We start from the raw sequence: 71,208 nt of genomic DNA on the forward strand, positions 1-71,208 counted from the left end.
TAGCAACTCTGAAAAAACGGGACAGGGGATGGAGGGTAATAGGCGCCTATATCCAAAAATGGGACTGTCCCTTTTAAAACAGGACATCTGGCCATCCTATGCATACAGGCTCATACCAGAACAACAGTACTTATGTAAGCAAGCAAGCAATGCCAACCCTAATATGATAATAGAGCAAGAATTATGTTCAGTTTGACATTTTTCCCTCTAGGTGGCGATAGCACCTTCTAGACACTGTTAATACTTTGCCGTGTTGCTGTAGCCGTGTTATTAATAGTGGGATTACAGCCTATTTGAAATCATGCCATACACTGCCCAGCGTGGAGACCAAGGATGTAAAGAGTGACTAGTGCCTTAAATTTTTGGGGTGCTCAGCTTGAGACCCCATAAAAGGGCTGATTTTCAGAACACGCTTGAGCACACTCCCAGGCCCTTAGAGGGCATCTCATGTTCCATACCCCAAAAGGGAGACATCCAAACACTCTAATTTGAAAATCGTTGCCAGCGTGTTTAATTACACAGAATGCAGTGGAAAGCCTTGGACATCTCAGACTTGATTGGCGGCAGTGGTCCAGTCTGCATTAGAGCGTGCGTTGTGACTGGCAGGTAGTAAATTTCCTAGAGCAGATAAGATCCCTGAGTCAAGCTTTCTCAGGCAGACCCCACTGTACAGCTGGATTCTGATATCCCTTATCCTGCTCTAGGTCAGGAGCAAGTCTGCTGAAGTCAAGGGAGTGACAAGGGATGAAATAAGAGGTTAGACCAACACCTGTCAAGATGGACCTCTCCCTCCACTCCCATGTTCTTCTTCCTATGTCACCATTGTGAGTGAGGTCACAATCAGCTAGACCTGGATGCGCTCTTTACCAGTGTGCTCTGTGGCAGGCTTCCACATACCAAGACCCCTAGTCCAGCCTAGGGTTGCAATTCTTTGGTAGCATTGATTCATCACTTACATCCACTGCTCGTAGACGGTTTTATGACTGGCTGGTGATTTTCTACTTACTCCCCATTTACTGTTGTAGCTCACTGAGGTCCTGATGCTGCAAGTGCTTCATTTGAAGCTCATGCCTCATCCTCTTGATTTCCGTGAAGCTACTCATGTTAGCCCAGCTAAGCATGTGTGAAAGTGGTTTGCTGGCATGAGCCCTAAGAGCTTGTCTGGGAGGGGAGGTGGATGTGACACGGACAGGGCCGTTGTTTAATGCTATTTTTTTCTTACATCTGCCAAATTAATAGGGCTCAGGCTTCGGCTGGGCACCTTGGTGGCCCCCAAGCCTGGGGCCAGTCTTTGGCTCAGTTCAGCCCCCCCCATTACAACCTAGGGCAGCCTCGAAGCAGCACTTAGTCACAGTGGATCAACAGCCCCCCAACAGCTGGGGAGCTCTAGTGGTGCTATTGCCACCTAGTGGGGAAAAATGTAAAACTCAATAGAATTCTTGCTCTTTGCAACAATAATTAATATCATCCCATTAGGGTTGGTTGGTTTGTGTATTTAAATACTGTTGGGATGAGGCTGTAGTGTGCTGGGCAAGGCTCCACAGAGCACAAGGGCTCTCTGGCCACACCCCCTTTTCTCTGGCCACACCCCTAAACTGGCGACCGGTTAGAGCTGATGGTGCAGATATGGCTACCCCTACTCTACGTTACCTAGCAACTCACCCATGGCAGGGGACTCCTCAACTTGGTGACTGGGTTGGCTTTGCACCCCCTTTGTGCTACCAGCCTGGTGCATGGGGCCGGAAAGGGGGGAAAGATTTGGCTCATCCTGGAAAATCATATGAAGTGCAATGTAACACCTCCCAGTGGAAAGGAGGGTGTCTGTCTCTATAAGAGTACAAGAGACAGAGCTTTCCTCAATTCCACCCTCACCCCCTACCCCACATTCATAAATGGTTGAGGGACTTATTTCTCTTTTCACCATGAGACATTCATTCACTGTAACAGGACTTCTCTAAAGACGTGCCACACCATTGACAAATTCAGACCGAAAATATGGGGCACATTTTTAACAGTGAAGATAATTAACTACTGGAACAATTTACCAAGGGCCGTGGTGGATTCTCCATCAATGACAATTTTTAAATCAAGATTGGAGGTTTTTCTTAAAAAAATCTGCTCTAGGAATGATTTGGGGGCAGTTCTCTGTCCTGCGTTGTACAGGTAGTCAGACTAGATGATCACAAAGGTCCCATCTGGCCTGGATATCCATGAATCTAGGTTTTGACAGAGCCTTGCCCTCCTGTGTGACATCACTAGAAGGGAGGGGATAATCATAGAATCATAGAATATTAAGGTTGGAAGAGACCTCAGGAGGTCATCTAGTCCAATCCCCTGCTCAAAGAAGGACCAACACCATCTAAATCAATAATTTACATTCTGTCTTCATTAGCTTGACCAGGGACAAGGGGCTGCTGCTAGGACATTCTCCATGAGAGTGATTGTGCAGTAAAGGCCCATCTGTATTACAGAAATAACCGAATGGTGGGATCTGTAGGAAGAGAATTCAAATTTGCAGTGCACTTGAGCTGCTGGTGTTATGACTGAGTCATGTCACAAGACTAAAGCTCTGGACACTAAAGCTCTTGACTTACAAGGAGAGGCTGAGGGAACTGGGGTTATTTAGTCTGCAGAAGAGAAGAGTGAGCGGGGTTTGACAGCAGCCTTCAACTACCTGAAGGGGGGTTCCAAACAGGATGGAGCTCGGCTGTTCTCAGTGGTGGCAGATGACAGAACAAGGAGCAATGGTCTCAAGTTGCAGTGGGGGAGGTCTAGGTTGGATATTAGGAAACACTATTTCACTAGGAGGGTGGTGAAGCACTGGAATGGGTTCCCTAGGGAGGTGGTGGAATCTCCTTCCTTAGAGGTTTTTAAGGCCCGGCTTGACAAAGCCCTGGCTGGGATGATTTAGTTGGTGTTGGTCCTGCTTTGAGCAGGGGTGGGACTAGATGACTTCCTGAGGTCTCTTCCAACCCTAATCTTCTATGATTCTATGACACTAGGGTGATCAGACAGCAAATGTGAAAAATCAGGACAGGGGATGGGGGGTAATAGGAGCCTATATAAGAAGAAGACCCAAAAATCGGGACTGTCACTATAAAATCGGGACATCTGGTCACCCTATATGACACTTATGTTATTGGACAAGAGAGATTCCCTATCCCAAAGGGCACCAGCTCTGATGAGGCCTGAGAACCAGGGGTAGAGGAGGAGTGGGAGGCAGGGTGAAGGAGCTGAGAGGAGAAGACTGAGGATGGACAAGTTAGAGAAAGAGAGAGGGGTAGGAACATGGGAAAGGGGATGAATGGAAGGAGATGAAATGCTAGATTGTAACCTTACAATTTGCCCTGAGTATGGGTCAGTGGGTAGCTGCACCACCCAAGGAGATCAGAAACAGTCACAGTTTCTGTTATGCTTCATGGGGGGAGGAATAACTAATCATCCTGGAGCAGCCTACACCCTTACCCACCAGGCAGAGTGCAGGCAGTCAACTACTCTAGATGGTGAGTAAGGGGGTGGAGCTGGGGTTCCTCCCACTCCTTGTCATCCTCCCCGACCGCTTGCTCCCAGAGGGGTGTATTGGGTGAGCAGCCCCTGCCATCTCCATCATGGCCAGAATCCACGATTTGAGCAGCATTGAGCAAGGGGCAAGGGGAGAGGCCTTATTCTCCCTAGCTGAGGAAGGACTGTGACAATCTAGCTCTGAGAAAGGGGGAAGGGTGAATGGAAATCACGCCATGGAAAGACTTAGGGAAAAGAGACGGGGAGATGTGAAAGGGAGAGGAGCGAAAGGAGAATAAAATTAATAAATAAAGGAGATGTTGCTGGTTAATATTATTATTCAGCAGAGCGCGTGGAAAGTGATGCACAAATTGCTAACCTTCTCTTGAGCCTGTTTACTCCCTACTGAGTTACAGATTGGGAGGTGGAAGGAGGAGAACTCAGTTCCCACTCCACTGCAATCTCATTTCTCATCATGCTTGTTATCACTGTGAATTATTTGTATTGTTTTTTTCTTTCTTTTATTGTGTTCCAACAATGTCTGGCAGCCTCAGAAAGGTTCAAGAAGGTTGTGACGCTTCCTTGGGGAATTCAAGCCTGTGAGTCACCCAGTCTCTCCCGTGCATCAGTGAGCAAGGGACTTGCAGGGGCTAAATTATGTGTCAGCTCTCTGACCCGCCAGTTTGTTAACCCTCCTGCATCCCCCCAACCAATCTCCTCCAAAGGTCAGCCAGCCTCTACTTTGCCTCGCAGGTCACCTCAGTTGCACTCCAATCCTGAAAGTTCCTTGAAACGTGTTCCCCAGCAGTATCCAGCCCCTAGCCCTCGACTCTCTCAGGGGAGTTGACGGGAGAGTTTCTCCCATTGATCCAGCCTGGTGTGGACCCCGCGGTAAGTAGATCTAAACTACGTCAACTTGAGTTACGCTACTAACATAACTCAAATTGCGTAGCTTAGCTCGACTTTTCCCCGTAGCGTAGACCTGCCCGGAAACTGTTTCTCACTTAAAGGCACCTCTCTGTGGCACCAACCCACCTGGCTGGGGATCGACTGTTCATGGACCTCTTTGCCCCCTCAGTGATGAAGCACAAAATGTCTTTTCCCCTTCTTCTTATAGTCCAGTATGCCTTTGAAATGTATTCTTGTGCCTCCAGAGTTCCTCTGCCCTGCTGGTGTGTGAATGCCTTGCTGTCTATGCTGGTTTTCTCTCCCTTTTGTTAATGGGCTTTTCCAGTTGATTTCAAATGCAAATATAATTCTCATTGTCTTTGGCTTACCCTGTTCCATTTACATCGGAGACCTAGGCAGACAGATGTGACCGGATGTCCGGGAGTGGCTCAAAAGTGTAAATACCAACCCAAGGGCAGACTATTAACAACCAGGGCGCAAATCCCAAATTGGTTGTGAGTTCTAGACTTAGATTTCACCTACTGATTTGCAAGTGTAAACTCCTCGGGCACTATAACAGCCTTAACATGGAGTCAAAGACAGTCTCCTTGGGTACTTTATCTATCTTGCCACCCATGTAAGGTTACTTTTGTGATAGATGGTTTCTTATACCAAAGATCTCAGCAATCTTAATATTTCTCCCAGTCCTAAAGGACCAGTCACTTACCCTAGGTCAATTGCACCTTAGATCTCACACTGAAGACACTTGTAGTCAATCCTATAAGAAACCATCTAAAGATTTATTAACTAGGAAAAAAGAAATGAGAGTTATTTACAAGGTTAAAGCTGGTCAACATACACACACAGATGAGTTAATCAGGTTTCGAAAGGTAATAGAAGCTTCTATAATAAGCAACTGCATGTATCTTTCAGGGCTAAACCAGGCCAAGTACTGGGGATCTTACGCCTAGTAATCTTTGCCCCTCGGAGTCCAAGCAGAAGAAAAGACAGTTCCTCCTTTTTCGTTGTTTTTTTTTTAAATTATTTTTAAAATTATTATTCTGCTTCAATTGCAAGTGGAGCTGTTGGGAGCAATTCACTTGCACATCTCCTCTTCAGGGAGTGGGAGGGATCCGTCAATGAAGTCTGTTGTTCTCTGACGTTCCACAACGGTTTGCGGGTGTTGATGGATCTCCTTTGTTGGACAGAAGATACCATCTCCTGTTAGAAACAAGGAGTCCGGTGGCACCTTAAAGACTTAACAGATTTATTAGGGCATAAGCTTACCCTAATAAATCCGTTCGTCTTTAAGGTGCCACCGGACCCCTCGTTGTTTTTGTGGATACAGACTAACACGGCTACCCCACGATACATGTTAGAAACTGTTAATGCTTTTCTCCTGTCTGGTGATTTCCTGTTACAAGCACTTAAATATAACCTAATAACATGAGATAGAGGTATTATAAGTGAGAATAATGCTGGCAGAAACTTACAAGCATTTCATAGCATCTAAACTCTAAACACATTCCTATAATCCTAATGCCTATTTTAACAATACAAACACGCAGGAGAGCCAGACTGGTCCCAGCTTTCGCACGAGCTGGCATGTGGTCTGCCAGTGTCACAAGGTAAACCAACTTATTTATCTTGGATCAACTTGTTTACCAGCGCTGCCTGGTTTCCTCGTTTGAGCATATTGTTAGTACATATCCATAGCTTTTTAATTGTTACATCACGCAATGAGTATGAAGACCAGTATGATATAAGTTTTCATTTGATGCCTTACACAATGTTCTTTATAGATAAATACCATCACAGCAACACATTAGGTGTAGTGAGTTTGTCAGGGCTGACAGGAATTGCTTAACATGACCTTGAGCTCTTTGCCAGTGGGCACTGAGGGGTTGATAGGGTTACAAAGATACCAGTTTCAGATGTATAAATATACAAATATATGTGATGTGCTTTGCAAGTACGCAATTGTCTGTGGTGAGAGAGAAATAGGGTGCCTAATCCATCTTCCTCTCCTTTGCCATGGAGTTGGTTTCATTATACAGTTGTAAGTGTGGAGTGCAGGATTTCTGTGGCTGAACCAAAGGGAAGTTCACACACCGTGCTGGTTCTCTGCTGTCCTTTATGTGTTCTGTGTGGTCAAAATCAGTTGTCGAGATTGTCACCTGGCTTGTTGTCCATGCACCAAGCATGGAAAGAGGCTTTCACTCAGAATGGCCTTTATTTTAGGTTAAGAGAGCAACAACACAAGTTAGAGCAAATGTAAAGTTTCTATGAGAGCGCAATGTTTGTGGACACTGCCAGCAATGCCCCTCTGCCATGTACATTGGCCAAACCAGACAGTCTCTACGCAAAAGAATAAATGGACACAAATCAGACATCAAGAATTGTAACATTCAAAAACCAGAAGACGAGCACTTCAAGCTCCCTTGAAACTCAATAACATTTAAAAGTCGTCATTCTTCAACAAAAAAACTTCAAAACCAGACTTCAACAAGAAACTTGCAGAACTGGAAATAATTTGCAAACTTGACACCATCAAATTAAGCCTGAATAATAAAGACTGGGAGTGGCTGGGTCACTACAAACTTATTTTCCCTCTGTTGATACTCACACCTTCTTGTCAACTGCTGGGAATGGGCTACATCAACCCTAATTGAATTGGCCTCGTTAGCACTGACCTCCCCTCTCCGTAAGGCAACTCCCACCTTTTCATGTGCTGTATATTTATACCTGCTTACTGTATTTTCCACGCCATGCATCGGATGAAGTGGGTTATAGCCCACGAAAGCTTATGCACAAATAAATTTGTTAGTCTCTAAGGTGCCACAAGGACTCCTTGTTTTTACTGATACAGACTAACACGGCTACTCCTCTGAGACCTCTGGGACAGTGACCTGATTACCAAAATGACATCTCGGGGTGGGGAGGCGGGGTGGCATTTTTTGTAAAAGAGAAATGAACAGGAAAAAAAAGTCATATCCCACATAACATATTTACACCACATCGCCATGTTTATTATGAGTTCTTGCTTTTAGGTCTACTGGAAAATATTCTAGACTCTGAAGAGCAGGGATTCAGGGAACATTACAGCTCAGGGGACTGTGAATGGGACATGGATAGAGCTGGACCTGCCTTCAGTTTGCTGGGAAAAAAAATTCCGCTTCACCCCAAACCGAAAACTGCCGTAAATATTGGTGAATTGAAAAAGGCGACAAAACAAAAATATTCATTTTGGGTTGAATGAATCATTTCAATACCCCTACTTTCAGCGGCGACGCGTGAGAGGGGTGAACTGGGTCATGTGCCTTTTTTCACAGCGTCCCACGCAGGCCCACCCACTTTTCCGTCAGTGCCCCACCCCCGATTTTCAAGAGTCGCTCCTGACCATTTTACCATCTCCTCCTCCGATGTGGCGCCCAATTCTTGCCCCCCCCCAAAATGGATAAAACTATTTGTGGAAAGTTTCACCCTCTTCTAGCTACATTTTGTGTCTTGGTCACTGCGTCAAGTGATGATGATGAGCAGGGGAGTGCACAAAGGGGGACGAGCAGGGGCATGGGCCCCCCAGAATCTCTGCCACTGCCTGCAGCTTCTGAACCAGCCCCTACCCCAAGATTGCCTCCCCCAAGCCTGTCCTCCCCCCTTTCTGCCAGGGGGGAAGCCGGGGTGACCATGGCTGGAGGTGTGCCTGGGAATGGCACTCCAGCTAACACTCCTGCTGAGCCCCACTAGATGGCGCCCAGAACAGGGACGCCGGGCTGGTAGCAGAGTTCTGCTAGAGGGGGCCCGGGAAGCCCTGTCCCTTTCTTGCCGCAGCCTCCAGTTAGTGTTTGGAGCCTGGGACAATGAGGGGTGGAAGCAGTGGGGTGATGGGGGGATGGGTGGGGATCCCAGGGAGGCAGCAGGAGCTAAGGGGGGGGGGAGCCAGCAGGGCCTGGGGGCATTGGGTGGGGGGTCAGTCTTTAAAGTGTCCCCCCCACAATAGTCACATTTAAATCCCACGTATACCCCTGATTATGAGTAGAATGGGTTATGGAGCCTTTCAACTTCAAGGCCCTTTGTGAATCTTGGGGTTAAAGGGCTAAGGGAGTGGACCGTCCGAACACTAAGCATTGTTGTTCTTAGCCTCAGCAGGCAATGCTAAAGAACTCATAAAGTGCTCTGGTAACTGCTGACACATGCAGTAAAAGTAGGTAGATAGATAGATAGAGGGGGTGTATGGGAATGAATAGATAGATAGATAGATAGATAGATGAATTATATGTGAACCCTTGAGTGAAATCTCTCTCTATGTATAAAGGGACAATATTAGCAGTGTTATTTTCACTTTGCTGATTTGCTGCTGACATCTATTTATAAATCTATCACATCTATTTAAGAATGGGTGGATTTGTTTGTAATAAAATAATCTCTCATCCCATATAAACCATATTTGCCTCTTCGCATTCTGACTAACCGGAGGCAGCATTTTCAAAGGCACCTGCTAATTATGAGTCTCTCTTGGACAGATATGAAAGAGGGGGCCCTAAACGCTTTCTGCCTCACTTGACCCACCTCTGAATGGGAGTAATCATTTTTGCCTGCCTTATAAGGATGCTGTGAAGGTTCATGAATGTGTTCAGGTCCTTGTATGGCCTCATCACCACAGTACCTCCCATCACCTCACAATCTTTAATGTATGTATCCTGACAACATCCCTGATAGGCAGGGCTGCATTATCCCCATTTTACAGATGACAAGCTGAGGCACAGAGAGATATGTCTCTCCTTAGGTGAGCCTGGGATGTATGCAGTTGAGCCAGGAACCGAGCCCCAAAATCCAAAGTGCTCAGCAAGTGCCCAATCCACTAGACAATCTTGTCCACACATGGCAAGTGAGTAACAGTGGTGTAAAACCTGTATGTAAGAGAATGACAACTCAGCCCCTCAATCTATTCAGCAATGCTGTCTTCTCCTTTAAAGTCAGCATGTATGTGTGTCTCCCAACTGCACAGTCTCTCATTGTCTCCAATACTGACTTTTTAGCTATTGGAGGGATTCCTTCGTGAAGGTACATTACAAATCATACGTGCTGTCCAGGCAGCTTTGTAAACAGCTGGTCGCTGGGGTGTATGCTGTAGGGTGGGTGGATTCAATGATACACTCGTGTTCTACATTTCGGATGTCATTCTGCAGCTCCAACATCATCAATCATTTCTTCTGTGACATCCCCCCGCTGCTGGCGCTCTCCTGCTCTGACACCCGCACCAATGAGATGGTGATGTTTGCTTTCATGTGCTGCATTGTAGTGAGCAGCCTTGTGACTGTCCTCCTCTCCTATGTCTATATCACCTCCACCATCCTGCAGATCCGCTCCACTGATGGCCGGCGCAAAGCCTTCTCCGCCTGCACTTCCACTTGACCGCTGTGGTCCTGTTTCATGGCACCCTCCTCTTCATGTATTTACATGCCACCTCCAGCTATTCCATGGACACAGACAAAATGGCGTTAGTGTTTTACACGCTGGTGATCCCCATGGTGAAGCCCCTCATCTACAGCCTGAAAAACATGGAGGTGAAGGACGCCTTAAGGAAACTTTCCCCTACACTTCAGTTTAAACACACTGGATTAGATAAAACAATAAAACAAGTTCATTGACTACAAAGATAGATTTTAAATGAGTACAAATAAGGAGGCAAAGAAGTCAGACATGGTTACAAGAAAAAGAAAGCTAAAATGCAACTTGTGTCTAACTTAACAAAGAATGTGAAATTCAAAGCAAAAGTTTTATCCCCACATGTTTTCAGCAGTCTTACTGATCAAACTTCTTAGGTCAGGATCCCTCCCCCAGTCCAAGCACTGCTTCCTTTATCCCTTCACATGCAGTGAATCAACGGGGAGAGAGAGAGATAGAGGGCAGGGGGATAATGCATATTCTCTCTTCCTTAGCTTGACCGGGTTTCTGGGTATGGACAAGGGGTTGCTGTTAGGACAATCTCTAAGGGACCCCTTTAATGACTTTAGGGGTCGGTAACAGTGTGGCACCCACCTCTCACAATCACCCCTTCTGGTTTTGAATGTCCATAGTCTTTAAACAGTCCCAGCCCTGGTATCTGGCCATACCCCCAAAGCTTCCTCCCTGGAGGCAACAGTTTTGTCTTTTCTGGGTCCTTCTGGCCCTAGCTCTCCAGCTAGGCCACTAAGTAGTTTGGATCATTTTAATCCCTTCCTCAGTGGCCTAAGCACTACTCAAGGTCCCAGATCACAGACCCTAAGAATAGCAGCCACACATCACTGTGTCCCCTTAACTAAACTGCTTTCAGCTCCCTTGGGCTACTGCCACATAGCCCAGCCTTGACTAATGCTTCACCTTTACATGAGGGCAAATGTACGTTCAGGCCCAGCAGCCAGCCAGGAGCGCTTTCTCATTCCCCCAGTCCCTGCCAGTTCTGAGCTGTCCATGGTGCTTCAGTTTCCTTTAGCCAGCCAGGAGTTCAGCAGAGCTACAGTGATTGACACCGGTGAGGGATCTGGGCCATTGACTTCTAAGAAGCTATGCCAATTTACACCATTTGGGGATTGGTTCATTGACTTCATTTAAGTGACACAGATTTTCCATAGATTCATGACTTCTAGTCTGACCATTGGCTAACACAGGACATGGAACCTCAACCACTAACTAAAACTATTACATCTCTTTTAGAGAGCTACCTAGTCTTGATTTCAAGATGTCAAGTGATTGTGTCTTGGTACGTTGTCCCATTCACGATTCCATACGTGCTCAGATTCAGACCAGTTGAAGATCTGGCCCTTTGGCTTCAATGGAGCTAGGCTGATTTATACCATCTGTGAATCTGTCCCAATGACTCCCAGGGAGAGACATCCATTTACACCGGCAGGGGATGTGGTCTAATGGGTCATGTCCATGTTATGGTTACCTCTTTAAGCAAGTCTAGCAATATCCACCCGACCTAGGCACAGTGCAGAGAAGCCCTGAGCATCCTCATGGGCACAAGTTGAGGAATGTAGGACTTATGATGCCCAGTCCGCCTGTGTGATGTCACTAGAAGGCAGGGGCGTATGCACATTCTCTCTTCCCAAGCTTCACCAGGTTGCTGGGCAGGGACAAGAGGCTGCCACTAGGAACATATCCATGCAGGAGATTGTGCAGGAAGGGCTCATCCATATTTCAGAAGGAACCAAGTCCTGAGACCTGTAGGAAGAGAATGGATATTTTCAGTGCATAGGAACTGTTAGTGTTCCAACTTGGTCATTTCACAAGATGAAATCCCTGGCCATTCATTTTTATTCTTGAATTGCTCTTTTCCCATGAAGTAAAAGGCATTTGCATAGAGAGTTGAAGGCTACTCTTTGCGTTTGAAACCATAAAAATCAAGATTTTCATCTCATCTGTCAAAACCTGCAAAACCATCATCCAACACACCATTTTTATAATAGTGATTCCATTCAGAAGGGTCATTTCCATAGATCCTTCTAAGGTGTGTGCCTGGGTGTTCGCGCACAAGGTTGTGAAGGGCCATTCCCCTAATTAGGTGCCTCGTCCCTGGGGAGAATGCACGCGTCAGATGAGGCGGTGGCCTTGGAAGGAATAGGGAGTAGTGGGGTGAGATAGGGAGTGAGGGGAAATTGGGACGTGCAGGGCTGCGCCGGCTGGAAAGAGACGTGACTCTGTTCAACTCCAGGGCTGTGACTGCCGGGGACAGATGTCCCTCCTTCCCAGCCTCAGCTCAGTGGCTGCGGTGCAGGACAGAGACAGCTCTCCCCAAACAAATGCTAGAAAATAATGGAAATCACCTCTCCTGACAAGTGATTTCCATTAAGTTTTAGCATTTGTTTGGGGAGAGATATTGGAAACCATTAAGGCCAGAGCTTTGCTATCTGGTATAGTTTTGGTTCTTCAAAGTACTCCCATTGACTCATAGGTAGCAAGCAGCACTAGGTTTGGTGGGGGTACTAGGTGTTTTGTAGAATAAAGACCTTATTTGCAAGCTCTGTGAAATAGGGATCACTCTGCAAACACAAAAACTATGTGTTAATGTCCCGCACAGCATGTAAAAAAGTAATGAGTCAGTCTACTCCAAGTTTTTAACTTGGTGACACTTACAATGTGAAACCAGGAGAACTTTGCCTGTTTCTACAGGGCTCTTTTGTGTTAGCACTGCATGGGTCCTAAACACTCATTTAAAATACCCATCACCAACCACTTGATGTTTTACTTCCCTTCATATTTTCAGTGTTGTCACTTGTTTGTGTGTAGCTTTGTTTTGCTATCTGTGTCGCTTTATTACTTATTTTTACCGTTCTCTGTGTGTGAAGTATTAATCAAATTAAGAGTTGAGATTCCAGAGAAATTGTATAATCCCGAGTGAATGCCTTTTACTCTCCTTTCCAGTATCAGAAACTATTGTATTAATATTTGCAGTGAGAGCATTTCTAGTTGACTCATAAATTTATTTAGCATCTTAAAGCTGAGCTCTGTTTGCAGATAATATGCATGCAAGGGGGATGGTTTTGTGAACGGCAGAAGTCCGTAGCATGCTAGTGTTTTGGCAGATGCTTCATTTTTCGAGAGCAGCTTTACCTGAAGATTTAGTGGACTATGGTAGGAGTAGGTTATATAATTGGCCTCTGGTGAATATTTTTTATGTTTTCATATAATGATCACAATGACTTTGTTTTATTTATAATGCTGTTTTCAGTACGCCACATTTTGCTGCGTTTACTAGCTTGAGTTGTTAGAAAGGATGATAAAAGACATGTACTCCAAGGGCAGTGTTAATTTTCTTTTTATTTGATTTCATATTAAATACGCATCTTAAGCAGTGCACCTTGTTAATTATTTAATATTCTTTCTTCTTCTTCCTACATAGCTATGAACTTTTAAAAATATATATTATATCTAGGTTTTGTATGGACAACAAATGACTTAGATATTGGTGCTGCACATAAAAACATTCCATCTGCACATGGATAGAAAAAATTAGGGGGAAAATTGGTCATTTCCAGCTTTACAGAGAAACACCAAATTAACAATGGAGGGCAGATGGCTGTGGTCTCCTCCTGAGCTGCTCTGGTCATATTGTGGTCTCTATCAAGAACAATGCATGAATCTATCCTTCCTACTTTGGAGAGTAACCCAGCAAGGGAAGGACATAGGATACCATGGTGATTAGGATCCGATAGATAGATAGATAGATAGATAGATAGATAGATAGATAGATAGATAGATAATCTATCTTACATGTCTAACAGGTTTTACATTTCACCTATTGGGGTCAGGACAATAATGTGATTCTGAAACAATTAGTACGTTTCAGCTGTATCTAATGTTATGTTCCTTTGATTCCAAACTTGTTGTAAGGCTGGTAGAAAATTTTTCTTGAGAAGTTTTTTTGATAGGAAATTGGATTTTCAATTCAACTATTTTTTCCATGAAATTATCTTTTCCCTGGAAATTATAAGATTTCCATCAAAAAGGCCAAACATCCCTCCTCCCCAAACCATGGCTGTGGGACTCTGGTGAAGTCCCAGGGCAGTTCAGCAGGAGGAGAGACCATCATACATCATGGGGGATATAGTCCAGCCTGGGAGCCTTGAACATGGAAGAGATTGGTGCTGTGTGGTATTGGATGCAAACCCCGTGGTATTTCCAAGCCGAAATGTTAAGTTTTCAGCCAAAAGCTTTCAGTCTCCACAAACAAACCCCCTTTGTGGATCAGCTCTACACAGTACCCAACTTGCACTGAAAACAGCAGGATGAAATCTACCCCTAACCTCATACTCCGTAACTCTGGTAGAAATTGCATCATTTCATAACACAGAAGGAAAGAGTGGGCGAAATTAATCCCCAGGGCATGAGTTACACCAAGGGTGGCTTTGGTTCATTGAGCACATTAATTAGGTGCTGTTTCTCTCTGAGCTCAGGAATTCCCAGTTGCTTCAGGAATCATGTCCCATAGATCACAAATCTCAGTATAAAATTTCCAAATGCTCCAAACTGGCAGTTTCTATCGATGAGGAAACACCAGCACATCCCTCTCTCTCTTCTCAGCAGGTACGTGCGATTGTCCTGAATTACAGTCACACACAAACATCCAGACATCATGGTGATCAGCAGGTATTGAATTCAGGACCTCCACACTAGAAGCCTCAACCCCAACTCCTACCCCTTCAGCTAAAGGAGCGACCTCCTTGCTTGGAAAAAATAGCCAATTACATAGTCACTGAAGCCAGTACTTTCCATTATGTCTCTGAGTTTTCATACAGGCTAAAGTAAATGCCAGAAAGCTTAATTAGCACAGTAAGCAAGACTTACCCCAACCCGGCATGCCAAGCCACAGAGTTCCCCTTGCCCAAAGAGGGTAGAAAGATTGACACTTCTTTACTCTCACCCCTTCTTTAGCTAAGGAATAATCTCTTCAGACTGATTCTCTCACAGCAGAGTCACAAGTCACTGTTTGCTGTTCGGATTAGTGAACAGGAGTGTTTGTGTGTGCGGCATGATTAACCTGTGTGTCATTGTATTTGCACAGCATGTGCATTTTATCGAACACCTGGAATGACCAGCTGTGAACATCTGGCTCTGTGGACTAAGCCCTTCCCTGATCAGATATTGATGTCCATTCAGAAACTGATCTCCATTTATCGTCACTTACTTCACTTCAGAGAAGGAACAGGTTTTCCGCACCATCCACCTGCCCACATCTCTGTAGCTGCCTGTTTTCTGTTCAGAGGAGATGGAAAAGGGAAATCACTCGGAGGTGACTGAGTTCATTCTCTCAGGACTGACAGATCATCCGGAGCTGCAGGTTCCACTGTTTGGGGTGTTCCTACTGATTTATGGTATCACCCTGGTGGGGAATGGGGGGATGATCTTGTTAATCACCATTGATCCCCGACTCCACACCCCCATGTACTTTTTCCTCAGTAATTTGTCTTTCTGTGACCTCTGCTTTTCCTCGATAATTTCCCCTAAGATGCTGCTGAATTTCTTAGTCGAGAGGAAAAGCATTTCTTACACTGCCTGCGCTGTGCAAATGAATCTCTCTGTTGTTTTTACAGATGTTGAGTGCCTGTTGCTGGCTGTGATGGCGTATGACCGTTATGTGGCCATCTGTAACCCGCTGCTCTATACGGTCACCATGTCCAGGCAGCTTTGTAACCAGCTGGTGGCTTTGGTTTATGCTGGGGGGTTGGTGGATTCAATGATAAATACGTTTTTTATATTTCGGCTGTCGTTCTGCAACTCCAACATCATCAATCATTTCTTCTGTGACATCCCCCCACTGCTGGCACTCTCCTGTTCTGACACCCGCAACAACGAGATTGTGGTCTTTGCTTTTACAAGCTGCATTACAGTGAGCAGCTTTGTGACTGTCCTCCTCTCCTATGTCTATATCACCTCCACCATCCTGCAGATCCGCTCCGCCGAGGGCCGGCGCAAAGCCTTCTCCACCTGCTCTTTCCACTTGACTGCTGTGGCCCTGTATTTTGGCACCCTCCTCTTCATGTATTTACGTCCCACCTCCAGCTATTCCATGGACACAGACAAAGTGGCCTCAGTGTTTTACACGCTGGTGATCCCCATGTTGAACCCCCTCATCTACAGCCTGAGGAACACGGAGGTGAAGGATGCCCTGAGGAAAGCAATGAATAAACTCCTAACCAATTCTTGAATCTGTCTATCTATTTTCTCGTTTAGTGGTGGGGTGTGGCAACAGGTGAATTCAATTCCCAGCCCATTGCAATGTAATTTCTCAGAGCCCGTGGTCGTATTGTTCATTATTGTATTGTAATTATTATTAATTTGTTTGGATTCCAGCAAGGTCTGCAGGTCCCAACTGAGATCAGTGGACAAAACACTGGAAGCATCAGAGGGCCAGAGAGAGAGAATGATTCTATAGGCTGGGGGCTTTGGGCTCAACTTCACATCACTGTTCCAATTGTTATTGAATTAGTTATCGACAGTAGAACAACTTTGAAAGGAGAGATTGAGACCAACCCAGACTGGAATAACACATCACTCAGGGGCTGGGATGCTGTCTGGAAATGCAGGAAATACAAGTGCATAGTGTGACAGGTTCGGTCACAAAGACCCCCGTTGGGACTGTCACCTGATGTGCTGAAATTACTTCTGATCCTGTTTTCCCTGCCACCCTGGACCTCCAGAACCCTGCCTTGTTGAGACAGACACACTAGCCTGCTGCAACACAGACCCAGGGTCTGGGCCATGGCCGGAAAGCTGCAGATCTAGACTGAAACCAGCTCAGCAGGATACGTGTCTCCAGCACGGTGACACCCAGCTCCCAATGGGATCCAAACCCCAAATAAATCCATTTTGCTCTGTATAAAGCTTATATAGAGTAAAATGATAAATGTATAATGCCCTCTATATCACTGCAAGAGAGCTATGCACAACTGTTTGCCCACCAAGGTAACAATTACTTACACTGAGTTTATAAATAAATAAAAGTGATTTTATTAAAGTATAAAAAGTAGGATTTAAGTGGTTTTAAGTAGTAACGGACACAACAAAGTCACAAAGCAAAAAAAAAAAAAAAAGAAGGCTAAGCTTAATACACTCAGAAATCAGTTACAAATGTTAACTTCTCACCCCAATTGCTACTTCAGGTAAAATCTTTCTCAGGTCAGATGCCTTTTCTGACCTGGGTCCAGCCAGTTCTCACCCACCCCAGTGGTTACAATCCTTTTATTTCCAGGAGCTTGCAGGTATCTCTGTGGGGTGGGGAGGCCGTCTCTTCAGCCAGCTGAAGACACTCATTGTTTGCTTCTCCCACTTTATATAGAACTTCCCTAAGGTGGAAAACCTTTGTTTGGAATTCTCCCCCCGTCTGGAAAAGTAGCAGCTTCAAGATGGATTTCAGTATCAGGTGACATGGTCACTTGTCACTGTAAGACCGCAGTCTCCATTCTTCCTCAGTTGGCCCACATGTACACAGGAAGGCTTGCAGGTAAACAGAGCCATTCACAGTTCAGTGATTCTGAAGCACCTTTAATGGCCTCCACTTAATACGTCTCCATCAGTAATACAAGTTTATATTTTATTCTCCTAACTCCAGACATAGAAATAGTCCATGCAAACAAATGGGATGATCACACTTAGTAGATTATAACCTTTATAATGGTATGTTACATGGGGCACTTAGCATAAATCATATTCCAATTATGTCATATTCAGAAGCATATTTTCATAAAGCATGTGGAATACAGTGTCACACATAGCTTTGCCCGCCACTGGACAGAAGGGGGAATTGAACCCTGATCTCCCACCTCACAGGTGAAGACCCCAACTATTGGGCTAAAAATTACAAAGGGAAGGACCATCACCACCTCTTACGGTGACCGTCTTGCGACCAACATCTAAATCCTCCCCCTGCACACACACATTGTTTTGGGACAAAGCTATTAGCAGTATTTCTAACGTATTTGTGAGTAGTTTCAGGTCAGTCCAAACGGTATTGTTTTTGACAAGAAATTATTAGTCCAGAAGAAATTCACCCATTTCTAGACACCTTTGTGTCCCAATGCTGGGAAATACTTAAGGAGACATTTGGAGAGGTGACCAACAAATAAAGGCTGTGACTCATACATTTATTTAGCACTGAGTGGGTCCTAAACACTCATTTAAAATACCCATCATCAACAACTCGATGTTTTACTTCCCTTCATATTTTCACTGTTGTCACTTATTTGTTTGTGGATTTGTTTTTCTATCTGTGTCGCTTCATTACTTATTTTTACTGTTCTTTGTGTGTGAAGTATTAATCAAATTAAGAGCTGACATTCCAGAGAAACTGTATAATCCCGAGTGAATGCCTTTTACTCTCCTTTCCAGTATCAGAAACTATTGTATTAATATTGGCAGTGAGAGGATTTCTAGTTGACGCAGACATTTATTTAGCATCTTAAAGCTGAGCTCTGTGTGCAGATAATATGTATGCAAGGGGGATAATTTTGTGAAGTCCGTAGCATGCTAGTGTTCTCGCAGATACTTTTTTTTTTGAGAGCAGTTTCCCCTGAAGATATTGTGGTCTATGGCAGGAGTAGGTTATTTAATTGGGTCTCTGGTGTATATTTGTATGCTTTCACTTAATGACCATAATGACTTTGTTTTATTTATATACCTGTTTTCAATACACCACATTTTGCTGCATTTACTAGCTTGAGTTGTTAGAAAGGATGATAAAATACATGTACTCCAAGGGCAGTGTTGATTTTCTTTTCATATTAAATAAGCATCTTAAAACAAGGGATAGTTAACAAGATGCACTGCTTAACATTCTTTTTTCTTCTTCCTCCATACCTATGAACATTTCAAAATATACATTATATCTAGGTTTAGTATGCACAATAAATGGCCGCAATATTGGTGCTGCACATAACAAGATTCAATCTGCATATGCATGGAAAAAATTAGAGGGAACACTGGTCATTTCCAGCTTTACAGAGAAGCACCAAATTAACAATGGAGGGCAGATGGCTGTGGTCTCCTCCTGAGCTCCTCTGGTCATCATGTGGTCTCCATCGAGCACAATGCGTGAACCTATCCTTCCTACTTTGGGGAGTAACCTAGCAAGGTAAGGACATAGAATACCATGGTGATTGGCGTGCGATAGATAGATAGATGGATAGATAGATAGATGATCTGCAGTACTCTTACAGGTCTTACAGGTCTTACATTCCACCTATTGGGGGCAGAACAATGAGGTGATTCTGAAACAATTAGTATGTTTCAGCTATATCTAACTTTCTGTTCCTTTGCTTCCAAACTTGTTTCTCGGGTTGATTGAAAATTTAACTAGAGAAGGTTTTTGGATGGGAAATTGGATTTTCCATTCAACAATTTTTCTCGTGAAATTATCTTTTCCCTGGAAATTATCAGATTTCCATCAAAAAAGCCAAACTCCCCTCCTCTCCAAACCATGGCTGTGGGACTCTGGTGACCATCATGCATCATGGGGGATATAGTCCAGCCTGGAAGCCTGGCCCATGCAAGAGATTGGTGGTGTGTGGTATTGGATGCAACCCAGTGGTATTTCCAAGCCGAAATGTTAAGTTTTCAGCCAAAAGCTTTCAGTCTCCACAAACAAATCCCCTTTGTAGATCAGCTCTACGTAGTTCCCAACTGAAAACAGAAGGATGAAATCTACCCCTAACCTCATACTCCGTAACTCTGGTAGAAATTGCATCATTTAATAACACAGTTGGAAAGAGTGGGCCAAATTAATCCCCGGGGCATGAGTTACACCAAGGGTGGCTTTAGTTCACTGAGCACATTAATTAGGTTCTGTTTCTCTCTGAGCTCAGGAATTCCCAGTTGCTTCAGGGATCATGTCCCATAGATCACAAATCTCAGTATAAAACTTCCCGAATGCGACAAACTGGCAGTTTCTGTCGATGAGGAAACACCAACACATCTCTCTCTCTCTTCTAAGCAGGTACGTGCAATTATCCAGTATCAGAGTCACACAAACACGCAGACATTTGGTGATCAGCAGGTATTGAATTCATGACCTCTAGCACTAAAAACCTCAGCCCCAACTCCTACCACTTCAGCTAAAGGAGCGACCTCCTGGGTTGGAAAAAATAGGCAATTACATAGTCACTGAAGCCAGTGCTTTCCATTATGTCTCTGGGTTTTCATACAGGCTAAAGTAAATGCCAAAAATCTTAATTAGCACAGTAAGGAAGTGTTACCCCAAACCAACATGCCAAGCCACAGAGCTCACCCTGCCCAAAGAGGGTAGAAAGATTGACACTCCTTTGATCTCACCCCTTCTCTAGCTAAAAAATAATCTCTTCAGAGTGAGATGATTTTCACCCTGATACTCATACAGCAGAGACAGAAGTCACATCTTGCTGCTCGGATTAGTAAACAGGAGTGTTAGTGTGTGGGGAATGATTAACCTGTGTGTCATTGTATTTATGCAGTGTGTATTTTATTGAACAACTGGAATGAGCATCAGGGAACATCTGGCTCTGTGGATTAAGCCCTTCCCTGAGTGGGTACCCATGTCCATTAAGAAACTGATCTCCATTTATCATCACTTCACTACAGAGAAGAGACAGGTTTTCCACACCATCCACCTGCCCACATCTCTGTAGCTGTCTGAGCTCTGTTCAGAGGAGATGGAAAAGGGAAATCACTCGGAAGCGACTGAGTTCATTCTCTCAGGACTGACAGATCGTCCGGAGCTGCAGGTTCCCCTGTTTGTGCTGTTCCTACTGATTTATGGTATCACCCTGGTGGGGAATGGGGGGATGATCTTGTTAATAACGATAGATCCCCGACTGCACACCCCCATGTACTTTTTCCTCAGTAATTTGTCTTTCTGTGACCTCTGCTATTCCTCGATAATTTCCCCTAAGATGTTGCTGAATTTCTTAGCTGAGAAGAAAAGCATTTCTTACACTGCCTGCACTGTGCAAATGTATCTCTTTGTCTCTTTTGCAGATGTTGAGTGCCTGTTGCTGGCTGTGATGGCATATGACCGTTATGTGGCCATCTGTAAGCCACTGCTCTACACGTTCACCATGTCCAGGCAGCTTTGTAAAGGGCTGGTGGCTGGGGTATATGCTGTGGGCGTGGTAGATTCAATGATACACATGTTTTGTACACTTCGTTTGTCATTCTGTAGCTCCAACATCATCAATCATTTCTTCTGTGACATCCCCCAATTGCTGGTGCTTTCCTGCTCTGACACCCGCATCAATGAGATTGTGATGTTTGCCTTCATTGGCTGTATTGTAGTGAGCAGCTTTGTGACTGTCCTCCTCTCCTATGTCTATATCATCTCCACCATCCTGCAGATCCGCTCTGCCGAGGGTCGACACAAAGCCTTCTCCACCTGCACTTTCCACTTGATCGCTGTGGTCCTGTTTTATGGCATCCAACTTTTCATGTATTTACGTCCCACCTCCAGCTATTCCATGGACACAGATAAAGTGGCCTCAGTGTTTTACACGCTGGTGATCCCCATGTTGAATCCCCTCATTTACAGCCTGAGGAACACGGAGGTGAAGAACGCCCTGAGGAAAGCAGTGAATAAACTCCTAACCAATTCCTGAAACTGTTTAACTTAGTGATGGGGAGTGGAAACAGGTGAATTCAATTCCCAGCCCATTGCAATGTAATTTCACAGAACCCGTAATAGTATTGTTCATTAATGTATTCTTTTTATTATTAGTTTGTTTGTATTCCAACAAGGCCTGCAGGCCCCAACTAAGATCGGGGCTTTATTGGCGTATTGCCCCAGCAAAATTCCAGGGGGCACCTGTTGCACATGTGTGAATATCTGTGATATGCTTTGAAAGCACAGAGCTATTTGTAGTGGGAAAGAAGAGGGGGGGCATCAAATCTATCTCCCTCTGCTTTGTCGTGGGTTTGGTTTCGTTATGCAGTTGCAAGTATGAAGTGTGGGATTTCTATGGCTGAACCAAAGGGAGCTTGCACACCCTCCTGATACTCTGCAGCCCTTTATTTCCCCTATGGGGTTGTTGTAGAGATTGTCACCTGGTTTGTATCCATGCACGTGGAGGAGAAAGGTGATTTCCATCACAATGGCCTTTATTTTAAGTTAAGGGACCAACAAAACAAATAAAAGCATGGTGTGTGTGCATCCTCTGTGAGAATCTGCACTGAACTGAATACAAAATAATATGGAGAGGGTGAGTTTTCTCTACCATATAAATTAAACAGAAAGAAAAAGTCATATCAGACACTAGATGTTTATACCACATCATCAGGTTAGCTGTGAGTTCTTACTCTTATTTCTGTTGGAAAGTGTTATGGACTCTGAAGAATAGGGGTTATGGGAATTGTACAGCTCGGATTACTGTGAGTGAAAAATGGATAGAGCTGGGTCAATAGCTGATTTTCGAGTTCATGGGTGGTTACAAAAAATTGAAAAACAAATTCAGTTCAATCTGAACCAAATCTGAAAATTCCCTAAATGTTTGGCAAACTGGAAAACATTGACAAAAACTGCCTGTGGGATCGAAGGAAATATTTAGCATGACCAGAAATGGAACATTTCCTTTCCTCCCTGGATACTTTCCGATGTGAAAGCAGAGATAATATAGGGCCAAACTGACAAAATGGATGGAAGAGGCGGTAATGGCGCTGTTTCCCTTGTAGACTTTAACCCAGTGATTAGATCTCTCCCGCGGGATGTGGGAGATCCAGGTCAATCCCACCTCTGTCTGATGGGGAGACGCAATTTGAAAGTGGGTCTCCCACATTGCCGTCAATGCCCTGGCGACTCGGTTCTATTCTGTCCTGCATCGTTCTCAGGACTGCTCTATGCTACTGCAGTAAGTTGATCTCAGTTACGCTACTTCAAGTTGACTAAGTTGGTCTGACTTACAGCGGTGTCCACACCGTGCTATGTCACCGGGAGAGTTATGTAACTGAAGTAGTGTAACATAGATCAGCCGACAGCGTTAGTGTAGCCCGGCTCTGAGGAAGATCCATAATGGAACATAGTCTCTGAGAGAGGTGGAGTACAGACTTCTGCAGGTGAGACCTCTCCCATTGACTTAACATGTCTTCCCCAGACCTACTCGATCAACACCATTTCATCTATCGCAGTAGTCCCGATTTAGCCAGTAGCATAGATATGGCCTCATTCTCTCCCATTGAAGCGGTTGCACTTTGGATAAAACACAGGAAGAATCACAGGGCCAGAAAGAGAGAATAATTCTATAGACTGGTAGTTTGGGGCACTGACATGCTCAACTTCATGTCTCTGTTCCAAGGGTTATTTAATTTGTTATCCACCGTAGAACAACTTTGAAAGGAGAGATCGAGAGGAACCCAGATTGGAATAGCACACCACTCAGTGGCTGGGATGCTTTCTGGAAATACAGGAAACCCAAGTGCACATCTTTGCCCGGCACTTGACAGAAGGGGGAATTGAACCAGGATCTCCCACCTCACAGGTGAACACCCCAACTATTGAGCTAAAAATTACAAAGAGAGGCAGCATCACCACCTCCTACCCGTGGCTGCTTTGCGACCCTCACCTAAATCCTCCCCCCGCACACATGCATTGTTTTGGGAAAAGGCTATTGGGAGACTTTGTAACACATTTGTGAAGAGTTTCAGGTCAATTTCAACTGCACTGTTTTTCACAATAAATTATTAGTCCAAAAGAAATTTACCCATTTCTACACACTTTTGTGTCCCAATGCTGGGAAATTACTTAAAGAGACTTTTGGAGAGGTGACCGACACATGAAGTGGAATACATTTACCTCCGTTTTGTATCATATTCAAAAGACCTCATGGGCGAGACCGTGATCCAGACCAGCTGCTGCTCTGGCCCTCTGTGTTCCATTCCCACAAGGAGAGACACAGTACTAACATTAATTGCATGTGCTGTGCACACCTGTTGACCTGGGAGCAAAGATGCTCCAGGGAACAAATCTCAAAGTCATCCCAGGAAGCAGTTCCAACCGTATTTAGGGTAATGTGGGTGGGGTTAGCAAACAGGGAAAGATTGAACTCTTAGTCTGATTTTACGGTTCTGAGCAGGTACTGCTTCCGTCCTCAACTAATTACACTGGTCTACAATTCTTGAGAACTTGTCTGCTTCAGAGATAAAGTGTACTATTTATTATGTATTTTGATGTGCTGAATTCAAATATGACAATTAAAACAATTGATTGGCTACTGTTTCTAAGATATTTAAGTTTTTACATTTTATGTCTATGTATATTGTGTAGATAGTAGAGTTTTAATCATAAATTGTAAACCTAGGTCTTTTCATGTGTTTATGGATGCTTTACATGATAATATTTCACCTGTCCTGTTTATGTAACACTTTAAAAATCAGCAAAAGGGTTATATATAAATAAAATTTATTATGAAACAAAAGGCAAAAAACTATTATGTACATAGTTTAGTCCTATTCAGTGTCCACTTGGCGCTTCTTGGCTTGTCTCTTGTATTCATTAAATGGAGCATCTCTTGTCACTGTCCAGCAATCGTCTGCAAGCATTGATGGGCTCCATTTGCACAGATAGCATTTCTCCATTGTTGCAATGTCCTGGTGAAATCGCTCACCGTGCTCGTCGCTCACTGCTCCGCTGTTCGGTGGAAAAAAATCTAGATGAAAGTGCAAAAAATGTATCTTTAGTGACATGTTGCAACCAAGGCTTTTGTACGCCTTGAGGAGGTTTTCCACCAACAACCTGTAGTTGTCTGCCTTGTTGTTTCCGAGAAAATTTATTGCCACTAACTGGAAGGCTTTCCATGCCATCTTTTCCTTGCCACACAGTGCATGGTCAAATGCTTCATCTCAAAGAAGGTCACGAATCTGAGGACTAACAAAGACACCTTAGTTTATCTTAGCTTCACTTAACCTTGAAAATTTTCCACGGAGGTACTTGAATGCTGCTTCTGTTTTGTCAATGGCCTTGACAAAGTTCTTCATCAGACCCAGCTTGATGTGTAAGGGTGGTAACAAAATCTTCCTTGACTCAACAAGTGGTGGATGCTGAACACTTTTCCTCCCAGGCTCCAATGATTGCCGGAGTGGCCAATCTTTCTTGATGTAGTGGGAATCTCTTGCACGACTATCCCATTCGCAGAGAAAACAGCAGTACTTTGTGTATCCAGTCTGCAGACCAAGCAAGAGAGCAACAACCTTCAAATGGCCACAAAGGTGCCACTGATGTTGGTCATAGTTTATGCACCTCAAAAGTTGTTTCATGTTGTCATAGGTTTCCTTCATATGGACTGCATGACCAACTGGAATTGACGGCAAAACATTGCCATTATGCAGTAAAACAGCTTTAAGACTTGTCTTCGATGAATCAATGAACAGTCTCCACTCATCTGGATCGTGAACGATGTTGAGGGCTGCCATCACACCATCGATGTTGTTGCAGGCTACAAGATCATCTTCCATGAAGAAGAATGAGACAAGATCCTTTTGACGGTCACGGAACATGGAAACCCTAACATCACCTGCCAGGAGATTCCACTGCTGTAGTCTGGAGCCCAACAGCTCTGCCTTACTCTCGGGTAGTTCCAAATCCCTGACAAGGTCATTCAGTTCACCTTGTGTTATGAGGTGTGCTTCAGAGGAGGAGGATGGGAGAAAATGTGGGTCCTGTGACATTGATGGTTCAGGACCAGAAGTTTCATCCTCTTCCTTGTCTGACTCAAGTGAGAATGATTCTGGTGTATCAGGAACTGGCAGTCCTTCTCTGTGGGGTACTGGGCGTATAGCTGATGGAATGTTTGGATAATGCACAGTCCACTTTTTCTTCTTTGACACACCTTTCCCAACTGGAGGCACCATGCAGAAATAACAATTGCTGGTATGATCTGTTGGCTCTCTCCAAATCATTGGCACTGCAAAAGGCATAGATTTCCTTTTCCTGTTCAACCACTGGCGAAGATTTGTTGCACAAGTGTTGCAGCATATGTGTGGGGCCCACCTCTTGTCCTGATCTCCAATTTTGCAGCCAAAATAAAGGTGATAGGCTTTCTTAACCATAGTGGTTATACTGCGCTTTTGTGATGCAAAAGTCACTTCACCACAAACATAGCAGAAGTTATCTGCACTGTTCACTCAAGTACGAGGCATCTCTGCTCACTTTGGCTAAACAAAAATGTGTCCCTTTGCAAAATCAAACACTGACAAATAAGACAGCACGACACTGTATGATTTCTAGCGCTGATATAGGGCAATTTGTTCAGCAGAGTGATGTAAGCTTCGTTATGATTGCATCATCCATGACTTCTAGGAATAACATGATGCAATTCATATCATGTATGACGCAATACCAGCTTCAGATTGCATCATTCATTGTTTTGCCTAAAAATCAAGTACTGTCCAAACCCAGTCATAGATTTATTCATAGATCCAGTCAAAGATGTATTTTAGTCATTTCTGGTTTAAATTGAGATCCCTACCCTTTATAACTCACTTATCCTCGGTCATTCCCAAGTCAAGGGTGGTCTATACTGACCCAATAGCATATCTTGAAAACTAGAGCCAATCAACAATTTTAAGCATCATTTTTGTTCTCAGTGACCCAGAATTAGAAGAGTTTGACTACATTTATTTCAGAAGCATTTTGGCTGTAGAGCAGTGTTGTAAGTGAAGGGAGGAAAAACAAAGAGGTATGTGTGTGCATGTGGAGGGGGGTACAGTGGAGCTGAATGTCAAGTGTAGGCAGGTTTGTGTCTCTTGCCCTACCCAGTGCTCAGACAAGCATCCCCCCTCCTCCCAGTGCAGGGCTCCTTCTGAGACCATAGATAAATAGGACTGGAGGGGACCTTGAGAGGTCATCTATTCCAGTCCTCTGTGCTCATGGCAGGACTAAGTATTACCTAGATCATCCCTGACAGGTGTTTGTCTAACCTGGTGTTAAAAATCTCCAACAGTGGAGATTCCACAACCTTCCTGGACAAGTTATTCCAGTGCTTAACCAACCTCGCTCTTGGGATGTTTTTCCTAATGTCCAACCTAAAGCACCCTTGCTGCAATTGAAGTCCATCAGTTCTTGTCCTATCCTTTCCCCCCATCCCCGCCCCCATTGCTTTGCAGTTTTACTCCTAAACTCTGTTTGAAGGACTATAAATTCTAGGAAATAAATAAAATTAACAAAAGAATTGGGAGGGAGCTGTGACATACCAGGGTCCAACCCAGACTAAGCAACAGCTGTGTCACCTGCAACCTTGCAATGCCTTGCTGAAGTGGCTTCCAGCTGGTCCACAAACAAACAAATCACACCCTGAGCATGTGTGTGTAACCGCAGCCTGGCCAGGAATAGCTGAGTTACACTCAGGCTCTCACCACCCTTGGTTATACTGCAGAGTGACCCCAACACACTCCCCAGTCTTCGATTTCCCTCCCGAAATCTACGTCCTGTGCTGCCCAGTCCTCTCCTGGACAATACAAATTACATTGTCCATTATTTCTTTAGTAGCACTAATATGCATGCAACTTAGTTTCTCAGACACTTCTACTTAAACACACTGGATTCGATAAAACAACCCCCTCCTACCAAAAGTTTATTGACTACAAAGATAGATTTTAAGTGAGTGCAAATAAGGAGGCACAGAAGTCAGACATGGTTACAAAAAGAAAATAAAGCTACAATGCAACTTGTGCCTAAGTTAACAAATAAGGTGAAATTCAAAGCAAAAGTTTCCTCACCACATGCTTTCAGCCGTCTTACTGACCAAACTACTTAGGTCAGGACCCCTCTCACAGTCCAATGGCTGCTTCCTTTATCCCTTCAGATGCGGTGAATCAGTGGGTAGAGGCAGAGATAGAGAGAGAGAGTGAGCGCTGCTTTCGGATGTTTGCCCCTTCTTTTTATAGTCCTATCTCTGCTTTGAGAAACATTTTCACCTGGTTACCAGAAGACAAAAGCTCTATGTAGAAGGATGTTCCCTGCTGCTTTTTCCTCACCTTTTTGGTCTTCCTTTGTTTCCCTTCCTGCTTGATGACTCTGGTTACTCTTTAGATAGAAAATTAAGCAGCGCACACATTTCTTTGTTTAAGAGACCAGTTTGCCAGCCTGAGTTTGGAACATGTATTAATAACCTGATACAGTGTCATCTTATAACTTCACACACAGTAACTCCTCACTTAACATTGTAGTTATGTTCCTGAAAAATGCAACTTTAATTCTTATGAGGAAATTGAATTCACTTAACACCGTTTTGCTTAATGTAAATGGGGGGGTTAGGTTCCAGGGAATTTTTTTTTTGCCAGACAAAAGGCATTATATACATTTAAAAAAATTTAACAAGCAATTTAATACAGGTATAAATTTTTAAAGTAACAGTTTAATACTACAACCATCATTGCTGAGTATGAAGCAATGGGAGGTGCCCCCGCCGAACCCCACACAGGCACAGCCCAGTGGCACTGCAGACAATGAGGCAGGCAAGGAGGCTGAAGTTGCCGTAGGTAGGAGAAGCAAGTTGCACAGCAGCAGTGGCAGCTTCCCCTACTGTGCAAGCCCCAGGGGCTTAACCCTCGGCCCACCCACTCCACCCCTTCCCCCAAGACCCCACCCTTAAGCCGCCTCCTCTCCCCCCACCTCCTCCCCCTTTACTCTGCACGTCGCGTCCTCGCTCCTCCCCTGCCTCCTAAACACCGCAAATCAGCTGATTGCCGTGGGCAGGACGGGGGAGGAGAAGGCGGAAGGCGCTGATCCATGCAGTCCACCGGTGGGAGGCACTGCGGTGGCATAGGGGAGCTGATAGAGGGGCTGCCAGCTGTGGACAAAGCAGGCAGCCAAACGACCTTATAGCAAAACATTGCACAACTTTAAACGAGCAGGTTCTGTAATGGAGCGGGAAAGTAAGATCGAAACAACGTTAAGCAAGAGGACGTTAAGTGGAGAGTTACTGTACATTATCAAAAATATTGTATTAATATTTACAATGAGAGCATGACTATTTCTAGTTGACTCATAGCTTTATTTAGCATCTTAAAGCTGAGCTCTGAGTGCAGATAATATGCATGCAAGAGGGATAGTTTTGTGAACTGCAGAAATCCGTAGCACGCTGTGGTCTCCTCCTGAGCTCCTCTGGTCATCATGTGGTCTCCATGAAGCAAAATGAGTGCACCTATCCTTCCTACTTTGGGGAGTAACCTAGCAAGGGAAGGACATAGAATACCATGGTGATTAGCATGCTATAAATAGATGGATAATCTGGAGTACTCTTACATGTCTTACAGGTTTTACATTCCACCTATTGGGGCCAGGACATTGAGGTGATTCTGAAACCAGGAATGACTGACAAGATATCAGTTACAATTGCAAACAATTAGTACATTTCACCTGTATGTAACTTTCTGTTCCTTTGATTCGAAATTTCTTGAAATTTTTTTATGAGATGTGTTTTTCCTGGGAAATTGGATTTTCCATTCAACTATTTTTTCCATGGAAATATCTTTTACTTGGAAATTATGAGTTTCCCATCAAAATACCAAACTCCCCATCTCCCTAAACCATGGCTCTGGGACTCTGGTGATGTTCCAGGGAAGTTCAGCAAGAGGAGAGACCATCATGCATCATGGGGTATGTGGTCCAGCCTGGGAGCCTGGCCCATAGAAGAGATTGGTCCTGTGTGGTATCTGATGCACCCCTTTGGTATTTCTGAGCAAAAAGATTTCGGTCTCCACAAACAAACCCCCTTTGTGGATCAGCTCTACACAGTACCCGGCTTGCACTGAAAACAGCAAGATGAAATATACCCCTAACCTCATACTCTGTAACTCTGGTAGAAATTGCATCATTTAATAACACAGTAGGAAAGAGTGGGCCAAATTAATCCCCAGGGCATGAATTAAACCGAAGGTGGCTTTGGTTCACTGAATGCATTAATTAGGTGTTATGGCTCTCTGAGCTCAGGTATTCCCAGTTGCTCCAGTAATCATGTCCTACAGATCACACATCTCAGTATAACTTCCCGAATGCTCCAAACTGGCAGTTTCTGTCAATGGGGAAACACCACCACATCTCTCTCTTCTCAGCAGGTACGTGTTATTATCCTGAATTACAGTCACACACACACATACACACCATGATGATCAGCAGGTATTGAATTCAAGACCTCCAGCACTAAAAGCCTCAGCCCCAACTCGTACCCCTGACTGAGATGATTTTCACCCTGATTCTCTTACAGCAGAGTCACAAGTCACTGTTTGCTGCTCGGATTAGTGAGCAGGAGTCTTCGTATGCGGGGCATGATTAACCTGCATGTCAGTGTATTTACACTGTGTGTATTTTATCATACAACTGGAATGACCAGCTGTGAACGTCCGCACCATCCACCTGCCCACATCTCTGTAGCTGCCAGATCTCTGTTCAGAGGAGATGGAAAAGGGAAATCACTCGGAGGTGACTGAGTTCATTCTCTCAGGACTGACAGATCGTCCGGAGCTGCAGGTCCTCCTATTTGGGGTGTTCCTAGTGGTTTATGTTATCACCCTGGTGGGAAATGGGGGGATGATCTTGTTAATCACCATTGATCCCCGACTCCACACCCCCATGTACTTTTTCCTCAGTAATTTGTCTTTCTGTGACCTCTGCTATTCCTCGATAATTTCCCCTAAGATGCTGCAAAATTTCTTAGCCGAGAGGAAAAGCATTTCTTACACTGCCTGCGCTGTGCAACAATATCTCTCAATTGTTTTTGGAGATGTTGAGTGCCTGTTGCTGGCTGTGATGGCGTATGACCGTTATGTGGTCATCTGTAACCCGCTGCTCTATACGGTCACCATGTCCAGGCAGCTTTGTAACCAACTAGTGGCTGGGGTGTATGCTGTGGGGTTTGTGGATTCAATGATTCAGTGTTTTACATTTCGGCTGTCATTCTGCAGCTCCAACATCATCAATAATTTCTTCTGTGACATCCCCCCCCTGTTGGCGCTCTCCTGTTCTGACACCCGCAACAAAGAGATTGCGATGTTTGTTTTTATGAGCTGCATTCTAGTGAGCAGCCTTGTCACTGTCCTCCTCTCCTATGGTTATATCATCTCCACCATCCTGCAGATCCGCTCTGCCGAGGGGAGGCACAAAGCCTTCTCCACCTGCACTTTCCACTTGACTGCTGTAGCCCTGTATTTTGGCACCCTCCTCTTCATGTATTTACGTCCCACCTACAGCTATTTCATGGACACAGACAAAGTGGCCTCAGTCTTTTACATGCTGGTGATCCCCATGATGAACCCTCTCATCTACAGCCTGAGGAACACGGAGGTGAAGGATGCCCTGAAGAGAGCCATGAATAAACTCCTAACCAATTCTTGAATCTGTTCATCTCTTTATTCATTTCGTGATGGGGAGTGGAAACAGGTGAATTCAATTCCCAGCCCATTGCAATGTAATTTTGCAGAGCCGGTGGGAATATTGTTCATTATTGTATTGTTATTATTTTTAATTTGTTTGTATTCCAACAAGGTCTGCAGGCCCCAAATGAGATCAGTGGACAAAATACGGGAAGAATCACAGAAAGAGAGATTGATTCTATAAGCTGGTGGCTAGGGGCACCCACCTGGAGGGTGAGATGCTCCACTTCACGTCTCTGTTCCAATGGTTATTGAATTAGTTATCCACAGTAGAAGAACTTTGAAAGGAGAGATTGAGAGCAACCCAGACTGGAATTGCACATCACTCAGGGCCTGGGTTGCTTTCTGGAAATGCAGGAAACCCAAGTGCAGAGTGTGATGGGTTCGGTCACAGAGACCCCCATTGGGACTGTCAACTGATGTGCTGAAATTACCTCTGATCGCATTTTCCCTGCCAGCCTGGACCTCCAGAACCCTGCCTTGTTGAGCCAGACATGCTAGCCTGCTGCAGCACAGACCCAGGGTCTCGGCCACGACCCCAGAGCTGCAGATCTAGACTGAAACCAGCTCAGCAGGATACATGTCCCCAGCACGCAGACACCCAGCTTCCAGTGGGGTCCAAACCTCAAATAAATCCATTTTACACAGCAGCCTATCTGGGTTCCCTCTGGGCCAGACACTCCTGCGTCCCCAAAAGGGAAGGTGACCCTGGTCCAGTTGTGGGCTCCCAGCTACCAGCTTTGACAGCCCTTCACTGGCCAGCAAAATCCCCTTCTTTCCCCCAGGTTAAGCATGCTTCCAGCTACAGACCCTGGGGTCTGTTCCCACCACAGTGGTTACCAGGACCCCAACTTCCACCATGTTTCTGTGCACCCCAGGGCAGGGCCTGTCCCCTGTCGACCTGCATCTTCCTGGAAGTCAACCCTGGGATAGATTCTGCCACATCAAAGAAATCATTCCCCTGTCGAAACGGTGCAGAATTGTGTGCCACTGTTGCAACAGTCAGCTCAGCTTGCAAATCACCACTTTCCAGGTGTACCTTAGCTAACGGTGCAAGGACTTTGTAACCTCCCACCAGTTCTAATTCTGCCATTTTCCCTGCAACAAATCGTTCTCCTGGATCAGGTCCCTCCTGACCACAGAAATGTCTGCACCCGTGTCCCTCAAGCCTAGGTGTACTTTCACCTTAAGTTTAACTGCATGCATATGCTCACGGCTTCGTTGTGTAGAAGCAAACTTTACAAATCCTGTGTGGAAAGAGGCAGCAGCCTGGCCCTCAGACGCAGCAGTTTCATGTGTTACCTGCTGCCTGTTCCCACTCAGCAAGGGACATTTATTCCTCTGCGCTCAGTGGACTTACAATGAAAGCACCTCTTGGGCTCCTCTGCTTGTATAGGGATAAAACAGTGATTCTGCTTTCCACCAACCCTGCACCCCTCTACCCCCAGCCCTGTACCCCTCTACCCCCAGCCCTGCATCCCTCTGCCCCCAGCCCTGCACCCCTCTACCCCCAGCCCTGCACCCCTTTACCCTCAACCCTGTACCCCTCTACCCCCAGCCCTGCACCCCTCTACCCCCAGCCCTGCACCCCTTTACCCTCAACCCTGTACCCCTCTACCCCCAACCCTGTACTCCTCTACCCCCAGCCCTGTACCCCTCTACCCCCCAGCCCTGCACCCCTCTGCCCCCAACCCTGTACCCCTCTACCCCCAGCCCTGCACCCCTCTGCCAGCAGTTTACGTTTAATTGCCACTTGCGATGGCTCAACAGAGTCTCCAAACTCAGCCAATCCACACACTGCATCCACGTTTTTGTCCCACTAATACTGTTTTACATCATCACTGCACATATTCAGGAATTGTTCCTGAGTAAGCAAATCACACATTTCTTCCAAGCTTGTAATGCCTTTTCCCCTCACGCACTTATCTAACAAATCTCTCATTTCATTTATATAAGCCACATTACTCAATCCAGATCCCCTTTTAAGATTCCTGAATTTAACCCTGTAGGTTTCTGGTATAATCTGAAACTGTTTCAAAACCAGTTCTTTAAATTTACCATAGTTTCAAGCATCATTAATAGGCATCTTATTGAATATGTCCAGAGCTCTTCCAGTCCATTTTGCTACCAATGTGGCCATTCTTTGATTGTCAGGAATTGTACGGAGGGGGCACAGTCTCTCAAAGGTGATGAAATATTTGGCAATGTCACTCATCAGACAGCGGACATAGTCATTCCCATTTGTGGAGTTTTGGGGAAGTGGGGCCAGCTGCTGAGTATGAAGCAATGGGGGGGCCCCCGCCGAACCCCACACAGGCACAGCCCAGTGGCACTGCAGACAATGAGGCAGGCAAGGAGGCTGAAGTTGCCATACGTAGGAGAAGCAAGTTGCACAGCAGCAGTGGCAGCTTCCCCTACTGTGCAAGCCCCAGGGGCTTAACCCTCGGCCCACCCACTCCACCCCTTCCCCCAAGACCCCACCCTTAAGCCGCCTCCTCTCCCCCCACCTCCTTCCCCTTTACTCCGCACGTCGCATCCTCGCTCCTCCCCTGCCTCCTAAACGCCGCAAATCAGCTGATTGCCGTGGGCAGGAGGGGGGAGGAGAAGGGGTAAGGTGCTGATCCATGCTGTGCACCGGTGGGAGGCACTGCGGTGGCATAGGGGAGCTGATAGAGGGGCTGCCAGCTGTGGACAAAGCAGGCAGCCAAACGACCTTATAGCAAAGCATTGCACAACTTTAAACGAGCAGGTTCTGTAATGGAGCGGGAAAGTAAGATCGAAACAACGTTAAGCGAGAGGACGTTAAGTGGAGAGTTACTGTACATTATCAAAAATATTGTATTAATATTTACAATGAGAGCATGACTATTTCTAGTTGACTCATAGCTTTATTTAGCATCTTAAAGCTGAGCTCTGAGTGCAGATAATATGCATGCAAGAGGGATAGTTTTGTGAACTGCAGAAATCCGTAGCACGCTGTGGTCTCCTCCTGAGCTCCTCTGGTCATCATGTGGTCTCCATGAAGCAAAATGAGTGCACCTATCCTTCCTACTTTGGGGAGTAACCTAGCAAGGGAAGGACATAGAATACCATGGTGATTAGCATGGTATAAATAGATGGATAATCTGGAGTACTCTTACATGTCTTACAGGTTTTACAGTCCACCTATTGGGGCCAGGACACTGAGGTGATTCTGAAACCAGGAATGACTGACAAGATATCAGTTACAGCTACAAACAATTAGTACATTTCACCTGTATCTAACTTTCTGTTCCTTTGATTCGAAATTTGTTGAAATTTTTTTATGAGATGTGTTTTTCCTGGGAAATTGGATTTTCCATTCAACTATTTTCTCCATGAAATTATTTTTTACTTGGAAATTATAAGTTTCCCATCAAAATACTAAACTCCCCATCTCCCTAAACCATGGCTCTGGGACTCTGGTGATGTTCCAGGGAAGTTCAGCAAGAGGAGAGACCATCATGCATCATGGGGTATGTGGTCTAGCCTGGGAGCCTGGCCCATAGCGGAGATTGGTGCTGTGTGGTATCTGATACACCTCTTTGGTATTTCTGAGCAAAAAGATTTCGGTCTTCACAAACAAACCCCCTTTGTGGATCAGCTCTACACAATACCCGGCTTGCACTGAAAACAGAAGGATGAAATATACCCCTAACCTCATACTCTGTAACTCTGGTAGGAATTGCATCATTTAATAACACAGTAGGAAAGAGTGGGCCAAATTAATCCCCAGGGTATGAATTACACCGAAGGTGGCTTTGGTTCACTGAATGCATTAATTAGGTGTTATGGCTCTGTTAGCTCAGGTATTCCCAGTTGCTCCAGGAATCATGTCCTACAGATCACACATCTCAGTATAAAACTTCCCGAATGCTCCAAACTGGCAGTTTCTGTCAATGGGGAAACACCACCACATCTCTCTCTTCTCAGCAGGTACGTGTTATTATCCTGAATTACAGTCACACACACAAATACACACCATGATGATCAGCAGGTATTGAATTCAAGACCTCCAGCACTAAAAGCCTCAGCCCCAACTCCTACCCCTGACTGAGATGATTTTCACCCTGATTCTCTTACAGCAGAGTCACAAGTCACTGTTTGCTGCTCGGATTAGTGAACAGGAGTCTTCGTATGCGGGGCATGATTAACCTGCGTGTCAGTGTATTTACACTGTGTGTATTTTATCAAACAACTGGAATGACCAGCTGTGAACGTCCGCACCATCCACCTGCCCACATCTCTGTAGCTGCCTGATCTCTGTTCAGAGGAGATGGAAAAGGGAAATCACTCGGAGGTGACTGAGTTCATTCTCTCAGGACTGACAGATCGTCCGGAGCTGCAGGTCCTCCTGTTTGGGGTGTTCCTAGTGGTTTATGGTATCACCCTGGTGGGAAATGGGGGGATGATCTTCTTAATCACCATTGATCGTCGACTGCACATCCCCATGTACTTTTTCCTCAGTAATTTGTCTTTCTGTGACCTCTGCTATTCCTCGATAATTTCCCCTAAGTTGCTGCAAAATTTCTTAGCCCACAAGAAAAGCATTTCTTACACTGCCTGTGCTGTGCAAGTATATCTCTCAATTGTTTTTGCAGATGTTGAGTGCCTGTTGCTGGCTGTGATGGCGTATGACCGTTATGTGGCCATCTGTAACCCGCTGCTCTATACGGTCACCATGTCCAGGCAGCTTTGTAACCAGCTAGTGGCTGGGGTGTACGCTGTGGGGTTGGTGGATTCAATGATATACGCGTGTTTTACATTTCGGCTGTCATTCTGCAGCTCCAACATCATCAATCATTTCTTCTGCGACATCCCCCCACTGCTGGCGCTCTCCTGTTCTGACACCCAGATCAATGAGATTGTGATGTTTACTTTATCGTGCTGCATTATAGTGAGCAGCCTTGTGACTGTCCTCCTCTCCTATGTCTATATCATCTCCACCATCCTGCAGATCCGCTCCGCCGAGGGCCGGCGCAAAGCCTTCTCCACGTGCACTTTCCACTTGACTGCTGTGGCCCTGTATTTTGGCACCCTCCTCTTCGTGTATTTACGTCCCACCTACAGCTATTTCATGGACACAGACAAAGTGGCCTCAGTGTTTTACACGCTGGTGATCCCCATGTTGAACCCCCTCATCTACAGCCTGAGGAACACGGAGGTAAAGGATGCCCTGAGGAAAGCAATGAATAAACTCCTAACCAATTCTTGAATCTGTCTAACTATTTTCTTGTTTAGTGATGGGGAGTGGAAACAGGTGAATTCAATTCCCAGCCCATTTCAATGTAATTTTGCAGAGCCCATGGCAGTATTGTTCATTATTATATTGTTTTTATTTTTAATTTGTTTGTATTCCAACAAGGTCTGCAGGCCCCAAATGAGATCAGTGGACAAAATACGGGAAGAATCACAGGTCCAGAGTGAGAGATTGATTCTATAAGCTGGTGGCTAGGGGCACCCACCTGGAGGGTGAGATGCTCAACTTCACGTCTCTGTTCCAGTGGTTATTTAATTAGTTATCCACAGTAGAAGAACTTTGAAAGGAGAGATTGAGAGCAAGCCAGACTGGAAGAGCACATCATTCAGGGGCTGGGATGCTTTTTGGAAATGCAGGAAACCCAAGTGCAGAGTGTGATGGGTTCAAACTGATGTGCTGAAATTACCTCTGATCCCATTTTCCCTGCCAGCCTGGGCCTCCAGAACCCTGCCTTGTTGAGCCAGACATGCTAGCCTGCTGCAGCACAGACCCAGGGTCTCAGCCATGACCCCAGAGCTGCAGATCTAGATTGAAACCAGCTCAGCAGGATACCTGTCTCCAGCACGCAGACACCCAGCTCCCAATGGGATCTAAACCTCAAATAAATCCATTTTACACAGCAGCCTATCTGGGTTCCCCTCTGGGTCAGACACTTCTGCATCCACCAAAAGGGAAGGTGACCCTGGTCCGGTTGTGGGCTCCCAGCTACCAGCTTTGACAGCCCTTCACTGGCCAGCAAAATCCCCTTCTTTCCCCCAGGTTAGGCTTGGTTCCAGCTACAGAGTCCCTGGGGTCTGTTCCCACCACAGTGGTTACCAGGACCCCAACTTCCACCATGTTTCTGTGCACCCCAGGGCAGGGCCTGTCCCCTGTCGACCTGCATCTTCCTGGAAGTCAACCTTGGGACAGATTCTGCCACATCAAAGAAATCATTCCCCTGTTGAAACGGTGCATAATTGTGTGCCACTGTTGCAACAGTCAGCTCAGCTTGCAAATCACCACTTTCCAGGTGTACCTTAGCTAACGGTGCAACGACTTTGTAACCTCCCACCAGTTCTAATTCTGCCATTTTCCCTGCAACAAATCGTTCTCCTGGATCAGGTCCCTCCTGACCACAGAAATGTCTGCACCCGTGTCCCTCAAGCCTAGGAGTACTTTCGCCTTAAGTTTAACTGCATGCATATGCTCACGGCTTCGTTGTGTAGAAGCAAACTTTACAAATCCTGTGTGGAAAGAGGCAGTAGCCTGGCCCTCAGACGCAGCAGTTTCATGTGTTACCTGCTGCCTGTTCCCACTCAGCAAGGGACATTTATTCCTCTGCGCTCAGTGGACTTACAATGAAAGCACCTCTTGGGCTCCTCTGCTTGTATAGGGATAAAACAGTGATTCTGCTTTCCACCAACCCTGCACCCCTCTACCCCCAACCCTGTACTCCTCTACCCCCAGCCCTGTACCCCTCTACCCCCCAGCCCTGCACCCCTCTGCCAGCAGTTTACGTTTAATTGCCACTTGCGATGGCTTAAAAGAGTCTCCAAACTCAGCCAATCCACACACTGCATCCACGTTTTTGTCCCACTAATACTCTTTTACATCATCACTGCACATATTCAGGAATTGTTCCTGAGTAAGCAAATCACACATTTCTTCCAAGCTTGTCATGCCTTTTCCCCTCACGCACTTATCTAACAAATCTCTCATTTCATTTATATAAGCCACATTACTCAATCCAGATCCCCTTTTAAGATTCCTGAATTTAACCCTGTAGGTTTCTGGTATAATCTGAAACTGTTTCAAAACCAGTTCCTTAAATTTACCATAGTTTCAAGCATCATGAATAGGCATCTTATTGAATATGTCCAGAGCTCTGCCAGTCCATTTTGCTACCAATGTGGTCATTCTTTGATTGTCAGGAATTGTACGGAGGGGGCACATTCTCTCAAAGGTGATGAAATATTTGGCAATGTCACTCATCAGACAGCGGACATAGTCATTCCCATTTGTGGAGTTTTGGGGAAGTGGGGCCACGTGCTGGAGGGTTTTGTCTCTTCCCCTCCATAACAGCCAGTTCATGTTTCTGGGCCTCAATCTGGGCCTGTATTTCTCTGTCTCTTAACTCCAGGGCCAATTTGTCCCTGGCTGCCTCTGCTTCCATAGCCCTTTTGTGCGCAGTTCTCTCTGCTTCTTTGAACTTCAATTGAAACTCCCGGTCCTTTGCCTTCTCCTCTGCTTCCAGTCTGGCCAGCTCTCGTTTAGCAGGTGCCTCCACTCAGCTCAGGGGCTTCTTAGTTAACAAAGATTTTCCTAGCGCCCAGTGTTCAGCCTTTCTGGGCAGTCTGCAACTTGCGCAGTTCCAGCTTCTTCTGATCTTCACTCTTACTTATTCTGCTTAGTTTTCTGTCCCTATTTCCCTTACTCAAAATAAGGAAACAGAAAATAACAAACAAGTCACCACTTTGTCTGTTCTCCACCCACCAGACCCAAAACTCACTTAAAATCACTACCAGTGTTTCAAAGCAATCAGCTGTGCACAGGATCCTGCTCAACTTTGCCACTGTCACGGGTTGGGTCACAGAAACCAGTTTGGGACTGCACCCGATGTGCCGAGACTACCTCTGAGACTGTTTTCCCTGCCAGCTTTCCCTTGCCTGCTGCAAACACCGATCCAAGTCTTAACCACGTCCCCCACAAGCTGCAGGCTTCAGTGAAAACATTTTGTGAAGTCCTCCTGTCTCTAGTACTCAGATACCCAGCTCCCAGTGGGGTCCAAACCTCAAATAAATCCATTTTACCCTGTATAAAGCTTATACAAGGTAAACTCTTGAATTGTTCATCCTCTATAACACTGATACAGAGATATGCACAGCGGTTTGCTCTCCCCCCCCCCAAGGTATTAAAACATACTCTGGGTTAATAAATAAGTAAAAAGTGATTTCATTAAATACAAAAAGTAGGATTTAAGTGGTTCCAAGTAATAACAGACAGAATAAAGTAAATTACCAAACACAATAAAACAAAACAGACTAATACAGTAAAAACTAAATGCAGGTAAATCTCACCCTCACAGATCTTCCAATAAGCCTCTTTTACAGACTAGACTTAATCCTAGTCTAGGTCCAGCAATCACTCACACCCCTGTAGTTACTGTCCTCTGTTTCAGTTTCTTTCAGACATCTCCTTGGGGTGGAGAGGCTATCTTTTGTGCCAGCTGAGGATAAAACGGAGGGGTTTCCCCAGGAACTTATATAGTTTTTCTCCTGTGGGTGGAAACCCCTTCCCCTCTCCCATACAGAATCTAGCTCCAAGATGGAGGTTTGGAATCACATGGGCAAGTCACATGTCCATGCATGACGCAGTTCCTTACAGGCCGATGCCACTTTCCCTGGAAAGCTCAGATGTGGATTGGCGTCTCTCAAAGTTCATTGTTAGCTTAAGTGTTTCTTCATCGGGCACTTACTGAGAATAGTCTTTTCTCAAGAAGCTGACCAACTGCTTCACTGTTTAAAATCAAACAAGTACATAGCCAGTATTCATAACTTTGAATACAAAAATGAGATATGCATGAAAATAGGATGAATATGTCCAGCAGATCACAACCTTTGCAGAGATATGTTACATGGCCTATCTAGCATAGAACATATTTCAGTTATATCATATTTACACCCATAAGCATATTACTAGAAAGCATTATGGGGTGCAACATCACACTCTGTTTCACAGACTATAAGTTATAGGAAATAAATAATATTAACAAAAGCATAATCGAGAGGGAGCTGGCGTGCTCGGAGATATTTTGTAGCAGCATCTGCAGAGATGCTGCAGAGATCTTCAGTGTTAACCACTAGTTTGGGGAATACCCTCCTTTTTGCAGCCTGCCCTGCCCGTGGCATTTTCAGTGAGGGCTGCCCCAGGCACCTCCGGGTCACAGGAGGGAGAGAAGCCAGGAGGAGGATTTATGAGCATGACTCCTAGAGGAAATAGGGGCATAGTGTTTCCTGGGCACAGACCTGGAGTGACAGACATGGGAATTTCTGAATAAGGGGATTCTGAAATTAGGAATAGGTGAGACCATCATGCATCATGGGGTATGTGGTCCAGCCTGGGAGCCTGGCCCATAGAGGAGATTGGTGCTGTGTGGTATCTGATGCACCCCTTTGGTATTTCTGAGCAAAAAGATTTCGGTCTTCACAAACAAACCCCCTTTGTGGATCAGCTCTACACAGTACCCGGCTTGCACTGAAAACAGCAGGATGAAATATACCCTTAACCTCATACTCTGTAACTCTGGTAGAAATTGCATCATTTAATAACACAGTAGAAAAGAGTAGGCAAAATTAATCCCCAGGGCATGAATTACACCGGAGGTGGCTTTGGTTCACTGAATGCATTTATTAGGTGTTATGGCTCTCTGAGCTCAGCTATTCCCAGTTGCTCCAGGAATCATGTCCCACAGATGACACATCTCAATATAAAACTTCCCAAATGCTCCAAACTGGCAGTTACTGTCATTGGGGAAACACCACCACATCTCTCTCTTCTCAGCAGGTACGTGTTATTATCCTGAATTACAGACACACACACACATACACACCATAATGATCAGCAGGTATTAAATTCAAGACCTCCAGCACTAAAAGCCTCAGCCCCAACTCGTACCCCTGACTGAGATGATTTTCACCCTGATTCTCTTACAGCAGAGTCACAAGTCACTGTTTGCTGCTCGGATTAGTGAGCAGTTGTCTTCGTATGCGGGGCATGATTAACCTGCGTGTCAGTGTATTTACGCTGTGTGTATTTTATCATACAACTGGGATGACCAGCTGTGAACGTCCGCACCATCCACCTGCCCACATCTCTGTAGCTGCCAGATCTCTGTTCAGAGGAGATGGAAAAGGGAAATCACTCAGAGGTGACTGAGTTCATTCTCTCAGGACTGACAGATCGTCCGGAGCTGCAGGTCCTCCTGTTTGGGGTGTTCCTAGTGGTTTATGTTATCACCCTGGTGGGAAATGGGGGGATGATCTTCTTAATCACCATTGATCCCCGACTTCACACCCCCATGTACTTTTTCCTCAGTAATTTGTCTTTCTGTGATCTCTGCTATTCCTCGATAATTTCCCCTAAGATGCTGCAAAATTTCTTAGCCGAGAGGAAAAGCATTTCTTACACTGCCTGCGCTGTGCAACAATATCTCTCAATTGTTTTTGGAGATGTTGAGTGCCTGTTGCTGGCTGTGATGGCGTATGACCGTTATGTGGCCATCTGTAACCCGCTGCTCTATACGGTCACCATGTCCAGGCAGCTTTGTAACCAACTAGTGGTTGGGGCATACGCTGTGGGGTTGGTGGATTCAATGATTCAGTGTTTTACATTTCGGCTGTCATTCTGCAACTCCAACATCATCAATCATTTCTTCTGTGACATCCCCCCACTGTTGGCGCTCTCCTGTTCTGACACCCGCAACAAAGAGATTGCGATGTTTGTTTTTATGAGCTGCATTCTAGTGAGCAGCCTTGTCACTGTCCTCCTCTCCTATGTCTATATCATCTCCACCATCCTGCAGATCCGCTCTGCCGAGGGGAGGCACAAAGCCTTCTCCACCTGCTCTTTCCACTTGACTGCTGTGGCCCTGTATTTTGGCACCCTCCTCTTCATGTATTTACGTCCCACCTACAGCTATTCCATGGACACAGACAAAGTGGCCTCAGTGTTTTACACGCTGGTGATCCCCATGTTGAACCTCCTCATCTACAGCCTGAGGAACATGGAGGTAAAGGACGCCCTGAGGAAAGCAATGAATAAACTCCTAACCAATTCTTGAATCTAACTATTTTCTCGTTTAGTGATGGGGTGTTGAAACAGGTGAATTCAATTCCCAGCCCATTTCAATGTAATTTTGCAGAGCCCGTGGGAATCTTGTTCATTATTATATTGTTTTTATTTTTAATTTGTTTGTATTCCAACAAGGTCTGCAGGCCCCAAATGAGATCAGTGGACAAAATACAGGAAGAATCACAGGTCCAGAAAGAGAGATTGATTCTATAAGCTGGTGGCTAGGGGCACCCACTTGGAGGGTGAGATTCTCAACTTCACGTCTCTGTTCCAATGGTTATTGAATTAGTTATCCAGAGTAGAAGAACTTTGAAAGGAGAGATTGAGAGCAAGCCAGACTGGAATAGCACATCATTCAGGGGCTGGGATGCTTTCTGGAAATGCAGGAAACCCAAGTGCAGAGTGTGATGGGTTCAAACTGATGTGCTGAAATTACCTCTGATCGCATTTTCCCTGCCAGCCTGGACCTCCAGAACCCTGCCTTGTTGAGCCAGACATGCTAGCCTGCTGCAGCACAGACCCAGGGTCTCGGCCACGACCCCAGAGCTGCAGATCTAGACTGAAACCAGCTCAGCAGGATACCTGTCTCCAGCACGCAGATACCCAGCTTCCAGTGGGGTCCAAACCTCAAATAAATCCATTTTACACAGCAGCCTATCTGGGTTCCCTCTGGGTCAGACACTCCTGCGTCCCCAAAAGGGAAGGTGACCCTGATCCAGTTGTGGGCTCCCAGCTTTGACAGCCCTTCACTGGCCAGCAAAATCCCCTTCTTTCCCCCAGGTTAGGCTTGCTTCCAGCTACAGAGTCCCTGGGGTCTGTTCCCACCACAGTGGTTACCAGGACCCCAACTTCCACCATGTTTCTGTGCACCCCAGGGCAGGGCCTGTCCCCTGTCGACCTGCATCTTCCTGGAAGTCAACCCTGGGATAGATTCTGCCACATCAAAGAAATCATTCCCCTGTCGAAACGGTGCAGAATTGTGTGCCACTGTTGCAACAGTCAGCTCAGCTTGCAAATCACCACTTTCCATGTGTACCTTAGCTAACGGTGCAACGACTTTGTAACCTCCCACCAGTTCTAATTCTGCCATTTTCCCTGCAACAAATCCTTCTCATGTATCAGGTCCCTCCTGACCACAGAAATGTCTGCACCCGTGTCCCTCAAGCCTAGGAGTACTTTCACCTTAAGTTTAACTGCATGCATATGCTCACGGCTTCGTTGTGTAGAAGCAAACTTTACAAATCCTGTGTGGAAAGAGGCAGTAGCCTGGCCCTCAGACGCAGCAGTTTCATGTGTTACCTGCTGCCTGTTCCCACTCAGCAAGGGACATTTATTCCTCTGCGCTCAGTGGACTTACAATGAAAGCACCTCTTGGGCTCCTCTGCTTGTATAGGGATAAAACAGTGATTCTGCTTTCCACCAACCCTGCACCCCTCTACCCCCAACCCTGTACTCCTCTACCCCCAACCCTGCACCCCTCTACCCCAACCCTGCACCCCTCTACCCCAACCCTGCACCCCTCTACCCCTAGGGTTACCATTCGTCCGGATTTACCCGGACATGTCCTCCTTTTTGTGCTAAAAATAGCGTCCGGGGGGGAATTTGTAAAGCACTCACAATGTCCGGGATTTCCCCCCTCCCCCGGCATAGCAGAGCGAGCGGCTGGGAGGGCTGCAGGAAAGTCCCAGGCTGGACTCCGGAGCAGCTGTAGAGGAGCCGGATCCGCCCTGCATTCTGAGCCAGGGGCAGCTCTCCCCTGCAGCCCAGTCCAGCAGCACTGTGCAGGGCCAGGGACCGGGTTTTGTTGTGCTGGGGAGCGCAGCCACGTGTCCGGCTCGCACAGAGCCCAACACCCTGTTCTGAGCAGCAGGGTAAGGGGGCCAGGGGGCAGGAGAAGGGGCAGGGAGGTTCTGGAGGGGGCAGTCAAGAAACGGGGGGGGCTTTTTGGGGGGAGTGGAGAAAGTTTTGGGCAGTCAGGGTACAGGTAGGGGGTAGGGTCCTGGGGGGTAGTTGGGGGGGGTCTTAGGAGGGGGCAGTTAGGGGACAATGCACAGGGAGTCTTAGGTAGGGGGTGGGGTTCTGGAGGGCAGTTAGGAGCAGGGGTCCCAGGAGGGGGCAGTCAGGGGACAAGGAGCGGGGGGGTGGGGGGCTGGGAGTTCTGGGGGGGAGCTGTCAGGGGGCAGGAGTGGGGAGAGGGATCGGAGCAGTCAGGGGACAGGGAGCAGAGGGGTTTAGATGGGTTGGGAGTTCTGGGGGAGGCTGTCAGGGGGTGGGGAGTGGTTGGATGGGGCGTGGGAGTCCCAGGGGTCTGTCTGGGGGTGGGGGTGTGGATAAGGGTTGGGGCAGTCAGGGGACAAGAGGCAGGGAGGCTTAGATAGGGAGTGGAGTCCTGGGGGGCAGTTAGGGGCAGGGGTCCCAGGAGGGGGCAGTCAGGGGACAAGGAACGGGGGGAGGGTTGGGGGTTCTGGGGGGGCGGGAAGTGGGAGGGGCAGGGGCGGGGCTAGGGCGGGGCTCCTCCCGTCCTCTTTTTTGCTTGCTGAAATATGGTAACCCTATCTACCCCCAACCCTGTACCCCTCTGCCAGCAGTTTACGTTTAATTGCCACTTGCGATGGCTCAAAAGAGTCTGCACACTCAGCCAATCCACCTACTGCATCCACGTTTTTGTCCCACTAATACTGTTTTACATCATCACTGCACATATTCAGGAATTGTTCCTGAGTAAGCAAATCACACATTTCTTCCAAGCTTGTAATGCCTTTTCCCCTCACGCACTTATCTAACAAATCTCTCATTTCATTTATATAAGCCACATTACTCAATCCAGATCCCCTTTTAAGATTCCTGAATTTAACCCTGTAGGTTTCTGGTATAATCTGAAACTGTTTCAAAACCAGTTCCTTAAATTTACCATAGTTTCAAGCATCATTAATAGGCATCTTATTGAGTATGTCCAGAGCTCTTCCAGTCCATTTTGCTACCAATGTGGTCATTCTTTGATTGTCAGGAATTGTACGGAGGGGGCACAGTCTCTCAAAGGTGATGAAATATTTGGCAATGTCACTCATCAGACAGCGGACATAGTCATTCCCATTTGTGGAGTTTTGGGGAAGTGGGGCCAGCTGCTGGAGGGTTTTGTCTCTTCCCCTCCATAACAGCCAGTTCATGTTTCTGGGCCTCAATCTGGGCCTGTATTTCTCTGTCTCTTAACTCCAGGGCCAATTTGTCCCTGGCTGCCTCTGCTTCCATAGCCCTTTTGTGCGCAGTTGCTTCTGCTTCTTTGAACTTCAATTGAAACTCCCGGTCCTTTGCCTTCTCTTCTGCTTCCAGTCTGGCCAGCTCAAGTTTAGTAGGGTTACCATATTTAACAAATAAAAAAAGAGGACCTTCCACGGGGCCCTGGCCCCGCCCATTTCCCACCCCAGGCCCGCCCCAAGTCCGCCCCTTCCCCGCCCCAACCCCACCCTAACTCCGCCCCCTCCTCCCTCCCACTCCCAGCCAGGGGGAAAGGGCTGCCCGAGCGCTACCGGCTTCACGGTTTTCCGGGCAGGCCCCAGACCCTGCGCCCCCGGCCAGCGCTTCCCCAGCGCAGCTGGAGCCCGGGAGGGGAAGTGCCCAGCCGGGGGTGCAGGGTCTGGAGGCTGCCCGGCAAACCGTGAAGCCGGTAGCGCTCGGGCTTTGGGCAGCCCCCTTGCCTCCGGACCCTGCGCCCCCGGCTGGGCATTTCCCCTCCCGGCTCCGGCGCCGCAGGGTCCGGAGGAATGGGGGCTGCCCAAAGCCCGTAGCGGTCGGCTCTTAAACAGAGCCAAAGAGTCAGGGGAGGAGCAGAGCTGCCGCGGCCAAAGACTCTGCTCCTCCCCTGACTCTTCGGCTCTGTTTAAGAGCCGAGCTGCCTGAGCGCTACCGGCTACGGGCAGCCCCCATGCCTCCGGACCCCAGCCGCCGGAGCCCGGGAGGGGAAGTGTCCGGCCGGCGGCTGGGGTCCGAAGGCACAGGGGCTGCCTGAAGCCCATAGCGCTCGGGCAGCTTGGCTCTTAAATAGAGCCAAAGAGTCAGGGGAGGAGAAGAGCAGCCATGGGAAGGGAAGTGCCCGGCCGGCATTTTTCCGGACATGTTCGGCTTTTTGGCAATTCCCCCGGACAGGGGTTTGACTGCCCAAAAGCCGGACATGTCCGGGAAAAAACGGACGTATGGTAACCCTATAGTTTAGCAGGTGCCTGCACTCAGCTCAGGGGCTTCTTAGTTAACAAAGACTTTCCCAGCACCCAGTGTTCAGCCTTTCTGGGCAGTCTGCAACTTGCGCAGTTCCAGCTTCTTCTGATCTTCACTCTTACTTATTCTGCTTAGTTTTCTGTCCCTATTTCCCTTACTCAAAATAAGGAAACAGAAAATAACAAACAAGTCACCACTTTGTCTGTTCTCCACCCACCAGACCCAAAACTCACTTAAAATCACTACCAGTGTTTCAAAGCAATCAGCTGTGCACAGATCCTGCTCAACTTTGCCACTGTCACGGGTTGGGTCACAGAAACCAGTTTGGGACTGCACCCGATGTGCCGAGACTACCTCTGAGACTGTTTTCCCTGCCAGCTTTCCCTTGCCTGCTGCAAACACCGATCCAAGTCTTAACCACGTCCCTCACAAGTTGCAGGCTTCAGTGAAAACATTTTATGAAGTCCTTCTGTCTCTAGTACTCAGATACCCAGCTCCCAGTGGGGTCCAAACCTCAAATAAATCCATTTTACCCTGTTTAAAGCTTATACAAGGTAAACTCTTGAATTGTTCACCCTCTATAACACTGATACAGAGATATGCACAGCTGTTTGCTCCCCCCCCCAGGTATTAAAACATACTCTGGGTTAATAAATAAGTAAAAAGTGATTTCATTAATTACAAAAAGTAGAATTTAAGTGGTTCCAAGTAATAACAGGCAGAATAAAGTAAATTACCAAACAAAATAAAACAAAACACGCAAGTCTAAGACTAATACAGTAAAAACTAAATGCAGGTAAATCTCACCCTCACAGATCTTCCAATAAGCCTCTTTTACAGACTAGACTTAATCTTACTCTGGGTCCAGCAATCACTCACACCCCTGTAGTTACTGTCTTTTGTTTCAGTTTCTTTCAGGCATCTCCTTGGGGTGGAGAGGCTATCTTTTATGCCAGCTGAAGATAAAACGGAGGGGTTTCCCCAGGAGCTTATATAGTCTCTCTCCTGTGGGTGGAAACCCCTTCCCCTCTCCCATACAGAATCCAGCTCCAAGATGGAGGTTTGGAGTCACATGGGCACGTCACATGTCCATGCATGACTCAGTTCCTTACAGGCCGATGCCACGTTCCCTGGAAAGCTCAGATGTGGATTGGCGTCTCTCAAAGTTCATTGTTAGCTTACGTGTTTCTTGATCGGGCACTTACTGAGAATAGTCTTTTCTCAAGAAGCTGACCAACTGCTTCACTGTTTAAAATCAAACAAGTACATAGCCAGTATTCATAACTTTGAATACAAAAATGAGATATGCATGCAAATAGGATGAATATGTCCAGCAGATCACAACCTTTGCAGAGATATGTTACATGGCCTATCTAGCATAAAACGTATTTCAGTTATGTCATATTTACACCCATAAGCATATTACTAGAAAGCATTATGGGGTGCAACATCACACTCTGTTTCACGGACTATAAGTTATAGGAAATAAATAATATTAACAAAAGCATAATCGAGAGGGAGCTGGCATGCTCGGAGATATTTTGTAGCAGCATCTGCAGAGATGCTGCAGAAATCTTCAATGTTAACCACCAGTTTGGGGAATACCCTCCTTTTTGCAGCCTGCCCTGACCTTGGCATTTTCAGTGAGGACTGCCCCAGGCACCTCCGGGTCACAGGAGGCAGAGAAGCCAGGAGGAGGATTTATGAGCATGACTCCTAGAGGAAATAGGGGCCTAGTGTTTCCTGGGCATAGACCTGGAGTGACAGACTTGGGAGTTTCTGAATAAGGAGATTGCTGGCTGTTGGTTGTTTCTACTGGTGTTCAGGGAAGCAGGACTTTGAGTCCATTCTTTGTAACCTCTCCCCCATGGATTACACCAAAGAATATAGCTGACTTGTATCATTTTTCCTCCTAATACAATCAACCCTGCAATGCCTCACAGCTTGGCACCACTTAGGAGAAGGGGGCACCCACATGCCCCGGAGTACTGATAATACCAGATAAGCCTCCACAACCATAGGGGATAATTTCTGCTACCATAGTGAAGAAGGGAAGAGTCATCACTGGGCCTGCCATGGATCTCCTTTTGGGGAGGTGATGACCACAATGTCCTTTTGCATCTGCAGCCATGGATCAGTGCATGGGCCCATCCCTGTGGTGACCTCACCCTTTCATGTCAATCGAACACGACTGTCAGTCAGCACCACACCTTTGGTGTTACTGGGATAGTTTCTAGGTTGGTGGCTGTGACATACCAGGGTCCAACCCAGACTAATCAGCAGGTGTGTCACACCTGCCTGCAACCCGGCAATGCCTTGCTGAAGTGGCTTCCACCTGGGTCACTCACAAACAACCGTCTAGCAGGCAAATCACACCCTGAGCATGTGTGTGTAACTGCAGCCTGGCCGGGAATAGTTGGGTTACACTCAGGCTCTCACCACCCTTGGTTATACTGCAGGGTGACCCCAACACGCTCCCCAGTCTTTGATTTCCCTCCCGAAATGTACGTCCTGTGCTGCCCAGTCCTCTCCTGGACAATACAAGTTACAGTGTCTGTTATTTCTTTAACAGCACTAATATCCATGCAACTTAGCTTCTCAGACACTTTAAACACACTGGATTAGATAAAACAACCCCGTCCCCCACAAAGTTTATTGACTTGAAAGATAGATTTTAAGTGAGTGCAAATAAGGAGGCACAGAAGTCAGACATGGTTACAAAAAGAAAATAAAGCTACAATGCAACTTGTGCCTAAGTTAACAAATAAGGTGAAATTCAAAGCAAAAGTTTTCTAACCACATGCTTTCAGCCGTGTTACTGACCAAACTACTTAGGTCAGGACCCCTCTCACAGTCCAATGGCTGCTTCCTTTATCCCTTCAGATGCGGTGAATCAGTGGGTAGAGGCAGAGATAGAGAGAGAGAGTGAGCGCTGCTTTCGGATGTTTGTCCCTTCTTTTTATAGTCCTATCTCCGCTTTGAGAAACATTTTCACCTGGTTACCAGGAGACAAAAGCTCTATGTAGAAGGATGTTCCCTGCTGCTTTTTCCTCACCTTTTTGGTCTTCCTTTGTTTCCCTTCCTGCTTGATGACTCTGGTTACTCTTTAGATAGAAAATTAAGCAGTGCACACATTTCTTTGTTTAAGACAGACCAGTTTGCCAGCCTGAGTTTGGAACATGTATTAATAACCTGATATAGTGTCATCTTATAACTTCACACACAGTAACTCCTCACTTAACATTGTAGTTATGTTCCTGAAAAATGCAACTTTAATTCTTATGAGGAAATTGAATTCACTTAACACCGTTTTGCTTAATGTAAATGGGGGGGTTAGGTTCCAGGGAATTTTTTTTTGCCAGACAAAAGGCATTATATACATTTAAAAAAATTTAACAAGCAATTTAATACAGGTATAAATTTTTAAAGTAACAGTTTAATACTACAACCATCATTGCTGAATGTGAAGCAATGGGAGGGGCCCCCGCCGAACCCCACACAGGCACAGCCCAGTGGCACTGCAGACAATGAGGCAGGCAAGGAGGCTGAAGTTGCCGTAGGTAGGAGAAGCAAGTTGCACAGCAGCAGTGGCAGCTTCCCCTACTGTGCAAGCACCAGGGGCTTAACCTTCGGCCCACCCACTCCACCCCTTCCCCCAAGACCCCACCCTTAAGCCGCCTCCTCTCCCCCGACCTCCTCCCCCTTTACTCTGCACGTCGCGTCCTCGCTCCTCCCCTGCCTCCTAAACGCCGCAAATCAGCTGATTGCCGTGGGCAGGAGGGGGGAGGAGCAGGGGGAAGGCGCTGATCCATGCAGTCCACCGGTGGGAGGCACTGCGGTGGCATAGGGGAGCTGATAGAGGGGCTGCCAGCTGTGGACAAAGCAGGCAGCCAAACGACCTTATAGCAAAGCATTGCACAACTTTAAACGAGCAGGTTCTGTAATGGAGCGGGAAAGTAAGATCAAAACAACGTTAAGCGAGAGGACGTTAAGTGGAGAGTTACTGTACATTATCAAAAATATTGTATTAATATTTACAATGAGAGCATGACTATTTCTAGTTGACTCATAGCTTTATTTAGCATCTTAAAGCTGAGCTCTGAGTGCAGATAATATGCATGCAAGAGGGATAGTTTTGTGAACTGCAGAAATCCGTAGCACGCTGTGGTCTCCTCCTGAGCTCCTCTGGTCATCATGTGGTCTCCATGAAGCAAAATGAGTGCACCTATCCTTCCTACTTTGGGGAGTAACCTAGCAAGGGAAGGACATAGAATACCATGGTGATTAGCATGGTATAAATAGATGGATAATCTGGAGTACTCTTACATGTCTTACAGGTTTTACAGTCCACCTATTGGGGCCAGGACACTGAGGTGATTCTGAAACCAGGAATGACTGACAAGATATCAGTTACAGCTACAAACAATTAGTACATTTCACCTGTATCTAACTTTCTGTTCCTTTGATTCGAAATTTGTTGAAATTTTTTTATGAGATGTGTTTTTCCTGGGAAATTGGATTTTCCATTCAACTATTTTCTCCATGAAATTATTTTTTACTTGGAAATTATAAGTTTCCCATCAAAATACTAAACTCCCCATCTCCCTAAACCATGGCTCTGGGACTCTGGTGATGTTCCAGGGAAGTTCAGCAAGAGGAGAGACCATCATGCATCATGGGGTATGTGGTCTAGCCTGGGAGCCTGGCCCATAGCGGAGATTGGTGCTGTGTGGTATCTGATGCACCTCTTTGGTATTTCTGAGCAAAAAGATTTCGGTCTTCACAAACAAACCCCCTTTGTGGATCAGCTCTACACAATACCCGGCTTGCACTGAAAACAGAAGGATGAAATATACCCCTAACCTCATACTCTGTAACTCTGGTAGGAATTGCATCATTTAATAACACAGTAGGAAAGAGTGGGCCAAATTAATCCCCAGGGCATGAATTACACCGAAGGTGGCTTTGGTTCACTGAATGCATTAATTAGGTGTTATGGCTCTGTTAGCTCAGGTATTCCCAGTTGCTCCAGGAATCATGTCCTACAGATCACACATCTCAGTATAAAACTTCCCGAATGCTCCAAACTGGCAGTTTCTGTCAATGGGGAAACACCACCACATCTCTCTCTTCTCAGCAGGTAAGTGTTATTATCCTGAATTACAGTCACACACACAAATACACACCATGATGATCAGCAGGTATTGAATTCAAGACCTCCAGCACTAAAAGCCTCAGCCCCAACTCCTACCCCTGACTGAGATGATTTTCACCCTGATTCTCTTACAGCAGAGTCACAAGTCACTGTTTGCTGCTCGGATTAGTGAACAGGAGTCTTCGTATGCGGGGCATGATTAACCTGCGTGTCAGTGTATTTACACTGTGTGTATTTTATCATACAACTGGAATGACCAGCTGTGAACGTCCGCACCATCCACCTGCCCACATCTCTGTAGCTGCCAGATCTCTGTTCAGAGGAGATGGAAAAGGGAAATCACTCGGAGGTGACTGAGTTCATTCTCTCAGGACTGACAGATCGTCCGGAGCTGCAGGTCCTCCTGTTTGGGGTGTTCCTAGTGGTTTATGGTATCACCCTGGTGGGAAATGGGGGGATGATCTTCTTAATCACCATTGATCGTCGACTGCACATCCCCATGTACTTTTTCCTCAGTAATTTGTCTTTCTGTGACCTCTGCTATTCCTCGATAATTTCCCCTAAGTTGCTGCAAAATTTCTTAGCCCACAAGAAAAGCATTTCTTACACTGCCTGTGCTGTGCAAGTATATCTCTCAATTGTTTTTGCAGATGTTGAGTGCCTGTTGCTGGCTGTGATGGCGTATGACCGTTATGTGGCCATCTGTAACCCGCTGCTCTATACGGTCACCATGTCCAGGCAGCTTTGTAAACAGCTAGTTGCTGGGGTGTACGCTGTGGGGTTGGTGGATTCAGTGATATATACGTGTTTTACATTTCGGCTGTCATTCTGCAGCTCCAACATCATCAATCATTTCTTCTGCGACATCCCCCCACTGCTGGCGCTCTCCTGTTCTGACACCCAGATCAATGAGATTGTGATGTTTACTTTATCGTGCTGCATTATAGTGAGCAGCCTTGTGACTGTCCTCCTCTCCTATGTCTATATCATCTCCACCATCCTGCAGATCCGCTCCGCCGAGGGCCGGCGCAAAGCCTTCTCCACGTGCACTTTCCACTTGACTGCTGTGGCCCTGTATTTTGGCACCCTCCTCTTCGTGTATTTACGTCCCACCTACAGCTATTTCATGGACACAGACAAAGTGGCCTCAGTGTTTTACACGCTGGTGATCCCCATGTTGAACCCCCTCATCTACAGCCTGAGGAACACGGAGGTAAAGGATGCCCTGAGGAAAGCAATGAATAAACTCCTAACCAATTCTTGAATCTGTCTAACTATTTTATCGTTTAGTGATGGGGAGTGGAAACAGGTGAATTCAATTCCCAGCCCATTGCAATGTAATTTTGCAGAGCCCATTGCAGTATTGTTCATTATTATATTGTTTTTATTTTTAATTTGTTTGTATTCCAACAAGGTCTGCAGGCCCCAAATGAGATCAGTGGACAAAATACGGGAAGAATCACAGGTCCAGAGTGAGAGATTGATTCTATAAGCTGGTGGCTAGGGGCACCCACCTGGAGGGTGAGATGCTCAACTTCACGTCTCTGTTCCAGTGGTTATTTAATTAGTTATCCACAGTAGAAGAACTTTGAAAGGAGAGATTGAGAGCAAGCCAGACTGGAAGAGCACATCATTCAGGGGCTGGGATGCTTTCTGGAAATGCAGGAAACCCAAGTGCAGAGTGTGATGGGTTCAAACTGATGTGCTGAAATTACCTCTGATCCCATTTTCCCTGCCAGCCTGGACCTCCAGAACCCTGCCTTGTTGAGCCAGACATGCTAGCCTGCTGCAACACAGACCCAGGGTCTCGGCCACGACCCCAGAGCTGCAGATCTAGACTGAAACCAGCTCAGCAGGAGACCTGTCTCCAGCACGCAGACACCCAGCTCCCAATGGGATCTAAACCTCAAATAAATCCATTTTACACAGCAGCCTATCTGGGTTCCCCTCTGGGTCAGACACTTCTGCATCCACCAAAAGGAAAGGTGACCCTGGTCCGGTTGTGGGCTCCCAGCTACCAGCTTTGACAGCCCTTCACTGGCCAGCAAAATCCCCTTCTTTCCCCCAGGTTAGGCTTGGTTCCAGCTACAGAGTCCCTGGGGTCTGTTCCCACCACAGTGGTTACCAGGACCCCAACTTCCACCATGTTTCTGTGCACCCCAGGGCAGGGCCTGTCCCCTGTCGACCTGCATCTTCCTGGAAGTCAACCTTGGGACAGATTCTGCCACATCAAAGAAATCATTCCCCTGTTGAAACGGTGCATAATTGTGTGCCACTGTTGCAACAGTCAGCTCAGCTTGCAAATCACCACTTTCCAGGTGTACCTTAGCTAACGGTGCAACGACTTTGTAACCTCCCACCAGTTCTAATTCTGCCATTTTCCCTGCAACAAATCGTTCTCCTGGATCAGGTCCCTCCTGACCACAGAAATGTCTGCACCCGTGTCCCTCAAGCCTAGGAGTACTTTCGCCTTAAGTTTAACTGCATGCATATGCTCACGGCTTCGTTGTGTAGAAGCAAACTTTACAAATCCTGTGTGGAAAGAGGCAGTAGCCTGGCCCTCAGACGCAGCAGTTTCATGTGTTACCTGCTGCCTGTTCCCACTCAGCAAGGGACATTTATTCCTCTGCGCTCAGTGGACTTACAATGAAAGCACCTCTTGGGCTCCTCTGCTTGTATAGGGATAAAACAGTGATTCTGCTTTCCACCAACCCTGCACCCCTCTACCCCCAACCCTGTACTCCTCTACCCCCAGCCCTGTACCCCTCTACCCCCCAGCCCTGCACCCCTCTGCCAGCAGTTTACGTTTAATTGCCACTTGCGATGGCTCAAAAGAGTCTCCAAACTCCACACCCTGCATCCACATTTTTGTCCCACTAATACTGTTTTACATCATCACTGCACATATTCAGGAATTGTTCCTGAGTAAGCAAATCACACATTTCTTCCAAGCTTGTCATGCCTTTTCCCCTCACGCACTTATCTAACAAATCTCTCATTTCATTTATATAAGCCACATTACTCAATCCAGATCCCCTTTTAAGATACCTGAATTTAACCCTGTAGGTTTCTGGTATAATCTGAAACTGTTTCAAAACCAGTTCCTTAAATTTACCATAGTTTCAAGCATCATGAATAGGCATCTTATTGAATATGTCCAGAGCTCTCCCAGTCCATTTTGCTACCAATGTGGTCATTCTTTGATTGTCAGGAATTGTACGGAGGGGGCACAGTCTCTCAAAGGTGATGAAATATTTGGCAATGTCACTCATCAGACAGCGGACATAGTCATTCCCATTTGTGGAGTTTTGGGGAAGTGGGGCCACGTGCTGGAGGGTTTTGTCTCTTCCCCTCCATAACAGCCAGTTCATGTTTCTGGGCCTCAATCTGGGCCTGTATTTCTCTGTCTCTTAACTCCAGGGCCAATTTGTCCCTGGCTGCCTCTGCTTCCATAGCCCTTTTGTGCGCAGTTCTCTCTGCTTCTTTGAACTTCAATTGAAACTCCCGGTCCTTTGCCTTCTCCTCTGCTTCCAGTCTGGCCAGCTCTCGTTTAGCAGGTGCCTCCACTCAGCTCAGGGGCTTCTTAGTTAACAAAGATTTTCCTAGCGCCCAGTGTTCAGCCTTTCTGGGCAGTCTGCAACTTGCGCAGTTCCAGCTTCTTCTGATCTTCACTCTTACTTATTCTGCTTAGTTTTCTGTCCCTATTTCCCTTACTCAAAATAAGGAAACAGAAAATAACAAACAAGTCACCACTTTGTCTGTTCTCCACCCACCAGACCCAAAACTCACTTAAAATCACTACCAGTGTTTCAAAGCAATCAGCTGTGCACAGGATCCTGCTCAACTTTGCCACTGTCACGGGTTGGGTCACAGAAACCAGTTTGGGACTGCACCCGATGTGCCGAGACTACCTCTGAGACTGTTTTCCCTGCCAGCTTTCCCTTGCCTGCTGCAAACACCGATCCAAGTCTTAACCACGTCCCCCACAAGCTGCAGGCTTCAGTGAAAACATTTTGTGAAGTCCTCCTGTCTCTAGTACTCAGATACCCAGCTCCCAGTGGGGTCCAAACCTCAAATAAATCCATTTTACCCTGTATAAAGCTTATACAAGGTAAACTCTTGAATTGTTCATCCTCTATAACACTGATACAGAGATATGCACAGCGGTTTGCTCTCCCCCCCCCCCAAGGTATTAAAACATACTCTGGGTTAATAAATAAGTAAAAAGTGATTTCATTAAATACAAAAAGTAGGATTTAAGTGGTTCCAAGTAATAACAGACAGAATAAAGTAAATTACCAAACACAATAAAACAAAACAGACTAATACAGTAAAAACTAAATGCAGGTAAATCTCACCCTCACAGATCTTCCAATAAGCCTCTTTTACAGACTAGACTTAATCCTAGTCTAGGTCCAGCAATCACTCACACCCCTGTAGTTACTGTCCTCTGTTTCAGTTTCTTTCAGACATCTCCTTGGGGTGGAGAGGCTATCTTTTGTGCCAGCTGAGGATAAAACGGAGGGGTTTCCCCAGGAACTTATATAGTTTTTCTCCTGTGGGTGGAAACCCCTTCCCCTCTCCCATACAGAATCTAGCTCCAAGATGGAGGTTTGGAATCACATGGGCAAGTCACATGTCCATGCATGACGCAGTTCCTTACAGGCCGATGCCACTTTCCCTGGAAAGCTCAGATGTGGATTGGCGTCTCTCAAAGTTCATTGTTAGCTTAAGTGTTTCTTGATCGGGCACTTACTGAGAATAGTCTTTTCTCAAGAAGCTGACCAACTGCTTCACTGTTTAAAATCAAACAAGTACATAGCCAGTATTCATAACTTTGAATACAAAAATGAGATATGCATGAAAATAGGATGAATATGTCCAGCAGATCACAACCTTTGCAGAGATCTGTTACATGGCCTATCTAGCATAGAACGTATTTCAGTTATATCATATTTACACCCATAAGCATATTACTAGAAAGCATTATGGGGTGCAACATCACACTCTGTTTCACGGACTATAAGTTATAGGAAATAAATAATATTAACAAAAGCATAATCGAGAGGGAGCTGGCATGCTCGGAGATATTTTGTAGCAGCATCTGCAGAGATGCTGCAGAAATCTTCAATGTTAACCACCAGTTTGGGGAATACCCTCCTTTTTGCAGCCTGCCCTGACCTTGGCATTTTCAGTGAGGACTGCCCCAGGCACCTCCGGGTCACAGGAGGCAGAGAAGCCAGGAGGAGGATTTATGAGCATGACTCCTAGAGGAAATAGGGGCATAGTGTTTCCTGGGCACAGACCTGGAGTGACAGACATGGGAATTTCTGAATAAGGGGATTCTGAAATTAGGAATAGGTGAGACCATCATGCATCATGGGGTATGTGGTCCAGCCTGGGAGCCTGGCCCATAGAGGAGATTGGTGCTGTGTGGTATCTGATGCACCCCTTTGGTATTTCTGAGCAAAAAGATTTCGGTCTTCACAAACAAACCCCCTTTGTGGATCAGCTCTACACAGTACCCGGCTTGCACTGAAAACAGCAGGATGAAATATACCCTTAACCTCATACTCTGTAACTCTGGTAGAAATTGCATCATTTAATAACACAGTAGAAAAGAGTAGGCAAAATTAATCCCCAGGGCATGAATTACACCGGAGGTGGCTTTGGTTCACTGAATGCATTTATTAGGTGTTATGGCTCTCTGAGCTCAGCTATTCCCAGTTGCTCCAGGAATCATGTCCCACAGATGACACATCTCAATATAAAACTTCCCAAATGCTCCAAACTGGCAGTTACTGTCATTGGGGAAACACCACCACATCTCTCTCTTCTCAGCAGGTACGTGTTATTATCCTGAATTACAGACACACACACACATACACACCATAATGATCAGCAGGTATTAAATTCAAGACCTCCAGCACTAAAAGCCTCAGCCCCAACTCGTACCCCTGACTGAGATGATTTTCACCCTGATTCTCTTACAGCAGAGTCACAAGTCACTGTTTGCTGCTCGGATTAGTGAGCAGTTGTCTTCGTATGCGGGGCATGATTAACCTGCGTGTCAGTGTATTTACACTGTGTGTATTTTATCATACAACTGGAATGACCAGCTGTGAACATCCGCACCATCCACCTGCCCACATCTCTGTAGCTGCCAGATCTCTGTTCAGAGGAGATGGAAAAGGGAAATCACTCAGAGGTGACTGAGTTCATTCTCTCAGGACTGACAGATCGTCCGGAGCTGCAGGTCCTCCTGTTTGGGGTGTTCCTAGTGGTTTATGGTATCACCCTGGTGGGAAATGGGGGGATGATCTTCTTAATCACCATTGATCCCCGACTCCACACCCCCATGTACTTTTTCCTCAGTAATTTGTCTTTCTGTGATCTCTGCTATTCCTCGATAATTTCCCCTAAGATGCTGCAAAATTTCTTAGCCGAGAGGAAAAGCATTTCTTACACTGCCTGCGCTGTGCAACAATATCTCTCAATTGTTTTTGGAGATGTTGAGTGCCTCTTGCTGGCTGTGATGGCGTATGACCGTTATGTGGCCATCTGTAACCCGCTGCTCTATACGGTCACCATGTCCAGGCAGCTTTGTAACCAACTAGTGGTTGGGGCATACGCTGTGGGGTTGGTGGATTCAATGATTCAGTGTTTTACATTTCGGCTGTCATTCTGCAACTCCAACATCATCAATCATTTCTTCTGTGACATCCCCCCACTGTTGGCGCTCTCCTGTTCTGACACCCGCAACAAAGAGATTGCGATGTTTGTTTTTATGAGCTGCATTCTAGTGAGCAGCCTTGTCACTGTCCTCCTCTCCTATGTCTATATCATCTCCACCATCCTGCAGATCCGCTCCGCCGAGGGGAGGCACAAAGCCTTCTCCACCTGCACTTTCCACTTGACTGCTGTAGCCCTGTATTTTGGCACCCTCCTCTTCATGTATTTACGTCCCACCTACAGCTATTTCATGGACACAGACAAAGTGGCCTCAGTGTTTTACACGCTGGTGATCCCCATGATGAACCCCCTCATCTACAGCCTGAGGAACACGGAGGTGAAGGATGCTGTGAAGAGAGCAATGAATAAACTCCTAACCAATTCTTGAATCTGTTTAACTCTTTATTCATTTCGTGATGGGGAGTGGAAACAGGTGAATTCAATTCCCAGCCCATTGCAATGTAATTTTGCAGAGCCCGTGGGAATATTGTTCATTATTATATTGTTATTATTTTTAATTTGTTTGTATTCCAACAAGGTCTGCAGGCCCCAAATGAGATCAGTGGACAAAATACAGGAAGAATCACAGGTCCAGAAAGAGAGATTGATTCTATAAGCTGGTGGCTAGGGGCACCCACTTGGAGGGTGAGATTCTCAACTTCACGTCTCTGTTCCAATGGTTATTTAATTAGTTATCCACAGTAGAAGAACTTTGAAAGGAGAGATTGAGAGCAACCCAGACTGGAATTGCACATCACTCTGGGGCTGGGATGCTTTCTGGAAATGCAGGAAACCCAAGTGCAGAGTGTAATGGGTTCGGTCACAGAGACCCCCATTGGGACTGTCAACTGATGTGCTGAAATTACCTCTGATCGCATTTTCCCTGCCAGCCTGGACCTCCAGAACCCTGCCTTGTTGAGCCAGACATGCTAACCTGCTGCAGCACAGACCCAGGGTCTCGGCCACGACCCCAGAGCTGCAGATCTAGACTGAAACCAGCTCAGCAGGAGACCTGTCTCCGGCAGGCCGACACCCAGCTCCCAACGGGATCTGAATCCCAAATAAATAAATACAGGGTAAAATGATTAATGTTCCCCATCTATATCACTGCAAGAGAGCTATGCACAGCTGTTTGCCCCCCAAGGTAACCATTACTTACAGTTAGTTTATAAATAAACAAAAGTGATTTTATTAAGTATAAAAAGAAGAATTTAAGTGGTTTTCAGTAGTAACAGACAGAACAAAGTAAATCACAAAGTAAAATAAAGCAAAACACGCAAGGCTAAGCTTAATACACCCAGAAATCAATTCCAAAATGTTAACTTCTCATCCCAGTTGTTACTTCAGGTAAAATCCTTCTCAGGTCAGATAAAAGAGACTGGACCCAGGTCAGAAAAGGTCAACCACTCCTGTGGTTACAGTCCTTTTGTTTCCAGGTGCTTGCAGGTATCTCTGTGGGGTCGGGAGGCCGTCTCTTACGCCAGGTGAAGACACTCATTGTTAGCTTCCCAACTTGATATAGAACTTCCCTAAGGTGGAAAACCCTTCTTTGGGTTTCCACCCCCGTCTGGAAAAGTACCAGCTTCAAGATGGATTTCAGTATCAGGTGACATGGTTACATGTCACTGTAACACCCCAGTCTCCATTCTTCCTGGGTTGGCCCACACATAGACAGGAAGACTTGCAGGTAAACAGAGCCATTCTCAGTTCATAGATTCTGAAGAACCCTTAATGGCCTCCACTTAATATGTCTCCATCAGTGATACAAGTTTATATCTTATTCTCCTAATTCCAGACATAGAAATAATCCATGCAAAGAAATAGGATGAACACACTTAGTAGATTATGATCTTTAAAATAGTATGTTACATGGGGCACTTAGCCTAAAGCATATTCCAGTTATATCATATTCACAAGCATATTTTCATAAGCATATGGAGTGCAGTGTCACACATGGCTCTGCCCAGTACTGGACAGAAGGGGGAACTGAACCGGGCTCTCCCATCTCACAAGTGAACACGCCAACTACTGGGCTAAAAATTACAAAGGGAAAGACCATCACTGCCTCCTACAGTGGCCATGTTGCAACCAGCACCTAAATCCTGCCCCCGCACACACACACTCTTCTGGGACAAAGCTATTAGGAGAATTTGTAACACATTTGTGAGTAGTTTCAGGTCAATCCAAACGGTATTGTTTTTGACAAGAAATTATTAGTCCAGAAGAAATTCATCCATATCTAGAAACCTTTGTGTCCCAATGCTGGGAAATACTGTCTCTGTGTGTGTGAAGTATTAATCAAATTAAGAGTTGACATTCCTGAGAAATTGTATAATCCCGAGTGAATGCTTTTTACTCTCGTTTCCAGTATCAGAAACTATTGTATTAATATTGGCAGTGAGAGCATTTCTAGTTGACTCAGACATTTATTTAGCATCTTAAAGCTGAGCTCTGTGTGCAGATAATATGTATGCAAGGGGGATAGTTTTGTGAAGTCCGTAGCATGCTAGTGTTCTCGCAGATGCTTCGTTTTTTGAGAGCAGTTTCCCCTGAAGATATTGTGGTCTATGGTAGGAGTAGGTTATTTAATTGGGTCTCTGGTGTATATTTCTATGCTTCCACTTAATGACCATAATGACTTTGATTTATTTATATACCTGTTTTCAATATGCCACATTTTACTGTGTTTACTAGCTTGAGTTGTTAGAAAGGATGATAAAAAACAAATGGGATGAACACACTTAGTAGATTATAACCTTTATAATGGTATGTTACATGGGGCACTTAGCATAAATCATATTCCAATTATATCATATTCAGAAGCATATTTTCATAAAGCATATGGAGTGCAGTGTTACACATAGCTTTGCCCAGCACTGGACAGAAGGGGGAATTGAACAGGTGAAGACCCCAACTATTGGGCTAAAAATTACAAAGGGAAGGACCATCACCACCTCTTACGGTGACCGTCTTGCGACCAACACCTAAATCATTCCCGTGCACACAAACATTGTTCTGGGACAAAGCTATTAGGAGTATTTGTAACGTATTTGTGAGTAGTTTCAGGTCAGTCCAAACGGTATATTTTTTGACAAGAAATCCATTTCTAGACACCATTGTTTCCCAATGCTGGGAAATACTTAAGGAGACATTTGGAGAGGTGACCAACAAATAAAGGCTGTGACTGCCGGGGACAGATGTCCCTCCTTCCCAGCCCCAGATCGGTGGCTGCCGTGGTGCAGGAGAGAGACAGCTCTCCCCAAACAAAGGCTAAAAAGTAATGGAAATCACTTCTCCTGACAAGTGAATTCCATTAATTTTTAGCATTTGTTTGGGGAGAGGTATTGGAAACCATTAAGGCCAATTCTTTGCTATCTGGTATAGTTTTGGCTTTTCACAGTACTCCCATTGACTCGTAAGTAGCAAGAAGCACTAGGTTTGGTGGGGGTACTAGGTATTTTGTAGGATAAAGACATTATTTGCAAGCTCTTTGAATTAGGGATCTCTCTGCAAACTCCAAAGCCATGTGTTAATGTCCTGCAGGGCGTGTAAAAACGTAATGAGTCCGTCTACTCCGAGTTTTTAACTTGGTGACACACACAATGTGAAACCAGGAGAACTTCTCCTGTTTCTACTGGGCTCTGTTGCACTTGCACTGAGTGGGTCCTAAACACTCATTTAAAATACCCATCATCAACCACTTGATGTTTTATTTCCCTTTGTATTTTCAGTGTTGTCACTTGTTTCTGTGTGGCTTTGTTTTGCTGTCTGTGTCGCTTTATTACTTATTTTTACTGTTCTCTGTGTGTGAAGTATTAATCAAATTAAGAGTTGACATTCCTGAGAAATTGTATAATCCCGAGTGAATGCCTTTTACTCTCCTTTCCAGTATCAGAAACTATTGTATTAATATTGGCAGTGAGAGCATTTCTAGTTGACTCAGACATTTATTTAGCATCTTAAAGCTGAGCTCTGTGTGCAGATAATATGTATGCAAGGGGGATAGTTTTGTGAAGTCCGTAGCATGCTAGTGTTCTCGCAGATGCTTCATTTTTTGAGAGCAGTTTCCCCTGAAGATATTGTGGTCTATGGTAGGAGTAGGTTATTTAATTGGGCCTCTGGTGTATATTTGTATGCTTTCACTTAATGACCATAATGACTTTGATTTATTTATATACCTGTTTTCAGTACGCCACATTTGACTGCGTTTACTAGCTTGAGTTGTTAGAAAGGATGATAAAATACATGTACTCCAAGGGCAGTGTTGATTTTCTTTTCATATTAAATAAGCATCTTAAAACAAGGGATAGTTAACAAGATGCACTGCTTAACATTCTTTTTTCTTCTTCCTCCATACCTATGAACATTTCAAAATATACATTATATCTAGGTTTAGTATGCACAATAAATGGCCTCAATATTGGTGCTGCACATAACAACATTCAATCTGCACATGCATGGAAAAAATTAGAGGGAACACTGGTCATTTCCAGCTTTACAGAGAAGCACCAAATTAACAATGGAGGGCAGATGGCTGTGGTCTCCTCCTGAGCTCCTCTGGTCATCATGTGGTCTCCATCGAGCACAATGCGTGAAACTATCCTTCCTACTTTGGGGAGTAACCTAGCAAGGGAAGGACATAGGATACCATGGTGATTGGGGTGCGATAGATAGATAGATAGATAGATAGATAGATGATCTGCAGTACTCTTACAGGTCTTACAGGTTTTACATTCCACCTATTGGGGCCAGGACAATGACGTGATTCTGACACAATTAGTATGTTTCAGCTGTATCTAACTTTCTGTTCCTTTGCTTCCAAACTTGTTTCTCAGGTTGATTGAAAATTCAAGTAGAGAAGGTTTTTGGATGGGAAATTGGATTTTCCATTCAACAATTTTTTTCATGAAATTATCTTTTCCCTGGAAATTATCAGATTTCCATCAAAAAAGCCAAACTCCCCTCCTCTCCAAACCATGGCTGTGGGACTCTGGTGATGTTCCAGGGCAGTTCAGCAGGAGGAGAGATCATCATGCATCATGGGGAATGTGGTCCAGCCTGGGAGCCTGGCCCATGGAAGAGATTGGTGGTGTGTGGTATTGGATTCAACCCAGTGGTATTTCCAAGTCGAAATATTAAGTTTTCAGCCAAAAGCTTTCAGTCTCCACAAACAAACCCCCTTTGTGGATCAGCTCTACGCAGTACCCAACTTGCACTGAAAACAGCAGGATGAAATCTATCCCTAACCTCATACTCCGGAACTCTGGTAGAAATTGCATCATTTAATAACACAGTTGGAAAGAGTGGGCCAAATTAATCCCCGGGGCATGAGTTACACCAAGGGTGGCTTTGGTTCACTGAACACATTTATTAGGTTCTGTTTCTCTCTGAGCTCAGGAATTCCCAGTTGCTTCAGGGATCATGTCCCATAGATCACAAATCTCAGTATAAAACTTCCCGAATGCGACAAACTGGCAGTTTCTATCGATGAGGAAACACCAACACATCTCTCTCTCTCTTCTAAGCAGAAACGTGCAATTGTCCAGTATCAGAGTCAGACAAACACGCAGACATTTGGTGATCAGCAGGTATTGAATTCACGACCTCCAGCACTAAAAGCCTCAGCCCCAAGTCGTACCACTTCAGCTAAAGGAGCGACCTCCTTGCTTGGAAAAAATAGGCAATTACATAGTCACTGAAGCCAGTGCTTTCTATTATGTCTCTGGGTTTTCATACAGGCTAAAGTAAATGCCAAAAATGTTAATTAGCACAGTAAGGAAGTGTTACCCCAAACCGACATGCCAAGCCACAGAATTTACCCTGCCCAAAGAGGGTGGAAAAATTGACACTCCTTTGGTCTCACCCCTTCTCTAGCTAACAAATAATCTCTTCAGAGTGAGATGATTTTCACCCTGATACTCATACAGCAGAGACAAAAGTCACATCTTGCTGCTCGGATTAGTAAACAGGAGTGTTAGTGTGTGGGGAATGATTAACCTGTGTGTCATTGTATTTACGCAGTGTGTATTTTATTGAACAACTGGAATGAGCAGCTGTGAACATCTGGCTCTGTGGATTAAGCCCTTCCTTGAGCGGGTACCCATGTCCATTAAGAAACTGATATCCATTTATCATCACTTACTTCACTACAGAGAAGGGACAGGTTTTCCGCACCATCCACCTGCCCACATCTCTGTAGCTGTCTGATCTCTGTTCAGAGAAGATGGAAAAGGGAAATCACTCGGAAGCGACTGAGTTCATTCTCTCAGGACTGACAGATCGTCCGGAGCTGCAGGTTCCCCTGTTTGTGCTGTTCCTACTGATTTATGGTGTCACCCTGGTGGGGAATGGGGGGATGATTTTGTTAATCACGATTGATCCCCGACTCCACACCCCCATGTACTTTTTCCTCAGTAATTTGTGTTTCTGTGACCTCTGCTTTTCCTCGATGATTTCCCCTAAGATGCTGCTGAATTTCTTCGCTGAGAGGAAAAGCATTTCTTACACTGCCTGCACTGTGCAAATGTATCTCTTTCTCTCTTTTGCAGATGTTGAGTGCCTGTTGCTGGCTGTGATGGCGTATGACCGTTATGTGGCCATCTGTAACCCGCTGCTCTATACGGTCACCATGTCCAGGCAGCTTTGTAAAGGGCTGGTGGCTGGGGTATATGCTGTGGGCGTGGTAGATTCAATGATACACACATTTTGTACACTTCGTTTGTCATTCTGTAGCTCCAACATCATCAATCATTTCTTCTGTGATATCACCCAATTGCTGGTGCTTTCCTGCTCTGACACCCGCATCAATGAGATTGTGATGTTTGCCTTCGTTGGCTGTATTGTAATGAGCAGCTTTGTGACTGTCCTCCTCTCCTATGTCTATATCATCTCCACCATCCTGCAGATCCACTCTGCCAAGGGCCGACACAAAGCCTTCTCCACCTGCACTTTCCACTTGATCGCTGTGGTCCTGTTTTATGGCATCCAACTTTTCATGTGTTTACGTCCCACCTCCAGCTATTCCATGGTCACAGATAAAGTGGCCTCAGTGTTTTACATGCTGGTGATCCCCATGTTGAACCCCCTCATCTACAGCCTGAGGAACACGGAGGTGAAGGACGCCCTGAGGAAAGCAATGAATAAACTCCTAACCAATTCCTGAAACTGTTTAACTTAGTACTCGTTTAGTGATGGGGAGTGGAAACAGGTGAATTCAATTCCCAGCCCATTGCAATGTAATTTCACAGAACCCGTAATAGTATTGTTCATTAATGTATTCTTGTTATTATTATTTTTTTTTGTATTCCAACAAGGCCTGCAGGCCCCAACTAAGATCGGGGCTTTATTGGGGTATTGCCTCAGCAAAATTCCTTGAGCCACCTGTTGCACATGTGTGAATATCTGTGATGTGCTTTGAACGCACAGAGCTGTTTGTATTGGGAAGGAAGTGGGGGGCATCAAATCTATCTCCCTCTGCTTTGTCGTGGGTTTAGTTTCGTTATGCAGTTGCAAGTATGAAGTGTGGAATTTCTATGGCTGAGCCAAAGGGAGTTTTGCACACCCTTCTGATCCTCTGCAGCCCTTTATGTCCCCTATGGGGTTGTTGTAGAGATTATCACCTGGTTTGTATCCATGCATGTGGAGGAGAAAGCTGATTTCCATCACAATGGCCTTTATTTTAAGTTAAGGGACCAACAAAACAAATAAGAACAAGGGTAACATTTCCAAAAGAGAGCATGGTGTGTGTGCGCGTCCTCTGTGAGAATCTGCACTGAACTGAATACAAAATAATCTGGAAAGGGTGAGTTTTCTCTACCATATAAATAAAACAGAAAGAAAAAGTCATATCAGACACTAGACGTTTATACCACATGAGCAGGTTAGCTGTGAGTTCTTACTCTTATTTCTGTTGGAAAGTGTTATGGACTCTGAAGAATAGGGGTTATGGGAATTGTACAGCTCGGGTTACGGTGAGTGAGAAATGGATAGAGCTGGGTCAATAGCTGATTTTCGAGTTCATGGGTGGTTACAAAAAATTGAAAAACAAATTCAGTTCAACCTGAAACAAATCTGAAAATTCCCTAAATGCTTGGCAAATATAAAACATTGACAAAAATTTCCTTTGGGGTCGAAGGAAATAATTAGCATGACCAGAAATGGAACATTTCCTTTCCTCCCTGGATACTTTCCGATGTGAAAGCAGAGATAATGTAGGGCCAGACTGACGAAATGGATGGAAGAGGCGGTAATGGCGCTGTTTCCTTTGTAGACTTTAACCCAGTGATTAGATCACTCCCGCGGGATGTGGGAGATCCAGGTCATATCACCCTCTGTCTGATGGGGAGACGCAATTTGAAAGTGGGTCGCCCACATTGCCGTCAATGCCCTGGCGACTCGGTTCTATTCTGTCCTGCATCGTTCTCAGGACTGCTCTATGCTACTGCTGTAAGTTGATCTCAGTTACGCTACTTCAATTCGACTAAGTTGGTCTGACTTACAGCGGTGTCCACACCGCGCTATGTCACCGGGAGAGTTACGTAGCTGAAGTAGTGTAACATAGATCAGCCGACAGCGTTAGTGTAGCCTGGCCCTGAGAAAGATCCATGATGGAACATAGTCTCTGAGAGAGGTGGAGTACAGACTTCCGCAGGTGAGACGTTTCCCATTGACTTAACATGTCTTCCCCAGACCTACTCGATGAACACCATTTCATCTATCGCAGTAGTCCCGATTTAGCCAGTAGCATAGATATGGCCTCATTCTCCCCCATTGAAGCTGTTGCATTTTGGATAAAACACAGGAAGAATCACAGGGCCAGAAAGAGAGAATAACTCTATAGACTGGTAGTTTGGGGCACTGACATGCTCAACTTCATGTCTCTGTTCCAAGGGTTATTTAATTTGTTATCCACCGTAGAACAACTTTGAAAGGAGAGATCGAGAGGAACCCAGATTGGAATAGCACACCACTCAGTGGCTGGGATGCTTTCTGGAAATACAGGAAACCCAAGTGCACATCTTTGCCCGGCACTTGACAGAAGGGGGAATTGAACCAGGATCTCCCACTTCACAGGTGAACACCCCAACTATTGAGCTAAAAATTACAAAGAGAGGGAGCATCACCACCTCCTACCCGTGGCTGCTTTGCGACCCACACCTAAATCCTCCCCCCGCACACATGCATTGTTTTGGGAAAAGGCTATTGGGAGACTTTGTAACACATTTTTGAAGAGTTTCAGGTCAATCCCAACTGCATTGTTTTTCACAATACATTATTAGTCCAAAAGAAATTTACCCATTTCTACACACTTTTGTGTCCCAATGCTGGGAAATTACTTAAAGAGACTTTTGGAGAGGTGACCGACACATGAAGCGGAATACATTTACCTCCGTTTTGTATCATATTCAAAAGACCTCATGGGCGAGACCGTGATCCAGACCAGCTGCTGCTCTGGCCCTCTGTGTTCCATTCCCACAAGGAGAGACACAGTACTAACATTAATTGCATGTGCTGTGCACACCTGTTGTCCTGGGAGCAAAGATGCTCCAGGGAACAAATCTCAAAGTCATCCCAGGAAGCAGTTCCAGCGGTATTTAGGGTAATGTGGGTGGGGTTAGCAAACAGGGAAAGATTGAACTCTTAGTCTGATTTTAGGGTTCTGAGCAGGTACTGCTTCCGTCCTCAACTAATTACACCGGTCTACAATTCTTGAGAACTTGTCTGCTTCAGAGATAAAATGTGCTATTTATTATGTATTTTGATGTGCTGAATTCAAATATGACAATTAAAACAACTGATTGGCTAAGATATTTAAGTTTTTACATTTTATGTCTATGTATATTGTGTAGATAGTAGAGTTTTAATCATTAATTGTAAACCTAGGTCTTTTCATGTGTTTATGGTTGCTTTACATGATAATATTTCACCTGACCTGTTTATGTAACACTTTAAAAATCAGCAAAAGGGTTATATAAATAAAATTTATTATGAAACAAAAGGCAAAAAACTATTCTGTACATAGTTTAGTCCTATTCAGTGTCTACTTGGCGCTTCTTGGCTTGTCTCTTGTATTCATTAAATGGAGCATCTCTTGTCACTGTCCAGCAATCGTCTGCAAGCATTGATGGGCTCCATTTGCCCTGATAGCATTTCTACATTGTTGCAATGTCCTGGTGAAATCGCTCACCGTGCTCGTCGCTCACTGCTCCGCTGTTCGGTGGAAAAAAATCTAGATGAGAGTGCAAAAAATGTATCTTTAGTGACATGTTGCAACCAAGGCTTTTGTACGCCTTGAGGAGGTTTTCCACCAACAACCTGTAGTTGTCTGCCTTGTTGTTTCCGAGAAAATTTATTGCCACTAACTGGAAGGCTTTCCATGCCATCTTTTCCTTGCCACGCAGTGCATGGTCAAATGCTTCATCTCGAAGAAGTACACGAATCTGAGGACCAACAAAGACACCTTAGTTTATCTTAGCTTCACTTAACCTTGAAAATTTTCCACGGAGGTACTTGAAAGCTGCTTCTGTTTTGTCAATGGCCTTGACAAAGTTCTTCATCAGACCCAGCTTGATGTGTAAGGGTGGTAACAAAATCTTCCTTGATTCAACAAGTGGTGGATGCTGAACACTTTTCCTCCCAGGCTCCAATGACTGCCGGAGTGGCCAATCTTTCTTGATGTAGTGGGAATCTCTTGCACGACTATCCCATTTGCAGAGAAAACAGCAGTACTGTGTATCCGGTCTGCAGACCAAGCAAGAGAGCAACAACCTTCAAATCGCCACAAAGCTGCCACTGATGTTGGTCATAGTTTATGCACCTCAAAAGTTGTTTCATGTTGTCATAGGTTTCCTTCATATGGTCTGCATGACCAACTGGAATTGACGGCAAAACATTGCCATTATGCAGTAAAACAGCTTTAAGACTTGTCTTCGATGAATCAATGAACAGTCTCCACTCATCTGGATCGTGAACGATGTTGAGGGCTGCCATCACACCATCGATGTTGTTGCAGGCTACAAGATCATCTTCCATGAAGAAGAATGAGACAAGATCCTTTTGACGGTCATGGAACATGGAAACCCTAACATCACCTGCCAGGAGATTCCACTGCTGTAGTCTGGAGCCCAACAGCTCTGCCTTACTCTCGGGTAGTTCCAAATCCCTGACAAGGTCATTAAGTTCACCTTGTGTTATGAGGTGTGGTTCAGAGGAGGAGGATGGGAGAAAATGTGGGTCCTGTGACATTGATGGTTCAGGACCAGAAGTTTCATCCTCTTCCTCGTCTGACTCAAGTGAGAATGATTCTGGTGTATCAGGAACTGGCAGTCCTTCTCCGTGGGGTACTGGGCGTATAGCTGATGGAATGTTTGGATAATGCACAGTCCACTTTTTCTTCTTTGACACACCTTTCCCAACTGGAGGCACCATGCAGAAATAACAATTGCTGGTATGATCTGTTGGCTTTCTCCAAATCATTGGCACTGCAAAAAGCATAGATTTCCTTTTCCTGTTCAACCACTGGCGAAGATTTGTTGCACAAGTGTTGCAGCATATGTGTGGGGCCCACCTCTTGTCCTGATCTCCAATTTTGCAGCCAAAATAAAGGTGATAGGCTTTCTTAACAATAGTGGTTATACTGCGCTTTTGTGATGCAAAAGTCACTTCACCACAAACATAGCAGAAGTTATCTGCACTGTTCACACAAGTACGAGGCATCTCTGCTCACTTTGGCTAAACAGAAATGTGTCCCTTTGCAAAATCAAACACTGACAAATAAGAGAGCACGACACTGTATGATTTCTAGCACTGATATAGGGCAATTTGTTCAGCAGAGTGATGTAAGCTTCGTTATGATTGCATCATCCATGACTTCTAGGAATAACATGATGCAATTCATATCATGTATGACGCAATACCAGCTTCAGATTGCATCATTCATTGTTTTGCCTAAAAATCAAGTACTGTCCAAACCCAGTCATAGATTTATTCATAGATCCAGTCAAAGATGTATTTTAGTCATTTCTGGTTTAAATTGAGATCCCTACCCTTTATAACTCACTTATCCTCGGTCATTCCCAAGTCAAGGGTGGTCTATACTGACCCAATAGCATATCTTGAAAACTAGAGCCAATCAACAATTTTAAGCATCATTTTTGTTCTCAGTGACCCAGAATTAGAAGAGTTTGACTACATTTATTTCAGAAGCATTTTGGCTGTAGAGCAGTGTTGTAAGTGAAGGGAGGAAAAACAAAGAGGTATGTGTGTGCATGTGGTGGGGGTACAGTGGAGCTGAATGTCAAGTGTAGGCAGGTTTGTGTCTCTTGCCCTACCCAGTGCTCAGACAAGCATCCCCCCTCCTCCCAGTGCAGGGCTCCTTCTGAGACCATAGATAAATAGGACTGGAGGGGACCTTGAGAGGTCATCTATTCCAGTCCTCTGTGCTCATGGCAGGACTAAGTATTACCTAGATCATCCCTGACAGGTGTTTGTCTAACCTGGTGTTAAAAATCTCCAACAGTGGAGATTCCACAACCTTCCTGGACAAGTTATTCCAGTGCTTAACCAACCTCGCTCTTGGGATGTTTTTCCTAATGTCCAACCTAAAGCACCCTTGCTGCAATTGAAGTCCATCAGTTCTTGTCCTATCCTTTCCCCCCAGCCCGCAACCATTGCTTTGCAGTTTTACTCCTAAACTCTGTTTGAAGGACTATAAATTCTAGGAAATAAATAAAATTAACAAAAGAATTGGGAG

The 71,208-nt window shown here is 45.5% G+C and overlaps 8 protein-coding genes across 8 annotated transcripts; all 8 read left to right on the forward strand.

The window, feature by feature from the left end:
* The first annotated feature begins 15,133 nt into the window (after positions 1-15,133).
* LOC101931138 (olfactory receptor-like protein OLF1) lies at positions 15,134-16,078 on the forward strand. Its single transcript, XM_008176199.2, has one exon. The coding sequence runs from the start codon at positions 15,140-15,142 to the stop codon at positions 16,076-16,078; it is 939 nt and encodes a 312-aa protein (XP_008174421.2). The 5' UTR covers positions 15,134-15,139.
* Positions 16,079-20,552: 4,474 nt separating this feature from the next.
* LOC135983463 (olfactory receptor 5AR1-like) lies at positions 20,553-21,491 on the forward strand. Its single transcript, XM_065595765.1, has one exon. The coding sequence runs from the start codon at positions 20,553-20,555 to the stop codon at positions 21,489-21,491; it is 939 nt and encodes a 312-aa protein (XP_065451837.1).
* Positions 21,492-30,277: 8,786 nt separating this feature from the next.
* LOC135983464 (olfactory receptor 8U9-like) lies at positions 30,278-31,213 on the forward strand. The gene has a single exon (XM_065595767.1). It carries the CDS (start codon positions 30,278-30,280, stop codon positions 31,211-31,213), a length of 936 nt encoding a protein of 311 aa, XP_065451839.1.
* A 4,332-nt stretch (positions 31,214-35,545) lies between these two features.
* On the forward strand, positions 35,546-36,484 carry LOC135983465 (olfactory receptor 5W2-like). Its single transcript, XM_065595768.1, has one exon. The coding sequence runs from the start codon at positions 35,546-35,548 to the stop codon at positions 36,482-36,484; it is 939 nt and encodes a 312-aa protein (XP_065451840.1).
* A 4,927-nt stretch (positions 36,485-41,411) lies between these two features.
* Positions 41,412-42,347, forward strand: LOC101953228 (olfactory receptor 8U9-like). The gene has a single exon (XM_005315326.2). The coding sequence runs from the start codon at positions 41,412-41,414 to the stop codon at positions 42,345-42,347; it is 936 nt and encodes a 311-aa protein (XP_005315383.2).
* A 9,703-nt stretch (positions 42,348-52,050) lies between these two features.
* On the forward strand, positions 52,051-52,989 carry LOC135983466 (olfactory receptor 5W2-like). The gene has a single exon (XM_065595769.1). The coding sequence runs from the start codon at positions 52,051-52,053 to the stop codon at positions 52,987-52,989; it is 939 nt and encodes a 312-aa protein (XP_065451841.1).
* Positions 52,990-57,909: 4,920 nt separating this feature from the next.
* Positions 57,910-58,845, forward strand: LOC112061289 (olfactory receptor-like protein OLF1). Its single transcript, XM_024114197.2, has one exon. The coding sequence runs from the start codon at positions 57,910-57,912 to the stop codon at positions 58,843-58,845; it is 936 nt and encodes a 311-aa protein (XP_023969965.2).
* Positions 58,846-64,680: 5,835 nt separating this feature from the next.
* LOC101933602 (olfactory receptor 8U9-like) lies at positions 64,681-65,619 on the forward strand. Its single transcript, XM_005314475.2, has one exon. It carries the CDS (start codon positions 64,681-64,683, stop codon positions 65,617-65,619), a length of 939 nt encoding a protein of 312 aa, XP_005314532.2.
* The last annotated feature ends 5,589 nt before the right edge of the window (positions 65,620-71,208 follow it).

Source organism: Chrysemys picta, chromosome 4 (assembly GCF_011386835.1).
Source record: "Chrysemys picta bellii isolate R12L10 chromosome 4, ASM1138683v2, whole genome shotgun sequence".
Lineage (NCBI taxonomy): Eukaryota > Metazoa > Chordata > Testudines > Emydidae > Chrysemys > Chrysemys picta.

Bases quoted from the DNA above. Each gene is read 5' to 3' on its own strand.
- LOC101931138 (XM_008176199.2), top strand. From the start codon at position 15,140: ATGGAAAAGGGAAATCACTCGGAGGTGACTGAGTTCATTCTCTCAGGA.
- LOC135983463 (XM_065595765.1), top strand. From the start codon at position 20,553: ATGGAAAAGGGAAATCACTCGGAAGCGACTGAGTTCATTCTCTCAGGA.
- LOC135983464 (XM_065595767.1), top strand. From the start codon at position 30,278: ATGGAAAAGGGAAATCACTCGGAGGTGACTGAGTTCATTCTCTCAGGA.
- LOC135983465 (XM_065595768.1), top strand. From the start codon at position 35,546: ATGGAAAAGGGAAATCACTCGGAGGTGACTGAGTTCATTCTCTCAGGA.
- LOC101953228 (XM_005315326.2), top strand. From the start codon at position 41,412: ATGGAAAAGGGAAATCACTCAGAGGTGACTGAGTTCATTCTCTCAGGA.
- LOC135983466 (XM_065595769.1), top strand. From the start codon at position 52,051: ATGGAAAAGGGAAATCACTCGGAGGTGACTGAGTTCATTCTCTCAGGA.
- LOC112061289 (XM_024114197.2), top strand. From the start codon at position 57,910: ATGGAAAAGGGAAATCACTCAGAGGTGACTGAGTTCATTCTCTCAGGA.
- LOC101933602 (XM_005314475.2), top strand. From the start codon at position 64,681: ATGGAAAAGGGAAATCACTCGGAAGCGACTGAGTTCATTCTCTCAGGA.